Source organism: Populus nigra, chromosome 2, assembly GCF_951802175.1.
Source record: "Populus nigra chromosome 2, ddPopNigr1.1, whole genome shotgun sequence".
In the NCBI taxonomy this organism is placed as follows: Eukaryota; Viridiplantae; Streptophyta; class Magnoliopsida; order Malpighiales; family Salicaceae; genus Populus; species Populus nigra.
In genome coordinates this window covers 38,367,261-38,439,349 of record NC_084853.1, presented here as the reverse complement: position 1 = coordinate 38,439,349, position 72,089 = coordinate 38,367,261, and the positions used below count along the sequence as shown (strand labels likewise).

The window sequence follows — 72,089 nt, the reverse complement described above, 5'->3', positions numbered from 1 at the left end:
GCATCATCGCACTAACATTCTCTTTTGGATTCAATGCTTGGGAGGGCAATTTTCCATTCATTTGTGCTTCTAATTTCCCCACACTTGAAGCTACTTGCCCCATTTGCTTCTCCAAGTTGTGAATACTTGACCTTGTTTCCTGTTGAAAAGACATGACATTTTGTTGCAAGGTCACAGTGTTAGAAGCCAAAGTTTTCATCATCTCACGAAGATCATCATTGGATGACGACCCCATAACATTGGAGTTTGTGAATGGAGGGGGTTGTCTTGCTTGATAATTCTGTTGGGGCTGAAATCCATGGGGATGGAATTGTCGGCCTTGATTGCCTTGTTGAGGCTGGTTCCCATACCGTAGGTTGGGATGATCTCTCCATCCAGGATTGTACGTGTGGGAAAAAGGATCATACTTACGCTGAGGTTGTCCATTGAATGCTCCATCAACTGCATTAGCTTGTTCAATGTAATCTTCTTGCATTGTTGGGCACATATCTGAAGCATGTCCTTGTAAGGAGCATATGCTACAAACTTTCACCTGTTGTATATTGCCACAAGCCAAAGAACGCACAAGAGAAGTAAGATCATTAACTTTATTCTCAAGGTTAGAAATACTTATCTCATTTACTCGTTTATTTGCGAAGTCTCCACGAGTGCCAAACTGTTTCGAGTTGGCTGCCATGTTTGAGATCAATTGGCGTGCAGCCTCGGGTGTCTTATCTACCAATGCCCCTCCACTTGCAGCATCAATGATACTACGGTCAGTAGGCATCAATCCTTCATAGAAATATTGAATGAGCAGTTGATCGGGTATTTGATGATGAGGGCATTGAATACACAGTTGCTCAAATCTTTCCCAATACTCGGAAAGTGTCTCTCCATGAGATTGTCGAATCCCACATATTTCTTTCCTTATATTGGCAACTCGAGATGCTGGGAAATACTTCTCAAGGAAGATCTTCTTCATGCCATTCCACGTTCCAATTGAGCCTGGTAGAATGGAGAAAAGCCATGCCTTTGCTGCCCCTTTTAAAGAGAAAGGGAAAGCTTTCAACTTAACATGTTCTTCATCAACTCCATTCGGTTTCATGCCAACGCAAACCATATGGAATTCCTTGAGATGAGTATGAGGATCTTCTTCTGCAAGACCATTGAAAGTTGGTAGCAAATGTATAAAACCATATTTGAGCTCAAAGTTTACATTATTGTCAATGTTTATGCATAATGGTTGATTTTTCACGTTAAGAGCAGCAAGCTCCTTGAGTGTTTGTTGTCGTGCAATAGCCATGGTGTTAAGGCGAGCTTCCTTACGTAACCTGCGTAAAGTTTTTTCTATTTCGAGATCCAAATGCACTTGACTTTGATTAGTAGAATGGGTTACTGGCATAAATCATCAAAAAAACTCAAAAGAAACCAACCACACAAGAGATCGAAAACAATGCAAATTGTATGAAAATCCTACGGTAGAAAACAAAAACTGCCTAAAAACCCTAGAAAACAGCGAAATTTGGCCTCGATAGGGTGGAGCTAGTGGTTTACCACTAGTCCTGTTGAGAACGTCGTTTCCCTTCAGGAAACAAAACTCCGATACCTAATTCCACCAAAAACTCTATTTTGAACAGTACCGCTGCCGCAAGTGAACAGTACCGTCGCAAGCAAAAATTCTGTCTTTTTTCTTTTTGAATTACAGAAAATAAAAATAACAATACAAGCACAATAATCAACTAAAATTACTTCCCTGGCAACGGCGCCAAAATTTGTTGCGATGTCGCGGTCGCACAAATTAATTACCCTAGCTTCAAACACAACACACAAGATAGTATAGAGCAAGCAAGGGGTCGATCCCACGAGGAAGATTCAAGTCAGATTTTTATGCTAGATGATATGTAATTTGGGGGGGGTTAGGACGTTATCTAGGCTAAAGCAAAAGAAAACAGAAAACTATCAAACTAAATTTAATAAAATCAGAAAATTATCAAGAGAACAAACCTTGGTCACAAGCACACATCCACCTACAGAAATCAGAACTGATCATGGAAACGAAACATCAATTTATATTTTGAATATTTATCTCTTCTTAACATTGGTTAGTTAACGGATCCGCCGTATAACTAGCCCTAACCATCAAACATCCACAGTGTCCGCACTAGTAATTTAATTCAATGGCAGCCTTAAGAACTAGATAAGTTGATTAATCAAGAAAACATAACTGTCCGCAGTCTATGTTTGATTTGATTGAATGTTCTCCCTAAGATTAATAACGTAGATCCGCCACAATTATTAAACTCAGTTGCTTCACAAGTTCATATACCACAACTCCGGTTTTGATATCAAACTTAACAATAGATTGTCTACAATAATAACTTAGAGTCCGCTCTAGCAATTAAAATAAACAATCATAGGAAAAATAAGCATAGGAGAACAAACATATTCATCATATAAACTGAAAAGAAAAGGTAAAATAAATCTCACAGTTCTTGAAATCCGAAGGTTTCCATGTCCTTGCAACCAAGAAAAAGTGTTTAGCCTTGCATGTTTGTTGAACAACTAATCAAAAAGAAGGAAGAATGCATAATTTAGGGTTTCTTAGAGGAAGGGGGCGTTTTTCTCCCTTTGGCTGGCTGCCCCACTTCTCTTCTCTCATTCTTTTTATATCCTAGGAAACCCTAGGTCTCTATTTTACAAAATAGTCCTCCATTAAGTAGACTGTTTACATTTAAGTACTTCAATAACTATTTTCCTATAAAAGAAGAAATAGCCTTGCATGAAATCTTCAAGCTTTGACTTAGAGGAGCTAAATTGCTGAAATAAAAACTTGGATATTGGTTTAGATGCTTCGGAACGTAATTTGGACTCGTTTCTTCACGAAACCTGTTTGCTGGCAGAATTCAGATGTCATCTTTGAAAAATCATATCTCCCTCATATGACATCTTTTTTGGCTGAAATTTTGAGCGTTTATATAACTTTGAGTCATGAATCCAAAAAAATTGAGTTTGCATCAATTGGACTTCTGTAGCTCTAGATATTCAAGTTGGAATGGCCAAAGGTCAACACTGGCAGATTGCGAGATTTGACTTTGAAGGCTGCGATTTCCAGCTCTTCCTTATTTTATTTTCTTGCCTTAGATGTACAGAAAGGTATGGATGTTACCTTTTTAATTCCACTGGAATCACTTCATTTCAACCTCTAGAGCTCACGCTCTGCACAAAACATCGACTGAAGGTCAAATCTGCCAATTATCTCCAATTTACTCCTTTTTGCATCTTTCATCCAAAAGTACCTTCAAAACATAAAACAAAGAATATCAAGGCATTTTATATATAAAACATAGGCAAAACACTAGTTAAATGTGGGTGAAACTATTGAATAATATGGTTGCATCACTAACGAAGTTTGTCACTTCTCAAAAAAATAGTTAATTGAGCAAAGTTTCATTTATCACTTAAAGGTCCAAGCTGTGCGACAACAAAGCAATCAAACGCATTGATCACATGAGTAAAACCCATATGGGCTAAAGAGTCAAAAGATCAAATCCTAGAAATTACAAACCTCATCCATCAAACAATAGAGAAATGGCAAGAAAGGGAGGCTATATTTCAAAACAGGTAAAATGCATGCATAAACATCATAAAAAAAAAGATTTCAGGAATTTTTCAAGGATTCTTCTCGAAAGCAGTCAGAAAGGTTTAGCAAATGTGAACCATTAGAAATCCAATCTAGAAACTATTTTAATCCATCAAAAAATCATATTTGTATTTTAATACAAAAAAAAGATATAAAAGAAAATAAAATGACCAAAAATATTTTTTGCATGATAGAACATGTTTTAAAAATATCAATTATTTAAGAAAAATAGCTTTTTATATTTTTGCATGTCGTATGGATTTAATAACAAATTTATTAAAGCCACGAGAACTTAGCTTACATTTCAAAAACATCAAAAATTATTTTGTTTATTTTAATATCCGATATTATGAACTTATATGTATGGCATATTCGTGATATTAAAAGGGTAGTTTTTTTATTTTTATATTTTTTTAGCGTTAGAATGGTTAGATTTAACCCATAAAGCTATGATCCATTTTACTGTTGTGGACCGACTTTTGACTCATAGACAAACCAATATATAGAAAAGCATAACTTAACAAAAATCAGATAAAACAAACAATACAGCTTACTTTATGTAAGGCATATGAGGGGTAATACGTCATTTCTATATATAATCAGTTCTCTTATTCAAACTGTGAGACAAGTTAGGGTTTTTAATGATCAAAATACTTTGTAACGACTTCAAACATTTTTAATTGATAAAGAACAAGAATTTCTTATACATTCCATCTACATCTCAATGATTCCGATCCAGGAAAATATACACCACGACGCTACACACATACGAAAGTTTTTAGGACCACTCAATAATAAAGATTTGAAGTTGTTACTAGTAAATCTCGATTTCAAATAGTAGGTAAGATGGGATAAGATAGAATCTAGATTGGGAGAAAGTTATTTTTTATTGCTTAACTCGAGATTATTGAACCTTTGAAAAAGAAAAAAGTCATAAATAAGGGTGATTATAATCTTAAATTAAGCATGGTATTATAATTTTAAAATACATGTCCCAAGCGTTTATATTCCAAACGGTATTTAGAAGGGGGGGAAAGAGATAAAAGACAATAAGCAAAACGAAGTAAAAAAGGCTTTGTTTCACCATTGTTGTGTAATCTTGTTGCCAATTGGCAATATCCTTCTCATCTTGCAAGATAGTTTGAAGTCCCGATCTTTAATCATATGGTGAAAATAAAATTTTCATTAACTCTTTACTCTTAATGAAGATAGTGCGCTTTTGACTGAATTTAGTTTTAACGTAAAAAAAAATAAAAATCTACAGGAATACATTGCTTATTTGCGTTTACCAAATATGTGACAAACTGGTAATCGTACCAATATTCCCTTTTATATGGTAAAAAAAAACCTTTTTTTATATAGAATCGGGAAATGTACCATATAAATAGACCCGGGCAGTAGAGAATATTTGATAAAAATAAAAATTAAAAAATGGTGGCTACTAGCTAGTTTGATGAATAAGAAAATTTAATTTGCAACGGACTCATTCAGGCAGCCTGAACACAATGAATTAACATAAATGATGATGACACCCCATGACTCCGGACAGAGCTGCTGATATTATAATTGTTCCCATAGTTTACAGTAGTTCCATACAAATGCCACCCCTTCCTTGCTTGAAGGGGCATCAAGAATTTGAGCATACAAGCCCTTGCATTTAGGTAACAGTTCAAGTATCCCACATTGCGAAGAAAATTTGATTGCTTGGAAATTAACAATATGATATTGCATTTTCTTGATTTGAAGAACTCTATTATCTATAAATTGTCTTTCGAATGGCAATCACGTACTGGAATAGTGAAAAGATGCAATGCAAATCAACCAGCACAAAGTCTCCTTTTCTGCTTCTGTAAATCTAAATTGTAAGAGATAAAAGACTTCAAATAAACTAGTTGGTCTTAAATGAGCACCCTCAGGGAGGAAAATACTAACGAGTATGATCCCATAAATAAAGTAGCTGGTCTCAAATGAGAACACGCAGAGAGGAAAATACTATTGAGTATATTATCCCAGCAGGTTCGAGTTCAAATTTGGGTTTTGAAATTAGTGTACACCAATCAAATGTTACTTCAAGGAGAGTTTTACTCTTATTCTTTCATTACAGAACTCGAAGGAGAGTTATCTTTTATGAGTGTGTGTAAGAGAGACAGAGAGATATTGTTGTGTAGCAGTGTAGGTACTGTGTTTTCTCTGGGCTTTGTCATGAACTTTGTCTGGTATCATGTAAGCAAGAGCATCTCATTATAAAGGACAAAAGTTTAGTTATACAAACTTAATTTGTAAACTCTTCGATCTAATCTACTCTTCTTCTTTAATTTGGAATTGTTGTCTTCTAGCCGGAACACTTGTTTTTCCCTTGTCCCAATCAAATAATTAATAGTTCTCATTTGAAATTTCTACCCTTCCCTCAACGAATAGAAGATAGAAATATTTCCCACGGGTTACGATAAAAACAGAGAAAGAGGCAGGCAGATGGCCAAGGAGGAGATTAAATTATAATGGAATGGATATGCATCTAGCAAGATAAATATAATAAATAAATAAATAAATAGAGTTGTGAACATGGCATACCCTCATCGTTAGCCCTAATTCCTAGGCATTAATTTCATGTCATGTTTATTTTTATATCAAAGTTCAATCATAAATAAACAAAATATATCTGTTTTATACATCACAAAGATACAAAACTATATTAGGTTAAAAAAAAGTTGTTGAAACACAAGTTATTTCAAGAATACTTTTATCGTGATTTAAAAAAAATACCCTCTATGTTGTCTATGATTCTCATTGATAATAAAGTAAAGGTATTTGCCAATTCAAAAGTTAAAAGAATGATGAACCCTAGTCCCCGTTACAACGGTTAATGATAAGGCATAGCAAATTAAATATCTGGGATTAGGAGAAAAGATATGCTAAAGGCTCAGTTGCGAAATTTAGCATATCTCAGTGGTTCGACTAGTTTTGCTTGCCATGTGACCTGCTTGTCAAGCCATAATGCAATAATTCGAATGAAGTTCCGATATATGAGCTTGAAACCTGTTGAAAGGTGAAACCTCCACGGAATTACTCAGGAAATGTGTGATTTTCGTTACTAATATGTGCTTGAAAAAAATGAGATACAACATGGATATGAGTTATAATTTTTTTCAAAATGATGCCACAAAAATGACCCAACTCACATATTTAGTCAAGCATTTGATTAATTCTAATGATGGATTTGTCAAATAATGACAACATGATATGAAAAAGAAATTACTACTCCCATAATATATATATATATATATATAAAGAAACTACTGTCATTTTGTAAAGGAGGGAATGAAACATGGATGGTTTTCGTGGAATGACCAGATTTCGATTTCGTAGCTTGTAGAGGGAATCAAATGAGAGATTAGCATTACATTTTTCCAAACAAGACAAACTATCATGATTAATTTGAAGAAGAGTCATACAAACATGGACGTACGTAAAGCTAATTTCTATGCTTCATTTGATTTTCTTGCAAATTAATGCAGAATGTCATGTTGTGATTAATTCCTGTATTGAAAAACCAAATGGGCTGTGATTAATTAACCTTAATCTCTAATTAACTAACTTTTTTTCAGTAAGTTCAAATGTCGTTGTCTTTGTTTCTGTTGGCATGTCGCTTTGCCTCTGAAATCTCAAATTCAGATGAGGAACAGTCTAGGGAAACTTCGTGTAGATAATCCTAGCCAAAAAGAGAAGCATGGCTAGAGGATATTTGGTAATTAGCTGGACAAACAAGTTAATTAAGTCAATCAAACAATTGGAGAACAGATTAATTTTGATAATATAATCTGTGATGGGCTCATCCAAGCAACTTGATCTCTCTATGTGTGTTTAAAATTCTACATTCGTACTAGACCATCTTCATCTGTTAGCTTTTGAATAATTAGAATTGAACACCACACAATTCCGATATATAATTTCTTTTTAAAGCTTAATTTGATTCGCATGTTCCCAGCATGTTCCGATCGGATCTTATTGCTTGTGTTGTATTAAATTTCATAAATAAATTAACAAGCAAACGTGTACTATCTCTGGATAGCAAGAAAACAAATGAGTTTGATTATGAACCTAATCCTGAGTCCTGACTGGCTGACCCTAATATATATATATATATATAATCCTATGAAATTTGTTTGATTTGGTGATAAGAAGGGTTTTTTTTTTTTGAGTTACAATTTTAAGATCAATATTTATTCTTTTAATGTATCTATATGACAATGTGAAGGATGTATCTTGAAGATTGTTTTGAAAAAAAGAAATTAGTCTTGATTATCATGTAAATTATTCTGAAGTTATAAAAATCGTTCCTGGCCTTAATATCATCTATTCCGATTGTGTCAGTTTTGACACTAGTTGTAATGGAATTATTTTCATACTTACTTAGGTTTATGTTTTTCATAAAATCTAATTAGAGATGCATATTGTAAATCATTAAATTTCGTATTTGAGTTTAAGTTTATCATGAAGATTATAGATGGTGATAGATGAATTATTCTCAGTTTAATTTATATATTATGTATTTTTTAGATTTGAGATTTTTCTCTAAAGAAATACATCATTTTGAATGTAAACAAAATAATAAAAAAAAAACTAAAACTAAATTGTAATTCAAAAATAAGATAATGTGGATTGCAACATAAATATTGTAAAGTCATTTTTCACTTCTCGATAAAAACAAAATGCTTTGCTTATAAGGGTAATATAGTTTTTTTTCATATTATACATTGATCATTATTAGAATGGTTCAAAAAAATGATTTTTTTAATTTTTTTACAATAAAATGACGTAAACTCCATTAAAAAAAATTGATGTTAGAGGGCTTTTTAGTTTTTTTTTAGTGCAATTAATGACTTGATTACCCTTATATCACTTCCCACAACAAATTTTAGTAACTCTTCGATCAGAGTTCCAGTTCTTCAAAATTGCAATGATAAAATACGAAATGCTTTTGGATAATTAGTTATTAAATTCATGGCATACATCTTTTGATTTCTTTATGCTAGAAAAGAGAGAGAGAGAGAGAGAGAGAGAGAGAGAGAGAGAGAGAGAGAGAGGATTTAAATCATTAACGGCGGCTAGATGTCGGTTCGTCGCGGCCGGCCCTTGGCTGGACAAGATCAATGTGAATAAAGCAATTTAATTATATGTTGATAATAATAAATTAATGATTAGAGTCCTCCCAATATTTTTCTCCGAAGACTTTTTTTTTTTTTTTGAACGTTCTAAAGAGTCTGTCGACAACACGGCTGTGATAAAACGAATAAAATGCTATAGATTTCCAAAAACTTTATGCTGAAGCAATTTAATGACTTTGATCAATGTGGTGAGGTGGACTGAAGATGACATTACGAATTAATTATTCACCGATTATTGCTGGCGGTGCTAATTGAGAGAGATTATGGAGATTTGTTTACTGATTAATGAACAAATGAAAGGCAGGTTTGTTTTTATGTTGTTTTTGAAAAAAAATTAAAATAAAATATTTTTTATTTTAAATTAATATTTTTTAATGTTTTTAAATTATTTTGACATACTAACATTAAAAATAATTTTTTAAAAATAAAATAATTTTATTTTAATATATTTTTAAGTAAAAAATATTTTAAAAAGTAACTATTATTATTGTACTGTAAAATATCTGAAAAATAGAATTGGTCATATTCAGTTTTGCTTCATCCAAGGATCTATTGCCTCTTTACAATAGTGATTAAATTGAAGTTTTATGAAATTTTTAAAAATTTTGAATATTTTACTATATTAATATTCAAAAAAAAAAATATATATATATATATATGTATATGAGAGACAAGTTGAGTTGATTGAAACCATTTTTTTTTCGTTCTTTCTATGAATCTGACGGTGCTAATAAATTTAATGCTGTTCGTTTTTCGAACACTTATTTTTCTCCTTTTTTTTTATTACGAGAGACATTTACAGTACATATATCAACGTCATGGATTCTCATCTGTGTACTTTTTTTTTATTTTTTATTTTCCGAAAACATAATGCAATTTGTCCCACATCGACTCTAATTGGAGGTTTGATAGAAGAGTACATCATATATTACGGGACACTGTTCAACTTTCTGATACAATATATATATTGTCATATTTTAAAAAATAAACTAATTTTTATATATATTTTTAAGTAATTTTAATGAGTTAATATCAAAAAAAATATTAAAAATTATTTTTTAAAATAAAAAACAATCATTGTCACACTTATAAACACCACTTGAAACATCTCCCATAACCTTCACAAGTTTTTATAAAACTACTAACCATGCAAGTAAAAACAATAATCTCCATGAATAGCCAGTCAATAGAACAACCTCTAAGAAGATGATTCACAGGCAACATGTGTATTTATATATATAATCCAAAAATTCATTATATACTCACAATAATATACATTTAGACGAATTTTCTTCTCTTTATTTTTCCGACCAATAAGAAATTAATGGCTTAGCAAGAGACCAAAGGGCAGTAGAGAAGGCAAGAAGGGAGTGGCTACACGCCGGCGGAAGTTTTAGCTGCTTCTACCCTTCCGCCAACTACTTAAAGAAGGGAGTGACAAAAAAAAAAAATTCTAATTTTGTTTCCTTCTCCCACCCATCATCTCTCTCTGTTTTTCTTTTGTTTTGTAAAACCTCGCCGCCTCTGTATCAGGGCCGAAACGTAGGGTTTCATTAACATTATTAATTCCCTTGATTGATAGTTAAAAAAATTAATTTAATTTAAAAATTTAAATGATTTAAATAAAATTTTAAAATATAATTTATATTATTCTCCAACACATCTTCAAGTAAAAATTATTTAGACTTGAAATTTGCATAGCTTTATATTACTTTATTCTTAATTTTTTATTAAATAAATAGGAACTGTAAGATTCTAACTTATAATTACTTGGTTATCAAGACTTTGTTATCATGTCAAAAAATTAATATATAAATAATGCACAATCTAATTAATAACATGAAATTACTTACCTAACTATTAATTAACACAAAATCACGTATACACAATTAATTAATTAACCTAACACCAAACTGCATTTGGTTTCTACAGGAAGGGAAGGCATAAGAACAGAAAATTAATGGTTGTGGTATTAGGTGAAATGACTTTACAGTTTAAAAACCTATCGCCAGAATTGAAATCTTGGGACATAATGATAGGTGAAGATGACTTTCTTTTATGTAATTCTTCTTTTCTTGTTTAGTATTCCATGATTCACACAGTATAATCCTTTACATGGACTTTCTATATTGTATCTTCCATTCCCTAATGTTCGCTTTTCCAATTCGTCGTCTTCCACCAGCCAGCCAGCCAGCCTGCCCTCCCTCTAGCAGCCCTTCTCTCTTAGCTTCCAAGCAATATGGCAACAAAAAGGGGAGACAATATAATAGATAATGTTTATATTTTTGTTCATAACCCTAACAACTCATGCCCCATATTCAATACTCAACGCAGAAACAAAATGTAGACTTTTAGTAGAAGTGTTCTATCTTACGGCATTGACTGCTCATGAGTGAGATCTGGGAAGGTGACCATAATTTCAAAATACGTGAAAAATGTTCATATAACTTTTTCTTATTATCCTTTTACATTCAAACATTAAATTTAGCTGGTATCTAAGAAGATTGTTAACTATTCTGAATGTACTAAGTTGATGTGAAGGAAAATCGTTCGAGAATAAGATTTAATGTCGATTAATATATATATAAACTAGTTTATATATTTACTAAATTTGCTGATGAACTGATCAATTGTTGCTAGCGGGTGGATTTTTCATCATTATCATGCTCATTGATTTTTGACAGCTGTGTGCATGAACTAGGACGATGACTTTTAAGCAAATGGGCATGAAGGTCGATCGGAGACGAAATGGAGACTAGATATGCTGCCATGCCCCCATGTGCTAGCTTACCTTCTTTAATTCTACTGCTATTTTGGACTTCCTCTTGTTTAAGGATTTTAATGGAAATAATTGAAATTGGTAAATGTCCCACAAAATTAATAAAATCATTCAATTTTGTTGTTCGAATTAGAACAATACCATGAAAATATTGAATATTGTTAATGAAGGGACAACTTGGCTACTCTTGTAACCAGCTAGCTAGCTCTAGGTGGTTTTCAGAGTAGTGGGAACGTGTTGATGTGGAGAGAAAGAAACTCGCATTACTATTAATTCTTGCACGAAATGAAAATGCTCTGAGAAATCAAAATAATCAACCACGTTCTCTTTTGCATCTTGTTTTTTATTCTCTAAATAGTGTGCAACTCAAAATACCTGGAAAAGCTGCATGCAGTGGCATGCATTTATAGAGATCCACATGCAATCTCATAATTGAGAAATCACATGCAAAATTGATCAAAATATACCATGTCCAAGTCAAAAAAACAAAACAAAATAAAATAAAATCAAGTGTTTGTATAGTGAAGGGAAGGTGCTTATAATGTGGCTAGCTATTATAAACGTGTATTGTTGAAGAATTAGGAGAGATTTGCAGTTCTCAAACCCGAAGTAATGTGCACGTCGTCTCCGACTAGCTCTTCTCATTCGTAATTAATATAATATTAGCACAAACAAAACTAAAACAAAGAAAGATGAAATTTGGTTATTAGATAAGCATTTCCGGCTGGGAATCAGATCATGATTTGTTGAGTGGACGGGCAGGAAGCATAGAGGAGCTTCCTGCTGCCTGCCTATTTTACAACTATATATTAGATAGAAGGATAGCAAATCTATAGATTTCGAGGAAGAACGGTATTTGATGATTCTTGGTAAAGCAATTACCATTCAGAACCAAAAAAACATTATTTTTTAATTATTTGGAGTGTTTCTATTGGATTAATATAGTAATATTCGAAGCTCATGAATCATAAAATGATGCTAGGCCAGCAGCAATAAATAATTGAACAGGGTAGAGGAGTGGAATTATTAAAGAATGACTCTGAAATAATAATGAGATTAAAACATGATTAACTTATTCTGTACCATGTTATAGATTAAATTAAATGAGTAGTTGGAAATTAGTTCTGAACAAATAGAGAAATCCAAGAGATCAAAACAGTGTTTGATTTTATTTTAAAAATAAAAAAGTAATAAAAGACCAGCTAGAAAAAACCCATTTGCTAGATTAATCTAGAGACCGACTGTATTGGTCCGTGATGATTCCTCTCCTTTAACGACTACACTTGCTATAAATACTTTGTATTCCATGCATGTTTTCTCATCTACACAGACAAAATCACTAAATTTCCCCTTGCCTTCTCTTAATCCAGTAATAAAGAGAATAGGTGTAAAAGTCCAACACATTGCCGATAGGTGGTGGAATTTCAGGGGGAGGAATGACAGGTTCTAGCGGCGGCTCCCTCTGGGGTCGTCTTTGGCCTCAATTGGCCGTGGCATTGGTTATTCTCTTTGTTTCAAGCAGTGTAGGTTCAGTCTCAGGAGATGCTTATGTTTATAGTTCACCACCTCCACCTTATGTATACAAGTCTCCACCACCTCCATCACCATCTCCTCCACCTCCTTATAAATACAAGTCACCACCTCCTCCATCACCTCATCCACCACCATCATACGTGTACAAATCCCCACCACCTCCATCTCCATCTCCTCCTCCACCATATATCTACAAGTCACCTCCTCCACCTTCTCCTTCCCGACCACCACCGTATGAGTACAAGTCACCACCACCACCACCATCCTCATCTCCCCCACCACCTTACATCTACAAATCACCTCCTCCACCTTCACCATCCCCGCCACCACCTTATGTCTACAAGTCACCGCCTCCACCTTCACCATCACCACCCCCACCTTACATCTACAAATCTCCTCCACCCCCTTCACCATCCCCACCACCCCCCTACTATTATAAGTCTCCACCACCTCCTTCGCCATCTCCCCCACCACCATATGTCTACAAGTCACCGCCTCCACCTTCATCATCACCGCCTCCACCTTACATCTACAAATCTCCTCCACCCCCTTCACCATCCCCACCACCCCCCTACTATTATAAGTCTCCACCACCTCCTTCGCCATCTCCCCCACCACCTTACTACTACAAGTCTCCCCCACCACCCGATCCTTCACCACCACCTCCATACTACTACAAGTCACCACCTCCACCTTCATCATCACCACCCCCACCTTACATCTACAAATCTCCTCCACCCCCTTCACCATCCCCACCACCTCCCTATTATTATAAGTCTCCACCACCTCCTTCGCCATCTCCCCCACCACCTTACTACTACAAGTCTCCCCCACCTCCCTCACCATCTCCCCCACCACCTTACTACTACAAGTCACCACCACCCCCTTCACCATCTCCACCACCCCCTTACTACTATAAATCCCCACCATCACCCAAAAAATCACCACCACCACCATACTACTACAAGTCACCACCTCCTCCCTCACCATCACCGCCCCCACCATACTACTACAATTCTCCACCACCACCTACTCATTCACCACCTCCACCTTATTACTACAAGTCACCACCACCACCCTCACCACCTCCTCCCCCTCCATACTACTACAAGTCTCCACCTCCTCCTTCACCATCTCCTCCACCACCATACTATTACAAATCTCCTCCACCACCTTCAAAATCTTCTCCACCTTCTTATTACTACAAGTCTCCACCACCTCCAACTAAGTCCCCACCACCTCCAACACCATACTACTACAAGTCTCCACCACCACCTTCACATCCTTTACCACCACCCTACTATTACAAATCTCCACCACCACCTAAAGCTCTACCTCCTCCGTACTACTACACTTCCCCCCCTCCTCCCATCCCTTACCCTCACCACCACCATCATGACTTAATTGTCAAGGTGGTAGGAAAAGTTTATTGTTACAGATGTTATGACTGGGGATATCCAATGAAGTCACATGATAAAAAGCATCTAAAAGGTACATTTTGTGTTAAAATGATTAAGCATTTCTAATATTGTTTATCTTAAACTTGCAAGTATTTTATGATTCATCAAATTTAGTTTTGTTTGTTCAATGAAATGGACAACACTAATTTATAGCATCTTCATGCATATTTTTAGCTTGATATTAGATATCATACATATATTCACTATCTTTCTATGTATAAATGTCTCTAAGGATATATGATTGATCCATTTTTCAAAGAAAAATAATAGTATTTGATGGAAACCAATTCACTATTGAACACGATTTAAACTATGGATATTAATTATTGGAGTTCATATGCACAAACACACAAATTTTGTCAACATTGTTAATTTGCATGTCCCAAGTTTTAAATTTTCACTCCAAACACTAGACTATGTTACCTTAGCCATGACATAATACCTCAAAAGAAACAAGGATCATGGTGTGTGTGTGTGTATATATATATATATATAGAGAGAGAGAGAGAGAGGGGTCCAAATATGAAATATCCAATAAATAATCAATTAACGTGTAGTAGTTGTCATATTGAATTAATAATTGAATTGAATGACAAACATGTCTAAAACATCCAAATGTAAAGCTAATTAACTAATACTATTAATTATATTACATTAGAAGAACAACAAGCTTATTATTTATTTTACTTTGACCTGCACAACAAGCTTGATGCTATAAAAATATATATGAATTTGCTCACTTTCATTATTGTGCGTGGAATAGGTGCCGTGGTGGAGGTAACATGCAAGGCAGGTACTAAGAATGTCAAGGCCTATGGTAAAACCAAGATCAATGGAAAATACAGTATCACTGTTAAAGGCTTCAACTATAAAAAGTATGGAGGAAAGGCATGCAAGGCCAAGCTTCACGCGGCACCAAAAGGTTCATCATGCAATATCCCAACTGGCCTACACTGGGGTAACAAAGGTGCCTCCCTCAAGGTGAAGTCCAAGACAAAGTATGAAGTTGTGCTCTCAGCTAAGCCATTCGCTTATGCTCCTAAGACCCCTTATAAGGAGTGTGAGAAGCACAAGCTCACTCCAGCTCCTTACTACTACAAGTCCCCTCCACCCCCACCTCCTGCTTACATATACAAGTCACCTCCACCACCTCCACCAACCTATATTTACAAGTCTCCACCACCCCCACCCTATCTTTATAAATCACCCCCTCCGCCAACATATATCTATAAATCACCACCACCTCCTTCATCATCAACCCCACCTCCATATTATTATAAATCCCCACCACCACCATCTCTATCACCACCACCACCCTACTACTACAAATCACCTCCACCACCGGTTCACTCTCCTCCCCAACATTACTACTATAAATCACCACCCCCACCATCCCCGTCACCTCCTCTACCATACTACTACAAATCACCTCCCCCACCAGTTCATTCCCTTCCCCCACCTTACTACTACAAATCACCACCCCCACCATCTCCATCACCTCCTCCACCATACTACTACAAATCACCTCCACCACCATCCTTGTCACCTCCTCCACCATACTACTACAAATCTCCTCCTCCACCAGTTCATTCCCCTCCCCCACCATACTACTACAAATCACCACCACCACCATCCCCATCACCTCCTCCACCGTACTACTACAAATCACCTCCACCGCCAGTTAACTCCCCTCCCCCACCATACTATTACAAATCTCCTCCTCCACCATCACCATCTCCTCCTCCACCCTACTATTACAAATCACCTCCACCACCAGTTCACTCTCCTCCACCACCATACTACTACAAATCACCTCCTCCACCATCGTCGTCTCCTCCTCCACCCTACTACTACAAATCCCCACCACCTCCATCCCCATCTCCTCCACCTCCATACTACTACAAATCCCCTCCACCACCTGATCCTTCACCACCACCTCCATACCACTACAAGTCCCCACCACCTCCTTCACCATCCCCTCCACCACCCTACTACTACAAATCCCCACCTCCCCCCTCGCCATCTCCTCCACCCCCATATTACTACAAATCCCCTCCACCACCATCGCCATCTCCTCCCCCTCTATACCACTACAGCTCCCCACCGCCGCCATCGTCATCTCCTCCCCCTCCATACCACTACAGCTCCCCACCCCCGCCATCCCCATCACCACCACCTCCTTACTACTACAAGTCTCCTCCACCACCATCTCCATCTCCCCCTCCTCCATACATCTACAAGTCCCCACCTCCCCCTTCACCATCGCCACCTCCTCCCTACTATTACCATTCACCTCCCCCACCGATGAAATCACCCCCACCCCCGGTTTACATTTACGCTTCTCCACCACCACCAATTCACTACTAGGCACAGAAAGCTCCATAAATCACCAAAAATCATGTAAGTAAAGGTTTTTCTTACTCAACTGCTCACCATGTCAAATATTAATGCCAAAAAAGTTGAAGATAATATAATGTAATTAGTTCTCACTTCCAATTGTACGATTTGCAGGTTTTAGTTTCAGCAATGTAATAAAAGAAGGCCGGTTCAAGAGCGGAAAGAGTAGATACGAAGCATCCTTTCCAAATCCATTCAATAAGTGTCTAGATTTTGCAACAAAAATGTTAAAAAACTTTACCATTCTCTCAAACTTCAACGTGGCAATCTTGTATACCATGATATTGGGCCCGGCTTCAAAAGGTTCCCTTCGATCAAGATGAGGAAGTGAGATTGAAGAAGTAGACCGGGATTTGGAAATGAGCTTTCGCAGAATATTGTTTGTTAGTTGTTTTTATTTTATTTTAATTTATTTGATCAAATTAGTACAGGGGTTCCATTTAATTTATTAAATAGATGTATTATCGCATAGCCTCGTTTGTTTGGGCTTCTATTTATTGTGGGCAAATTGTGGTTTCTGGGACCTTCTTGTGCTTTGCACCGAGGTTATTGGTAATAAAGGAGCGCTCTTTTTCAACTTATGCATTCATAATCGGTAGCATAGCAGACGCAAGGTTTATCTTCCTTTTGCCCTCTGCAAATCAGACCATTCAACCTAAAATAGAATGTGGGCACAAACAACTTCAGTTTACCAGCAAAAACAAAAATCAAGAAGAAGAAATAATTAAGGCAATCATCTCTCATCTGCCAAACAATTATCTATGCATGTTCTGGTGTTTGATCAGATTATTAAGGGCTGTAGTAGGAGTCAGCTATAGCGGCTGTCTGCTTTTTTCTTAGCTGCCTCATTCTTTCTGTTGATTCTTTCAAAAGTGGAAACTGTACAAGAGAAATAACAAGCCTTTATGAATGTATGTGTTGGACCCATAATCTTTCGACAATAAAAATTAATAGAGCATTAAAATCAAAATCAAAACGAAAACCAGAGGAGCGGGTGGTTTTAGTACTGCTACTGCTCAGTAAGAAACTAGAGAAAAAGTTCATGAATGTGCATGGAGTGCGTGGTCTAATCGGTAGAGACTTGCTGCAACTAGACGAAATGTGTTCGGATCCTCGGAGGAACTTAACAAGCTAGGGTTGCAGAAGCGCAAGTCCTCCAAAATATTTCTAGTCTTCCCTGATCATATTTCCTCCTGTTTCGTTACGTTCTTGAACAGTGGATATACGATTACTACAACATGACAGAATCAAAGCACATGCTTTCGTCGTTTCATGACGGGACATTCTTCTTTTTATTAATTTTAAGAGTTAATTATAATTTTGTCCCTCTAGTTTAATATTTAATAATAGAACTATTAATCAATCTCAATGAAATAAAATAAAAAATAGTAATTGAATAGCCCATTCAACATCCTCTATATTTAATAAGAAATAGGATATTTTCTTGTATATATATTTACAAGTTGTGGGATATATGTGGATCCCTTTAGATTTCCCATAGCCAGTCTTCCATGGTTTGAGATTCACTGCATCAAATCACATCAGTTTTTTTATCAATGAGAATATCCATCTTATTTAAAATAAAATAAAAGGATTCCATACATTGTGATCCACAGGAATCATTTTACAAACTATTCAAGATTGAAACTTGAACCCCAAAACCTCCCTATATCACAAGTATTTATCACTTGTGTCAGCTCAAGTGGATTTAAAAACATAGAGATTAAACTTATAGTTTCAGAAACTATTGAATTTTATTAAATTATTGGGGTTAAATTACGTACAGTTAACTCTTCCATCAGTGGAGCAGGTAAACCTTGACTGGAGAGTTGATGGGGTCAGCCCATTTGACATAAAAATTGAGATAAATATAATGATTTGATTTGTTGTCTTTTATTTGCATTCTAATTGATTCGATTCTTTTATGATTCTACGTGACATTTTTAATATTAATGCTTCACTGTTATATTTTTGGTGGTTCAATTCCATGCAACGACATCACCTCAATAATGAAGATTTGAAGTTGATGCTTGTAAATAACGAATTCAAACTGTAGGAAAGATGGGACAAGACAGAATCTAGATTGGGAGAAAGTTATTTTTTATTGTTTAACTCGAGATTATTGAGCCTTCCTTTGAAAAACACATGTCCCGACTGTCTGTATTTCAAACGGTGTTTAGAAGAGAAAAACACAAGACAAAAGACAAAAAGCAAAACAAAGTAAAAAAAAAAGGCTTTGTTTCACCATTGTTGTGGAATCTTGTTGCCAATTGGCAATATCCTTCTCATCTTACAATATATAGTTTGAAGTTCAGATCTTGAATCATATGGTGAAGGTAAAATTTTCATCGAATCTACAGGAATACATTGTCTATTTGCATTTAAAAAATATGTGACGAACTGGTGTAATCGTACCGATACTCTTTTATATTGTAAGGAAAAATTCTTTTTTTATATGGGAATCGAGAAATGTGCCTTATAAATAGACTCAGGCAGCAGAGAATATTTGTTAAGAAAACTAATAAAAAAGAAAAAATGTTGGCTTCCCTAATTTGAAGAGTAAAATTTAAATTGTATTTGAAAACAAGGATAAAATCATGTTTTTTAAAATTAAAAAATAAAATTAATTTAAAATTAATTTGTTTTATATTTTTTTATTATTTTAATATACTAATATAAAAAATAATGTTAAATAAATAAATGATAACAAGTTCCCAAAATTTATTTAAAAAAACTTTAAACTACCATCGCTATCACATTCTCAACCATTCCTATTAATTCAAGCAGAAGCCTCAACAAAATGAATTAACAAAAATGATGATGACTTCCCAAAACTCCAGAGCTGATATTATAATTGTTCTCCAAGCTTATAGGAGTACATACAAATCCTTTGCCTGAATCAAATGCCATCCCTTCCTTGCTTGAAGGTTCATCAAGAATTTGAGCATACAAAGTCCTTGTATTTTTAAAAAGGTATTTAGGTAACAGTTCAAGTATCCACATTGCGAAGAAAATTTGATTGCTTGGAAATTAACGATATAATATTGCCTTTTTTTCCAATCTTTCGAGTATTATATACACTAACGTGATTCCAGCTTGAATTGAATAACTCTATTATCTATATATTGCCTTTTGAATGGCAATCACTGGAACAGTGAAAAGATGCAGTGCAAATCAACCAGCATAAAGTCTCCTTTCCTGCTTCTGTAAATCTAAATTGTAAAGGATAAAAGACTTCAAAGAACCTATTTGGTCTTAAATGAGCACCCTCAAAGAGGAAAATACTAATGAGTATTATCCCAGGTTCAACTTGGGTTTTGGAAATTCGAGGAGTGTTTTACCCCCTAGTAGCTTATTCATTATACACTAGGCAAAAACTATTTGCAAACAATACGTCAATAGGATGACTTTGCTACCAGCAGTTCCATCCCTCCATGTTGATTAATGATGAAACCAAAACTGAAGGCTTTAGTTATCTTTGGAAACTACATGATTAATTTACCATAAGAGGTGATCACATGTTTCAATGAACATTTGAATCCAGAAGATGAGACACTAGCTCAAGAATACAAATTCTATCTTTCAGGACATCTCACTGGAACGAAATAATTATTATACAAGGGGTAGTGTGTGCAAAGGACGATCTCTACCAGATTCTCAAGTAGGGGTACCCTCACCTTTTCCTTGATGTACAGCCTCTAAACATTCCTTTGCCCTATGAACCTTCGATTGAATGTAAAAACTTCCATTCTTTGAGTTTCTATCAAACAAAGTGTCGTACTTCTGCACAAGCAGAAGAAACATGTTTCAAGACCTATTCCAATTATATGCAGATGAATGGACAAGCAAAAAAACACCAACCTTCAATATCTCCTCCCAAGAAGTTTTCTCAGTGACACCAAGAATCTGCCGAGCTTCTTGTTCCGTCATAACTTTGCTTCCTCGGCGGATTGTGTTTTGAATTGTTTCTTGGGCAACACCAGATTTTGAAGCATCTGCATTACACCATGCATGTAGTCAAGAGGCTGCATAGAAATTTGTAGCAAATAAAATAACTGCCATTCAATTTAGTGCATCTCTAGCTTCTGCCACTCCATCAAACATGGCTGGGTCAGATGAATAGGAGAAAATCAACAATTCTTTTCTCATAGCCTTCAATGAGGTCACAATGGGATATATCATGGAAGAAAATATTTTTTCAGAGGAAACCTCAAATTAGCCCCCAACATATTACCACTTCTCAACTGATACCAAAACAGAATTTATCAATCAGGTCCCACACATTTCAGATATTTCTCAATTGGATCCTTTTATCAAGTTGTGTTAATTTTTTCATTTATTTTATTTTTCCGAAACAATGTTGTTTTATAGCATAAAACTAGTTATATGAGTTGTACTTCGTCGCGGGTTGGTTAAATTTTCTTTCATCACAAAAAAATGAATATGACAGCATTTCATATATGTTTTTTAAAATAAAAAAAATCTCAATCACAAATTTAAAAGTTTATGCATGCATTTAATTAAATAAATTGGAAATTATTTGTGCAACCACATCAACATAGAAAGTCTGATTCCTAACCAACCAAACTTGCGATCCAAGTCATGGACTCAATCAGGTTCAAAAAAAATTTTAATAATTTTTTATTTAACTATATGATAAGAAAAATAGACACTCGCAAAATTGAGAATCAACTAAATATCGGGTCATTTGTTTAAGATCGCGATAAACCAACAAATATCGAACCGAAAAAATTTCGTTACCTAATTAAAAATAAACAAAATGTTAAAGGATAAAATTGAAAAAAAATAAGTAAAAAAAATCAATAAAGATCCAATTGTGAAGGATCAAATTGGGAGAAAAAATCCAATAAAAAAAGAGGAAAAATGAAGGAAAAAAGGCCCAATCATGTGAGCCTGGTTGGCCTAACGAGTCTGGGCCTCCAAAAAAAGGCCTTGGCTCGCGAGCCTCGGGCAACCCACGTGTCTAGGGCTCCTTAATTATTTTTTTTGTTTTTTATGGGGCAGACAATTTAAAAAAAAAAACCAAGTGATTTGATCATCGGAAAGTCGAGGCAAAGTCAAAAAATCCATTTTCAAGCATTTGTTTTTACCCAAAAACACCCTATAGACTCAAATAAACTCGTTTATACCTTCATATAACCCAAAAAAAAATCCTAAAACAACAAATCAACTCGAAACCCAAAAACTTTCAAAGATTAGATCCGATGTTCATTTGAAGGTGAAATAACATCCTTGTGTGTAACTCCTCTCATCAAATGGAACCCATAGACACCAAGATCAACCATTTTTGCGGTCAGAATCATTGTCAATTGACATTTTCTCTCTTTACCACCAGAATATGGTGACTTTCTCTCTCCTACCTCAAACCAAGGATAAAAAATAAAAGAAATGAAGTTTTGGATCAAAAGTGAACTTTGAAAAAATTAAAGGGATGAAAAATGGGTGTGTTGCATACTGAGAGGATCAAAGTAAACTTTTTTAGTCAATTTCAAAACAGCCACCTATTTCCTTCGTGGTTTTCATATTGATCCTCTTCTTTCAATTCTACCATTCCTTTACAAAATAGAAGCGATTGAACTTCAATTTGGCCATAGAAGTATGCAATTGATGAGGAAAAAATAGTTTGATAACTAGAATGAAAAAAATATTCAATTGGGAATCTACTGTGAATTGTGAGGGGAGCTACAGTAGTGTGAGGAACAGTATTTTCCCACGCTTTTAGTGTTTTGTTAATATGAATATTATGGAAAATATTAACAAACAATGAAAAAATGACCCAATTGAGAAATGATTGTAACATTTGGGAGCCAAATGATAAAATCTTTTGTTATGGGATTCAATTGAGAATGGTTATATAGGTTTGGAATTAAATCGGGGTTTCACATTCTTTGCCAACGAGTTAAAAAGCAAATACATTCTAAAAATATTGGCATCAAGGGGCATGAGTTGAAAAATCCTCGTTGAAGATAATGCCAACATTATGGAATTTTATTTTCAAGCAACTTGAATAAGAGACAGAGACAAACAGATGATACGACAAACAGAAAATGATTTCTGCTTCTACCAGAGCTTAAAAGCAAGCAAAAAAACCAAAAACAACCAGAAGAATAAGAAAGGAACAGGTAGTGAGAGAATCAAATGGAGAAGTGCATGCATGGTCATATAAGCCTAAGCAGTAAATGCAGAATTGAGAACCACAAAACTTGCAACCCAATTAAAAGCAATGACAACCAGTACATTCCCAAACCAAATTCGACTTAACCTACTGTATTAGATAGGACAGATTGATGGTTATGAAAAGAATTGTTTGGGAAAAAAAATAAAAAATAAATAGAAACCTGAACAATTCCATCAATGAGATCACTTGGCCAGGACAAAGATTATTTAATTGGGTTTCAAGTTTTTTACTTTAAGAAGTTCCCAACTACAGTTGATCCAGCAGCAAGAAGCGGTACTATGAAGTAACACATATAGCAATACATTATTCATCACCTTGAACCTAAAAAGATCAAACCATAACTGAAGACTTTGCAAAAAGTGTTATGCACTCCAGTACATATTTCATTAACAATTAAGGTTCTCATTATCAGATGTAGCTTAGGATGTCATTTTGTTCACTATCAGACTTGTCAAAAAACTTCATAAGCCCATCTTTAACCTTTCTATATCCTAATATTGAAAGATTATGCTGCATGGATTACAACTATCAACAAAAAGGATGTCAATGAAAAAGATAAAAGCTCTCTAGAATCAACACTAAAACAATCTTTTTTTATTCTTTTTATTTTTTGGTGGTAAGGAATCCAACTCAAGAACAGATAGAAAAATGCCAGCAATCAGGTATAATGGAAAGAAAGTCTTACTTGCAAGTGCTTGACGGTATGCTTGAATAAAAGCCCTGCCTAATATAGCGGAGCCCATCACAATTAAGTTGGCAAGAATCTTTCCTGCCTGTGAAACCGATAGCATGCATTATTAACACGTTAAATTTAAAATTTTAAATTTAAGAGCGTTATAACAAAAACTGCAAATATGTCAATCTTTATAGGTGAATCTGTCTCTTTCAGGCATGTCTAAATGGAGAGCGCCTGTGCACATTAACACACTCTAACAAATTTGATCTGAATACAATAACCCGTGCCTCTGACCAATTTAGGCAGGCTAGGAAATTGATTAACAATAGGAATGGTGTTCCTTAAAATTCACAAAGGCAAAATATAGCTAGTAAAATAGATAATTTGATTTTGAAGTTTGGAGTATGCCTTATCCTCCTGCTCTTCTACTTCTAAACTTTATTACAAGTTCCTTATATATATAGAGGGGAGGGGGGGCAGACACTTGACAAAGTGCATAACTCATGTGTACCCAACAGCAACACGTGTTTGAATGCTTATTGCTAGAAGACTCACAACAGTAGTCTATCAAGCAAAATAGGGACTCAGAGCACAATGATACTCCACACCTAAGAGATCTACTCAGGAAATCCATCAAGACATCCAAATCCTTTGAGGATGTCTTTGGAAGGGTGTAAACTGTTTTCAAAAAATTCCTTAAATATCACGAATACAACAGCCAGGAACAAAATTTCAAAGAGCCACAAAAGCTCAGTAAAGCCTCTGTGATTAGCTGGAAATTGCCATTTCAGAATTCAATTTACTCAGACAACATCATATATATATTGCATGAGTTGAAGAGATATCTTTTTATCTATTTGTCCCTCGAACTAGATTAATATGCTCCTTGCTAGGAAAGTCCTAATATAAGTTCCCTTGATCAAGCTTTCTTTCTCAAATTCATGAAAAGGAAACCTCCTAAACATCATAAAAAAACTAACGGTGCATCAGAAAAATTGTCTTAGCACCTGCTATTTCACCTACTACTCTCAATCTTAACGAAGGACAAGATTTTTTGACAAACTTCTGTGGACCCCCATCTTTAAATCCCACATAATCTTAAAGAGTCACTGATAAGAGTGCCAGATCACCTCACATTAATCTTCTGCCAAAAATGTCTCCTCAACTTCAGCAATTTAGGAAACAAATGTGGAAAAGAACCTCTTTCAGGAGCCTCAAACAGAGACAACTCCGTCCTCAATGTGACCCACCTAATCTCTCATCTCAGTAATGCACAAGTATTTCCTATTTGTTTCTCTCCATCTTCAACAATTCAAAATTTAATGGAAACACAGCTCGCAAATTGTCCCTTCTCCTAATACACCAATGTATGATCGATCATTCAATTGATTTTCCCAAAAACAGCTACTAATTTTATGTTCTATTTTATGTGATTTCAAATTAATTTTTTCAATTTTATCGAAAAATCTAACAACATTTCTATTCTTGCATCAAACTTTATCCATATTAAACAAGAAAATTAAATAAGGAAGAAAAAACATACCATGGGTGTGGGTAGCAGAAGAAATTTGTATTTGTATTGATAAATGAATATGAAGATTGATGGAAGGATCTCTTTTCAGTCCCGAGAGGTTGATTGATTTCTAGGGCTGTCTTCTCTTCTCCTCTTCTCCGTGCAGAGATCAATAAATTTTATTTTATTTCCTACTGTGTTCATTAAATTTGGGACAGTCCACGAGTCAGAATATGGTTTCTTCTCGAAAGTTCTCACCCGATCCTTAGTTTTTAATAACAATACATGGAAAAAAAAACACTAAGAAAAATAATTTTTTAATATTTTTTTAAGTGATATATATTTTAAAATACATTTAGGAACAGGAATTATACATTCTCAAGCGAAGGGTGTTATTTTAAAGTTATTTTAAAAAATTAATCTTGATTAATATATAAATTAATTTTAAAAAATTAATAGTTAGTGATGTATAAACTAGTTTTAAAATGTTTTTATCATCGAATCAAAATCTTAATTAGCAAATGTTTGTGGTATTTAGCTATTTACTTAGATATTGCACAATCTAAATTTCCACTTTTAATTTCTTTTTTTTTAATATTTTTTTTATACATGATTAATCATTATTCAATAAAAAAATGTTTTAAAGCTTCTATTTTTGGAAAAGAAAATTAATTTTAATGTCCACCTGATCCATTTTTTTAGTGCTTTTTGAGAATGAGTTTGTGAGAATTCAATGCGGAAGTCATGCACAAATGCCCTAATAATCTCACCGTGAAATGAGATTAGCTTTAAGCATAACCCACAAAATTATGCTCAACAATTTTCGCACTCCAAATTTTGTAATCCTATCTTAATGAGCAGTTTACTGTTTATTTAAGTATTAAAAAAGTTAAATCTCCTTTGAAATCGAAGCTGGCTACAAATAATTTTTTATGAAATTTCCAAGAACCATATCAAAATGCATGTTACAGTATAGGAGGTGCTAGATTATTGATTTGAGCAATGTAGCGGGTCAGATTATTTTTTTTAACTTTAAAAAAATTATAAGAATGTTACGAAGTAAAAACAAATAATGCATACTGGATGAAATATTTTTAAAATATCAAGTTGATGATATATAAAACGATATATTTTAAAAAAAATATTGAGACAGTGACAAATTGGCTCAACCCGAATCAATCATGGTTAATCTATAAAATCTGCAATTTGAAGCATGCTACAATGATAATCTCATGGAACTCAAATTAAAAAAATAAAGAGCCTAATTCTAGTCAACCACATATTAAAAGTTGAAAATAAAAATAAAAAATCAATTAAAAAAACCCAAAAAAACTATATTTAAACAAACAAAAATATCATTAAATGAGCATATCATGCTTATATTTAAGGAATTGGTCTAATTTAATTCAAAGCCAAATGTACTTTAAAAAAGCTAAATTTAACAAAAATAAATAAATAAAAAGACTCGAAATAACTCAGATTATTTTTAAAATTAGTAAAAAATCTATAAAAAAAATAGAGTTCAATCTCCAATTAAATCGAATGATGAGGGATGAAAATAATTAAAAAAAAAAGCATGAGCTTAAAAAAGAGAAAAGAAAAAACTTAGGCAAATCTCCGAAACTTGGGTTAATCTCCCACATTCACAACTTGTTAAATTCTAAACTCGGGTTCGATCAAGAAATTTAATTTAATATTAAAGGATGAAATCCAAAAAAAAATCAATTTAAAAATTTTGTCAAATTAAAAATAAAAATAAAAAATTAAGGAGGGTGAAATTATAAAAAATCAAATTTAAAAATAATTTTAAATAAAATAAAAAACAATAAAAAAATAAGAATTAAGTATAACGGATAAAAAAATTAAAAAATAATGAAATTAAAAACAAATTTAAATTTTATAAATAAATTAAAATAAAAAAAATATCAATTGAAAGAACATGAAACTAATTTGAATGAAAAATCAATTAAATGGATGTTGTGAAATTTTAAAAGGACAAGCGTTAAATTTAAGGAGAAAACAAAGAAAAATCATCATAAATTTAATCACAGAGGCAAAACTTGACTATTTGCAATATCAACTCACAATTTGGTCACTGTAATTTGATTTTTTCTTAATCTAATTTCTCTCTGCTCTCTATCGAAAGGCATGCATTACCACAAATATTGTTTTTGACAAGTAACAACATGGAAGACCAAGTGAAGTTAAAATGATATTGGAGATTGTGCTTTTTTAATTTTTTTTTGTTTAAAATGTATTAAAATAATTTTTTTAATTTATTTTTGATATTAGTATATTAAAATAATTCAAAAATATATAAAATTCCAGCATAATTAATCAAAGTTTAGGTTTCAAACTGAACCAGTTCAGTTTAGTTTGGTCAATTTTATATCTTTTAAACCAACCCCAAATTGAACAAAAAAATTTTAGGTTTTTTAATTGGTTTCCTTTTTCAATTTGATTTTTTGATTTTTTTTTTCTCAGGTTTTTTTAATTACACGGGTTTTTTGCTCATCTCTAGTTGAACATGCTTTTCAAATTGCTTTTCGTAAAAAAAAAATTAAATTAATATTTTTAGGTGTTTTTTAATGATTTTGATGTACTTATATCAAAAAAATTAAAAACAAATCTGAAAAATATAATCATTTTAATGCATTTTCAATTAAAAAACACTTTTAAAAAACACATGCTTAGGGTATGTTTAGTAATGTGATTCAACCCGCTTTTCAAAATGTTTTTTACTTGAAAAAATATCAAATTCATGTTTTTCAAGGTGTTTTCCATATTGTTAAAAATTAAAAACTGTATTTTAAAAGTATTTTACATTTAAATGGTGAAAAACGCTTTCAAGCTAGCACTTTCTAGATCCAGTTAGTTATTTAACTCGCATGTTGTTACTGGCTGTAAATTGTTTTTTTTTTTTAAAGCCCTTGGTATGCAGTATATTTTCTAAAACAATTTGGAGCATAAAACAAAAGGCTCATTCAACAATTAAATCAACTGGTAATCATTTATGTAGATAAAAAAATTATTAATAATAACAAAAAAAATTAAAAAAATCAAGAGATGGATATAGGTTAAGACATTTGATCCTACAAAATAAAATATTTACTCATTTGTATCTGCTGAATTTACTTATTAAAATGAATAAAAGATAATGAAAACATAAACAAATAGGGAACTATAAACATTATCCAAGGCCAAACATATAAAAAATATTTTTTTATAATATAAAGTTCACATATATAAACAAAAGGAATTATTCAAAAATTAAATACAATAAAATCATTTTAAAAAAATTATTCAAAAGAGATCTACAAAATACATGATCTAAGCCATATGACCAAGACAGACTAATAGAGAAGAATTGAAGATAACCAAAAAATATTTTTTTTTAATAAAAAAGTAACGTTGAATGTTAAAATCATAAAAGAATTTGAGAAAAAAGGATCTCGGACCACGTGAAGTTGTTAAACTCGTTACATATGTCAATAGATCAAAAGCATCACAAATGAAAAAAGCTTTGAAACTCATTCCCTATCAAATCAACAACTAAATGATGAAACATAAGAAAAAAAAAACCACACAAATATTGTGATTAAAATAATGAGAAAGAAAATTGAAATAAAAAATAAATTAGAGGATATCAAAAAAAATTAAATTGTAAGGTTAATTTAAAAACAATTAAGCTTTAAAAAAAGGAAAAATAAATCAAAAGAATGAGAGATAAATTGAAAACAATAAAAAACATAAACATTGATTGAAGGATAAAATTAAAAACCAATAAAACTTTAACAAAAGAGCAAAGAGAAAAAACTTGTGATTAAAAGAATGAGAGAGAAAATTGAAATAAGAAATAAATTAGAGGATATAAAAAAAAATTAAATTGGAGGGTTAATTTAAAAACAATTAAACTTTAACAAAAGGGAAAATAAATCAAAATAATGAGGACTAAATTAAAAATAATAAAAAACACAAACTTTGATTGAAGAATAGAATTGAAAACCAACAAAACTTTAACAAAAGAACCAAGGAAAAAAAATCAAAAATAAAAAAATAAGTACTGAATTAAAAAAAAAATATATGACAAATTGTAATTTAAGGACTAAATTGAAAATAACTAAAACTTTTATAATAGGACAAATGATAATAATAATTAATAAAAAACAAAAAGACTGAAATTGACAAATCCAAATGAAAGAGGATAATGGTGTATTTTCTTTGGAAAAGAAAGAAAAAAAGGAAGACAAACAAATAAATGATCACCGACAAGAAACCGACACACGCCGCCTCATAAGAAAAAAAGACATAACAACGCATTTAATGACACGATGGAATGATATATATGCCCACTAGATGAGTTCGGAAGTGTCATTCAAACACTACGGATGATATCTACTCGTTGGTAAGTGAACGTGATATATCAACACCTTTTTCTAATAAAATAATTGTTTCCCAACATAAAAATACCAGAATGCTCTTCATAAACATGAGAATCATAAAAAGAAAACCACACTGAAAGTACATAAATGCTCCTAAATGCATATCTTGATTTTTATCTTTTTTAAGGATATAATAGTATTTATATTGTATTTCAAAGTACAAAAAACCAAAAAAACCCTCGGTCAACAACTTATTTTTTGACTTCAGGGGTAAATAAGTATTTTAACTATTTTAATATTAAAATAAATCTAAAAAGCCCTTGGACAACAACCCAAGAAATTGTTAAATGTAGGGACAAAACCGTATTTTTTAATGTGTAAAAAAAATAAAACATACTAATATACCTCTAAATAATCTTTTAATAACTAATGAATTAATTGTAAAGACCAAAATATTCTCAATATTATTACCCTTTTTTTTTCAATAAAAAAACAAAATAATAATTTTACTATAATAATTCACAATAAACTGTATATGTACTATAAAAAAACCACACCATTTAAAGTTTTTGTTAATTAATAGCTAAGTACTGGCCATAACGAATTACTCTATCACAAAAGCTTTTCTACTACCTAACCTATTATATGAATAGGGTAGAAAATTATAGCTTTTATCTTTTTTAGACTGATATTGTTTATTTTTGTGATTTAATCGTATTGACAAGGAAAAAAAAACTATAAAGAAAAAAAAAAAAAACACAATGATGCAAAAACAACTTTCCAGCTCTTCAATGTTATCATTGGAAAAAAAAACCCAGAAAAGTAGCTTTTTAAAAATAAAATAAAAAAGAAAAGTTAAGCAATGATGAGAATAACACAACACAGCAGCCGTAATTATTTGAGTAACAAAAGGCTTGTTAGAAATAACAAAAAATATCATAATTCTGGATAATTAATTAATTAATTAATTCCCCTTAATTCTCTCCGTGTAAGTTGCGCTGTCTTTTTTTGTTCGATTCCTCTCTCTGTGTACAGACTCCCGATTTAAAGCTTCGACAGACAGAAGAAAAGAAAACTCGTAGCATAAAAAATCAAAATAAAAATAAAAAACCAAACCCAACAACTCCAACAGAGGAGCTTTGACGTTTGTCCCTCTCTCTCTCTCTGAATTTCCGTAGAGCATAACGGAGCTGACCAGATCTCATTTCATCAGGCCGGAATTCAATTTTCTTCTTCTTTTCTCCACCTCATCGGACCGGATCTCATCTTTTCTCGTTTTTTATTTACGTGAGCAGCTCCTTTACTTCTCTACTCAATTTGATTAGATTTTGTTTTTGTGCTACGTTTCTCGAATTATCTAATCTATCAGATCTTATTTTTAATTATTTCAATGCTGATTTTTTATTTATATTTAATTTCTTCTGATTTTCTTGCTTATAATCCACATTGGATCGTAGGATTATTAAGTTTTAATCATAATATCTGTTTTTGGTTAATCAATTTCTAAATTAGCAAGCAAAAAATGAAATTGTTTCGATTTAAATTCAATTTCCTTTTATGAAAACCTAATCTGTAGTTCTCGTTTCATCGAAAGTGTTTCTTTCGTCGTTGATTCAATTATCTTGTGATTTGGCCTGTAGGTAAGGATTAAGATTAAGATTGGCATTGCCGTTCTTCAACTATTCTGCTGATAATGAAGAAGGTCTTTGGTCAAACTGTCAGGGACTTGTAAGTCTGCGGATACCTAGTCTTGTGATGTCCATTTGGTTTGGCTCATGTTACGTGTTTTCAATGACATTTACTTGCGCTGTATTTTGTTCTCTATTGGTGTATTGCAGCAAGAGAGAGGTTAATAAGAAAGTTCTCAAAGTTCCTTCGATAGAGCAGAAGGTAAAATTTTCTCTTGCCCTTTTTGAAAATGTGAACGTAAAATTAAAAAAAGTGATTCATTTCTATGTTATTATGTGACGTTGTAGTTTGCTGTTGTTTGCCAATGATAAAATATTGTTCTGTGATTATTTAAATCTTATTTGTCTGTGAATTGCTTTTTAGATTGTCTCTAAAAGCAATGGCATTTGATCTCAGTAGTTAGCGAAAGTCTTATTAGGAAATAAAATTCTTATCCCTTTTTCTTTAGGTTCTTGATGCTACCAGCAATGAACCTTGGGGTCCACATGGATCGCTGCTTGCAGATATTGCGCAGGCATCAAGAAATTAGTAAGCTTGATCAATTCTCTTGTGTATGTTTTCCAATGCTTGTTTCTTGTTTTCATACAGAGGAATTCATTTTTAAACATCTCATGCAGTCATGAATACCAAATGATCATGGCAGTTCTCTGGAAACGAATTAATGATACTGGGAAGAATTGGCGGCATGTCTACAAGGTATGCTTTTATCTTCGATGAATTTTGTTGATAAATGGTGTTTGCTCATCCTTCTTCAAAATGTAGAATAAATAATTTCAACCTGTTATTAGTTAGATGTGTGATCTTTAATTTTGTTATGAATATGGACACAACTAAATGATGTGTAACATATATTATTAGCATGTTCCATATTTCTGCTCTACTCCAACCATGGTATTTTAACTTGTGACTGAAAACTATGTGTGTTGGGTTTCAGGCTTTGACTGTTTTGGAATACCTGGTTGCTCATGGATCAGAGCGTGCCATAGATGAGATTAGGGAACATTCTTATCAAATAACGGTAATTTTCTGCACCTTAATTCTGCTTGGTAATGGCACGTGTGTTTCATGCTTCTATGATCACCTGTAATCGTAATTCTCTTCTACTATGTTGCAGACATTGTCAGATTTCCAATATATTGATTCCAGCGGAAAGGACCAGGGTAACAATGTCAGGAAGAAATCCCAGAGCCTTGTGGTCCTGGTGAATGATAAAGAAAGGATAGTCGAGGCTAGACAGAAGGCTGCTGCTAACAGGGACAAGTGAGTTTTCTCCTGAACCCAGACACTTTGATGCATCTTGAATGTACAACTATTTTTTGGAACTTCTCATGATTTATGGTGTGTTGGCATCAGAAAATGTTTGATTTTTAAGGATATCTAGTTTGCAACATGATTCCTATTTCAGAACACAAACAACAAGTGATTGAATGGAAATAGAACCCTTTTTTGAAGGATTCCTTGATAATCATTTATATTTACAGTTGTATTCTAACTCTTTATTTGGTAGGTTTCGCAACGCATCACCTGGTGGAATGTATAGACCTGGTTCTTATGATGATGATGGTCGCTATGGAAACAGGGATGAAGATCGAAATGGATATGGTTATGGCAAAGAAAGAGAATACAACTATAGGGATGATGAACGGTATGGTAAATATGGGGACTCGTATGGTCGTGATGGAGATCATAATGGTGAAGAACAGTATGGTAGGGATGGATATAGGGATGATGACTATCAGGGAAGAAGCCGAAGCATTGATGATTACGGTTCAAGAAGCAGGAGCTCTGATAGAGATAGAGATCATGCTTTTGATGATGATGGTCAATCCTCATCTCGGTATTGTTTGAACTTTTCTATAGAATTCTTTATTACTACTCTTTAGAATTTTTCTCAATAAAAAATGAAAGTTATTGATACATTATCGAATGCTTTTGTAGTCAATTTTAAGAAAGTAAAAGGTTCTATTTCAATTTTCTTATTCTTTCTTTGGACAATTTTTTCTTTGTTTTGGTATTACATTCAAACTAAATTGCAGACACAAGAAACTCCTAGAGAAAAAGGAGTGAATCATTGAATTGGACAATCATGCATCTCAAGACAATCAAATAAATTTAGAAAAATAAAACATTTGATGATTATTACTGTTAAGGATGCAGAGAGTGAAAAAAAATCAGGAACCTGTACCTTTTTTTAGCCAACCTTCTGGGGCTATTTCATTTATTTAATCTTTACACCTTGAATTGTTTCATAACTTAATTTGGTTATTAATCTAAACATGGAGAAAGAAAGTCTATGATAATCAAATGGAGGGTGCTGGCATTGGGGAATTCTATATAAGAAATTATTTTGGAAAAAGGTAGCCTTTAAAGAAAGGACGCAAATGAAATGACCCCAACTTGATGCATGGGAAAGAGGATACATTGAACTGTACTATGTTAAGATGTCTGATATACAGGACATGATTGTTTCTGAACTTCTGCTTTCCCTTGTATGTCTTTACTATACGGTTGACCTAGAAAACATGTCTGAGCTGTCTCATTTCTGCAGTGGCGCTAGAGCTGATGATCAGTCTCATGACGGAAGGTAAATTTCATTTGATGTTTTCTGAATTGCTGGTTTAGGTGTGTATAAAAAGTTGGTCAATGATGTAAGACTGAAATGATAATGTCTCAGCATTGCTAAGCGGCTTGAGCGAAAATTTTCTGAGCAAAATATTAGTGGTCCACCCAGCTATGAAGAAGCCTTAAGTGAATCCCGAAGCCCTGCTCACAGCGAAAGGTATTGATTTTGCACAACATATATTTAGACTGATCCTGCTTTTCATCACTTTTATTTGCTTGGTTAAATTTGATGAATTCTTGATGAAAGGAATGGAGAAGCTTTAGCAGCACATGCTCCTGTAGCTTCTTCTCCACCAGCTCCTAGATCTTTCTCTCCACCTGCTTTTAATGCTGCTTCTCCACCTCCAAGCAATCCTGGACAAGAAAACACTTTTTTTGCGACACCTGCATCTCCTGCAGACCAGGAAGTTGAGGTGGCTGATGAATTTGATCCACGTGGTCCTATTTCAGGTACACTAAGTGATGTATGTTGCTTGTCCACTAATGTCAATGTTCTAGTGTTTTGTTGTAATGCACAGTCCTTTACTCGCATTTGAAATCTTGTTGCATGCGGTGAGATGGAGTTGTCCATTAAGTATACTTGCCAGGGTGTCAATCCATGTTGGATTTAAGATTTTGAGGCAGTCCTGAACTAACTGTCAGAACGAGTGTGATGCTCATTTATGTGCTGCTGATGTTATGACTTATGTTGCTAGTGAGTTGAAAAACCAAGTGCTCAGGCTAGTCACTGAAGTGCCTGTCTGTCTGTCTGTGGGCTTGCACATGTTCAGTGTTCTTAATAATTAGGTGTTTGGGTCAATATGTTCAGTGCTTGTATGAACTTAAGTTCTAAGTGGAACCAAAATTATTGCTGGAGCTAAGTTCCCTTAATTGCTATGGGTGGTGGTCGGGTGGAATTTGATGTAGCAGTGGAAAAAGAAGGGAAATTTTATGAGGCGCAAAATTTTATGAGGCGCAAAATTTTATGAGGCATGGAGATTGGGCCTTGTGTTATGCCTGCAACTTATGCAATTAACATGCATCATTTCTGGAAACTGATGCTTTTCATGTTTCTTTTGACAGCTCCCCCTACTGCCACATCTGTTCAAACTGCCTCTGCTTTCACTCCGACTTCGAACAATGCTGAAATGGACTTACTTGGCTCTTTGTCAGATGTGTTTACTCCAAATCCATTAGCCATCATGCCAGTTACTTCTGCAACAACTACCTCTGAAGCTGATTCCCAAACAAATTTTTCAGGATCCATGTTTGCTGCAACACAATCACCATCAAATGTTATGAATCAGGTGAGCATAATTTTTTGAGGTTAGAAGTCTCTAAATTTCCTTTTCTTGTAAACCAAAACATTCCATATTTCTTGGGTTGATTTATCATGCAAATTTCAATTTCTTGTGGTCAAGGAGCATCAAACAACCCCCAAAACACACGGATGCGCTCACCACCCCTGTTGTAACTCTAAAACACATGCAGATGCACATTCTTATACAAACAGAGTCTCAGTGATTTGGATATCTTCCCTGAAATTCTATGATGCTCCATTGCATGCATGTTTGTGATTGTGCAATTCTGTCTTGTCCTTCAAGGATGTATTTCTCTTGACTACAACTTTCTTTGCTTGTTTCTAAACACTTTCTGAAGAAACACATGTTTTAGTAGAATTCTTATGGGAATTATTACTAAAAAGAGGAATGCTGCTAATATTTGAACATATACTTGCTGCTACATCGACTTGTGTACTATTGTCCAGTTTCATTGTTTTTTCTTTTTTGGAATGCCACCCAATTCCCATATGTATAGAAACTGTTGGACACTAGTAATTCAAGTTGAAGGGTTTGGGTAACAAATGACTTGGCAAAAATAAATAAACAAAAAGGTGTTGTGTAGCATGTCATAATTATCGTAACCCAAAAAACTAACATCACATTCTTATTTCTCAGGGATGTGAGACTAGATGTGAATGCTTGAATATTGTCTTCAGTTAACTAACCTCTGCTTTATGGTTAGCTTATAATTTCAAAGATGATATTTAATGCAATTGTAGGTTATAGTTTCTGATTAAAAGAATGTGCAAACCACCACCCTTCCCTCTAACATGGTTTTGCTTTTGTCTTTTAGTTTTAATTAGTAAAATTAAGATTCAGGTGTCATGGCATAGCAATTGTGATCTAAAAGGACAAACCCTTGATGCAGGCTTTTGAAGATCCATTTGGTGACTCTCCTTTCAAAGCTACTCCTACAGATGCTTTCTCAGCTCAACAGCCCACTGCTTCTGCTGCCCCTTTCCAGCCTACCATGAATCAAAATACAGAAATGCCCAATGCAGGAGCACCACCAAATGGTGACACATTCTCTGCCATGACTTATTCAGCACCCAATGTTCAACCTCCTTCAACAAATCCACACTTTTTGCCTCAAGAAATGTCAAGTTCTCATCCAGAAACTGATATTCTGGCAGACATCCTCCCACCATCTGGTCCATCTGCTGTAGCTTCACAGGCAGGTTTTTCACTTCCATCTGGCCAACATCCACAGCCAGGTGCTAGTGTGTATGGGAACTTCAATTCACCACCAGGGAGTATGGTATTGCCAGCAGCTCCACACATGGCTCCTCAGGGCCAGCAATTAAGCAGTGCAAACTTCTTTACACAGGGAGGATCCCCAGCTCCTATCCATTCCAACATGTCTCTACAACCTCCGGCAGGGCCAGTGGTGCTGTTTAATAATGGAAACTTAGTTCCACAACAAGGTTCTACGGCTCCAGTTGTCTCACAATTTTCTCATCATACACCGACTGGATCAGCACCACAATATAATGTCTCACAATTTTCTCATCATACACTGACTGGATCAGCACCACAATATAACAGTGGAAACTTTCTCCCACAACATGGCTCTACTCTCCCAGTCGCTTCACAATTTACTTACCAAACTCCATCTGCTTCATCTCCTCAGCATAATGATGTCCTGGGTAATTTGTTTTCACAAGGGCCAAACACTTCCATGGCTTCTCAGACAGCTCTTCCATCTTCAACAGGGTCGCTTGCTATAGTTCCTCAACCATCCAAGGACAAATTTGAGACTAAGTCAACAGTGTGGGCAGATACTCTGAGTAGAGGGCTGGTCAATTTGAATATTTCTGGACGTGAGTATATTCAGTATTTAAAAGCAAACTAAACATGTTAGATGGACTTATGGTGTTCAAGTCCTAATTTATTTTTTATGGGAGTTGACTTGGTTTTCATTTAATTTTGATTTTTCACATGCAGCTAAAACCAATCCATTAGCTGACATTGGAGTTGATTTCGATGCCCTTAATCGCAAGGAAAAGAGAATGGAAAAACAGCCCATGACTCCAGTTGTATCTACTATCACCATGGGCAAAGCTATGGGATCTGGTACTGGGTTAGGCCGAGCTGGTGCAGGTGTTCTCAGGGCACCTCCAAACCCTACGATTGGTTCTGGCATGGGAATGGGTGGGGGTGTGAATATGGGCATGGGCATGGGTGGTCCTGGTTCAGGCATTGGCGTGGGAGGTTATGGAGGAATGCATCAACCCATGGGTGGTGTGGGTATGGGAGCAGGGATGAATGCAGGGATGAATGCGGGCATGAATATGGGAATGATGCAAGGTGGCCAGATGCCTCCTGGATCAGCCATGCCTGGTGGATATAACCCCATGATGGGCTCCGGTGGTTACACTTCCCAACAACCCTATGGTGGTGGATATCGATGAGATGGAGCTGCCTTGTTGATGTGTTAGTATACCTGCTGATTTTACAAGGTAAAAGGGATGGCATCGCAAACCCAGTGTTACCATCGCCATGCTATTTCTTGTTCCACTGGATGATCTAAAGATCTATTTTTGATCTCGATGGTTGGAATATCCTGATACGAATCCTGCTGTGATTATGTGTATTCATCATCCTTAAATCTCACATACTGGTTGAATTAATGTTCATTTTGAGCCAGAATATATTGATTAGATGCATTGCTGAATTTGTAATACGGCGAAGATAACCTTTCTCAGGCTGTCGTCACCCTTCTCCTCACATGGAGTATGTACTTTTTTGTACCTCATCGGAGATGATTTATACTGTTTGGATACTGAATGGTCAATAAACCTGAAGAATTCATTTGTATGTCTTGCGTTTTCAATGCCCCATCTTATGAAATCAGATGAAGACATTTCTTGTTTTAGACACTGCAGTTTTTTAGTGGTTTTTTGTTTGAAAATATATTAAAATAAATTTTTTATTTATTTTTAATATTGGTATTTCAAAACAATTTAAAAATATATAAAAATATTCTTAAATTTTTTCTAAAATATTTTTGAAATACTTGGTACTTTTGTGGTATGTATGTCTCATTTATTAATGCAGAGGTAATTGAAATCTGATGAGAAATAGTTTGGTGAACTATAGAGTTTAGACTGGATGATAGATCAGTAATTAAAAAAAAAAAAAAATTCTATACCAAGAGCTAATTAATTATTTAAGGACATATTATCCTATGTTATATAAATTTTTTTGTTTTGTTAGGGGCTGGCAAATTCGTTTAGTTTTGTTTTAGAGGTAGAATATTTTTTTATACAACTTATTAGTCATTACATGAATCTACGAAGCTAAATAGTTTTTTTTTTTTTTAATTTTCATTACACAATTTAATTACTTTGTTACCCTTAAAAGTTTTAAAAAATTAAACGATCATAAAGCTTTTTACTATAATAACCCTAATTTAACTGAATAAAGATATATTTATATTTATTCACACTAATTTTTCTAACCTACTAAAATTTTGACAAAATTTCTCACATGCTTGAAGGTTCCATATTATCGATTATACTCCGAATTCACTTTAATATACAATTCTTAATTCCGATCTAATCATCTTGAATCTCACCACACATAATAATACTCGTCATTCTAAACCAAACATTTATATTTATGTCACAATGTTATCTAAGGGAGAATAAAATTTAAAACATGCCGAGTAATAATAACACCATATTAATGATTTCATTTGTTCACAATCAAATATCAAAATAGAGTTCAAATGTCATTAATATATAATTAACATTATAGTTAATCTCAAAATAATACATGTTTATTTCTAATCTATAAAAACAAAACATGATAACTAAGAAACTAATGATCAACATGGGAAGAATGGTGCAACTGAGCTGAAAAAAAAGAAGAAGGTTTTAAGCAATTATATTGAGATCTGCTCCATTCAGCAACATATCATACAATTAGCATAATAGACATATTTATGGACTAGTAGAATAGATCCAAGAGAATGCCCAATCATGCTAGACCAACATCTTGACAATAAAAAGCCACAATTTTCAATTCAATTATTGAACAAGGCATAATTTTTTTCCAATTGATTCTCAAAGGTTAGTTCTATGGTGAGATTAGCAAGCGTGCACCTACACCTCTCTAAAAAAACCCTTAAATTAAGTCATAAAAATGTTCTTTGAGTTAGTTTTGTTATTTTTCCTTGATTTTTTTTAGTTTTATATTATTTTTGAATTTCTTATTATTTTTTCTTTTTGTTTAAGGATTTTAATCTTCCTTTTTTGTTAAGGACATTTATGGCTTACTTAAAGAAATTGTAAACATCTTACATTGGAGAATACATGGGACTTTATTCTTAGAAATAAAACTATTAATTAAGATTCATGGTGTCTTAACCTTGGTATGTCACTCTTTATATTTCTTGTTGATGTCTTCTTTGTTTTTTTTTTTTTTGTACTTTCATTTGCATGACTCGAACTATGGTTTTTAGAGAAGCATATGATTGTCTGACATTTTTTGCTTAAGCATCCTTTTTTTTATATGAGGAAAAATTATGGTATGATGAGAAGTATTTTTGGATAGAAGTGGGGGTTTATATAATAAAATAGAACATTCTAGTCCAATTGAGTCATCAAAGATTGTTCATGGTGATGAGCTCTTAGTGTTTGGTATGTTAGACAAAAATGATCTGGACAGGATATTTTTTTTTTTGAAGTTGTTGGTGCACCTTTAGATAGTATAAAAATCAATTTTTGTCTTGTACAAAGTTGTTCGAGTGGAGATATTTTTATCTCACTACAAAGGGTAAGACAAGCTTGTCGAATTCTTTACACAAAGGTTAATCTATGTTGATTTGGGTCGACATAAAAATAAAAAAGATTATTATCATAGTTTTGAAACTCAGCTTAGGGGTCGGTCTAAGAAAAAACCTGAGTCACAAATCAGATTGATTATTAACTCAGGTCAACATAAGGATAAAAGTGGTTGTTATCATAGTTTTAAACCCGACTCGAGATTAACCGAGGGCAAAACCTAGGTCACAAGTCGGGTGGACTGTTGACCCAAGTTAATGTAAGAATTAAAATGATTATTATCATAGTCTTAAAACCCGACTCGAGTATTGACCCAGGATGACACCCACATCACAAGTTAGGTTAACTTAGGTTAACAATTGACCTAGGTTAACATGTGGATGAAAATAGTTATTATTATAGTTTTAAAATCCAAATAAAAGGTTGATCCGGGGTAAAGCCCAAGTCATGAGTTGCGATGGTCAACCCAGGTTAACCCGAGGAAATATAAAAATAAAAATTATCATTATCATAGTTTTAAAACCCGACTTGAGGGTTGATCAAGACAAGGCTTGAGTCACTAGTTGAATGGGTTAACCTGTGTTGATCCATATCAATTTAAAAATAAAATTAATTATTATTATAGTTTTGAAACCTAACTTGGAAGCCAAACCGGGACAAGAACTTGGTCAAGGGATAGTTGGGTCAACTCGGGTTGATCCAAGTCAACGTGTAAACAAAAAAATAGTTATTATCATAGTTTTGAAACTTAATTCAAGGGTCAGCCCATGGGAAGGCTTGGGTTATGAGTTAGAAGGGTCAACCCAGGTTGACCTAAATTTATAAAAAAATCAAAGTAACCTCGTTTCGACAAAAAAAAAATCAATAAAATTTTACCCATGTTTTATCTTAGGTCAACTGGGTCATTGGTCAACTCGGGTTTTTAAACGAGTCAAGTTAAATCAATTCTTCATCTATTTTTCTTTAAACTGAATTGGTCTAGACCTTAGGTTAACCTGGTCTAAGCCCTAGGTCAGCTAGATCCTGTCTACTATCTACCAAACACAAAATAAAACAAATGATTTAGTCCAATCCAAACCATACTAAACACAAGTTAATGCAATTATTTATCTAGTCTTATCCAGTTCAATCAATATTGTCCAATATATCAAACACTTCTTTACAGTAGTTCCAATTAGGGATGAACAAAAAAACTAACCAACTGATTAAATCGAAAAACTGACAAGAAATTAACAAAAAAAAAACCAAGAAAAAATCATAATGAACCAATTAGAAAAATAAAAAAAATTCAATGCAGTTCGGTTTTGGTTTCAAAAGTGTGAAACCAATGGAACTAAACTGAACCAGTTCAGCCATAATTAAACCCTACAATAAAAGGCACACATGTATAAAAAGTTATCTTTCTTTCCTCACAAACTCTAAACCAAATCTAGCCATCCCTCTCTCTCCTGCTCTTTCCTCTTCCTCCACCGATACATCTCCTCAACCAGAAATTTGGCCAACCTGATTAGTATTTTCTCATACTTGAATTGATTCCTTACCCGATAACCAAAACAATTTTACATGTCATGTTTTATTACTAGTTTTTTTATGTTTCAAATTGTAGACCTATCTCTTACAAATATTGTTGGTATTCTCGGGTCCAGATTCACATTGACGTTCCTAATCGTGATTTTCTAGGTGAAATGAAGATGGATATTTTACAAGGGCATCATTTAACAACCACTTCAAGTTTTATGAAGATTATTTCATAGACATGTTAATTTTTCCTTTTGTCTAGGAGGATTTATTCTTGAAACAGTAATATCTTGAATCGCGTGATATGTTCTTTTAATTGCCTTTTTTAGATTCGGGATTCTATTCCATTTCTTTGGTCTTAGGCAACAACAAACAAAAGGCTTTTGTATTCGTTAGCATTTTAAACTTAATTTTCTAAAACCTAGATTGAACTTCTGCATAATCTGCACCATTGTCTTTGAAATACGCAACAGTGTTGGTTTGCAAATTAAGCTAAAAGAATCATAAAAGCTTTAAAAGCCCATCAAAAGCCCCTAAAAATCCCAAAAAAACCCAAAAAACAAATCACAGAAACCCAAATAAATTTATAGAGGTTTTTCTAGTTTTTCATATCAATTAACCGAACAAAATAAGATGAACCAGTTTTGGTTTTAAATTTCCAAAAAAGAAAATCAGTTAAGCAAAAACCAAACCAAAAATACTTGCCCCTACTTCTAGTTGTGAACAAGATTCGAAGTCTGATTTGCTGATAAAGGTAATGACCCAATGCATGATCCTATGAATTCTGCAGATGTATTTATTTTTATTTCTACTTTGCTGGAGATTGTTCTTAAATTCTCAAATGGTTCACAATGAATAGAATAATTACTGTAAGTGATTAATGTTATTTATAGAATGCTTAGTTCAATTGACGCGGTGACATGGAGGGTTGCTCTTTTTGGCAACCCGGGAAAGGCTGCTTCTAAGGGCGTTTTGCATGGAACTGACAGGTGGCTCTTCTCATATTGGCCACCCTACCGACAGGGTTTCTGAACTCTGTCACGAGAACAGGCTTCATATGGCTTGGGGCATGGGCCTTTGGCTGGTCTTGGTGGAATCCTTTTCTTTAGTGGGGCATGGATCGTTGACATTTCAAGCCACCACTATATGTATAATTTCCTAATACTTATAAATAAATAAAAAAACACACTTTATTTATATTTCCATTCCATTTTTCCTACTCATCCTAATTACCCAAACAGGCCCTCCTTTGACAAGCTTAGCTGGTGAGAGAGATGAGAAAAATAAGACATTACACAGGCAGCCTATTGTGGAAGCATCAAGGAAAACAGACCTGCTTTGAGATGCAACTACAACTTGTCAGCTGTGGCGTGAATGCATATAAGAAAACACACACGGGCAGTTACTAGCTTGATGGCCCTGCATGACAAAAGAAAACAAAATACTTAGCTGCATAACATGATACAATATTGAGAAAAGATTATCACTAATCACTGTATTGTTTCATCTACCTAAATTTGTTATCATGATTGCCAAATTCCTTTTTATTTTCCCTTTCGCAGACAACCTGCAGTCTTGGGTGGGGGTGTTTTTTCTGCATGGAGCATGCATAGCATAGTTTGAACTGTACTATTCTACAGGGACCTTAAGAATCAAGCTGCATCAAGCCAGGTGTAAATGCATTACGCACCTGATGTTCTAGAAGCCGAAACTCCTTTCCTCTGGCCTTTGTTTTCATCTCTTGAAAGTTTCAATGACCTCAACTTGGATGATGACCTAATCGAATGTATCAAAGGAGCCTCTTCCTCTTCCTCCTCGTCCTGCTTCTCTTCTTCATCATGAGCATCTTCTCGATCTGATCCACTAATTGAATCCTCTTCTTCACTTGAACTTTCCTCATCAAACAATCTCTTTCCCTCTATATTACGCCGCTTCCTTGGACGACCACTGCGTCTCCTCTCTTTCTCATCTGCAATGTTCTCTTGTTATTAGCACCAGAGCACATTTGCAACATGAAATAAATAAACAAAAGCAGTGATTTGATTAATCTCAACACAGACCCAAGGTGCTTTAAACCACCCTCGTGTAGAGTTCTCACTCATGTAACATGCAATTCAATGAAGGAGGACAGCATTTAATTAACGAGGTGACTTCCATGCTAAATACAATCAATTTCAAAGAGCAGCTAATGGAAGTGCATACATATTAAGCTGTTGTCGTAAGAGAAGAAAACCACCAATAAAAAAACCAAAGAAAAACTACAAGAATATAGTAAGATACAAAATTAAACAACAAACTAAAGAAAATGAAAACATCAGAAGTAGAAGGGCTGACACAAACAAGATACTGTCCCCTCATCCATCATAACATCCAAAAACTTGCTTGGCAAAATTAATTATTCTTAGTTTACAGATCTTAACAAAGTGTGAAACCTAGATCTTGAAAATTATCTTGCACCACACAAAGATTTCCATTATTCCAAGGCAATCAATGACTCAATGGCACAAAAATGTCAACTTGTACCACTTCCAATGTCACCATCTTACTCAATGCACTATGGCACCAGCATACACGCAGCCCTTCCATTTCCAATCAAAAGGCTTGAAACTAGAGGAAACATAGCTGTCCATATCACAATTGTTTAAATTATGACCCAGTTTATAAGATCCTCCAATCTTACAGTCTCATAGATGGAATTATCTGAATCACATAAAGAGTGGCTATTTTGGTGGAAGCACCATTTTGATTGCTGTAGTTTTTGTAGCATCATTACCATATGATGATTCCACCAATTCAACATTTGAAAGGCAGAAAAATGAAACAGGCCATATCTTGTGAAACCCAAACAAGCCCATGTAATTGCTCAACAAACTAAGACAAAGGGTCCATTCAAGATGAATTATAAAAGAAACACCATATAAGGAACTGTGAAATTAAGCCTGCAACCCAGATGAATACTGAAAGGGCATGCTTAAAAAAAAAAGAAGAGCATAATAGGTTGGGGCGTATTTTTTTCATCATTGGCTCCAAATTTTCCTTCTCACTTTAACATTCCCCAATCCCCATATCTTAATTTCTACTTGTTTTTTATTTTTCTTGATTTTCTTCAAAGCACGATCATGAGTGTATATTTTCTCTGAAAACAAGAGTTGTTGGCTGTCTTTTGATTGTTGAATAAACTAAGTGTACTTTTTTCTTGCCTCCTAATTTATTATCTTTCAAAAAAAATTTCTTATTCTTTCTGGGACATTAACTGGGACAAAACAATTGCTTCTGCTGAATGTTTTTCCAATTGAATCAGGTTCTCTTTTTCATATTTCTGTTTTCTTGTAGAGAGAGAGAGAGAGAGAGAGCAGAAGAAGAACAAGAACATTAGAATGATTAACATGAACATGCAAAGGCACATCAAGGCCGGTGTCGTCCTCATAAACCCCCACCCATATCGCCATTCAATATTTCTTGTCCCACTACTGGCCAAACTACATATTCAAGCAATTTCACCTTCTTAAAGACAAAGGGAATAGGGAATAATTTATGTCACAACAAAATCATTCCCATAGAAGATCCAGACCCTTTTTTTATATCCTACAATAAAAAGGTTCATTCTCTGAAATGTAGTTGGAAAAAAAAGTGTAACATTGTATTTTCTTTGTTTAGAGTCACCTATTTTGAGTACACAAAAAGCATTTGAAACTTACTAAATAAAATGATTTGAGGAAAAAATCAACGGAAAATAAATGAAAGCACACTAATTTATGCTAGAGAGAGCATTTATGTAAAGTAAAGAGTAGCAATACCTAGCAAACCTTCATTCTTCACATACTTCTCTCGTAAACTGTCAACAAACATGTGGTAAGGGCGCCAGCCACTGGGATCTTCATCGGTGTTTACATTCTCTGTCCGGCTTTGGACATCCTTTAGACTAATTGTAAAACATGTTAGGGCCAGTTTGTTTCCATCCATAAAACAGCAGGACTGACTTCAGTAAAAGGTGGGGAAATAAAGGAGGGAGAAGTAGTTGGAAAGAAGAAACTCAAACCATGCTTAAACTATGACCAAATAGATTACTTTTGGAAGGGAGAGAAGAGGGGGAACCCATTTAGATTCTAATGAAAAATGCCACTAGATGATAATATAAAAGACAATATCTCTTACATTTCCAGGATGTCAATCACGGGAAGCTTGGGCACAAAGTGAACCACGGCACCTTCCAGAAAAGAGAGCTGTTTTGGAGCATCTAAGAAAGCATATTCAATACCATCCCTGACAATTTTTAGAATATCAGATTTATGCTTGTTCCGAGCAGCACCGATGAATGTCCCAGAAAGTCTAGTAGCAAGATCCTTGCACTCTAGAAAAGATTTGCTAGTGAAAGATTTGTCATCACTTTTGGAAAGATCCACTAGATGCCGATCATAAGCCTAGTCAAATTAAAAATGGCAAATAATATAAGCATCAACATCTTCGCATGCATGCATACCCACACACACACAAGACTTCTTTTGATACAAGATATCAAAGGACTACAGTTTTCTGTGGATTATCCTTAAGTTGTTAAACATCAGAGTTCTGCATGAGCACAACCTTTGGAGAAAAATATCAAAACCTTCAACATGGTAGAAATTCATGAAATTACCTGAATTATGTGAACTAATCATAGTATGGTAATGTAAAAAAAAAAAAAAAACATAAGCACAACTAACCAGATATTTAAAAGGTGAAACCAAGAATAAAATAAAAGAGAATATAGAAAGAATCAAGGTGCTGCTCAGGGCATAAAGTCAGACTCCGTACAAGAAAGCATATGTAAAGAAGATGGAAGAGAATAACCAAAGAAATCATTTTTCATTAACAAAATTAAAGGTATTCATAAATCTGCATCTAAGACCCAATGTGTTTTCCTGTCTCCTACAACACAAGCCATCATACCCTTTTCAATGCTTCTATGAAAATGTTTGGAAAATCATCATTTTTCTTTATGACAGTGATTAGATGCTTGACTATCTCTGCAACACTTGTTCCATGCATCCCAAAGTGAGAAATGATCTCCGGAGTAAGATATTCCTGCATTACAAATACAAGATCCAGTTAGCAAACTACAAAATACAGGTTGCAAAATTTTTTGATGTTTGTATCACTCAAACAGCAAGCAAATTACAGCCATTGCCTGTGAGATATTTCAACAACCCTGTTCATCACAAGATAAAAGAGTAATGATTATCTTTACAGTTTAGTAGTATGCACACCTTGGGAACTGCATTGCTAACTACCAACTTTGCTGAAGCTATCATAACTGCATCTCTGTTTGTCTCCTCAATGTACTCTTTCTTTGTGTCTTCATCTTCTGTCTCATCTGTAAGACAAATATTGGAGATAAATAACAGGGGAAGAACAAATATGAAGTGAGTATCCAACATGAAAATATGCATGGATCTGCTATTCAAGCATCGATGTTGATTTTAAGGTAAGCAATCCATTTCCCTAGATCAAGATTGAGAAGAATTGCCTCCTGAAGGTGCCATTTACAGGGTTACAAATCAGCAAGGGCATGTAAGAATTGAGTCACCTGAAATATTTAACTGTTGTTCACAAAGTTTCCAGAACCTTTGTAGAACAGATGTATCTGGACAATATCCTAGATGTTCGAGCTTTGTTGAAGAAAAATTTGCCTTTCTAAACAAACACCATGCTTCTGCAAGTATAATACAAACCTGGGCACAGCATAATTTTCATCAACTGGAAGTTAAGGCATTCCAAAAGGATGCAATATATATTTCCAACAGGTCAAAAATAAGCATTTGGTTAGACTCATGTTGGAGAAAATTAATTAACTTACTCTACAAGCTAGCTGATTTCCACATTTGCTCCCTTCCTTGTCTTCAGAAGGGGTACCAAGAAAAAACTCAAGTTCCTCAAACAAGGAATTGCGTTTCGACAGTAGAGAGGTTAAGGATGCTTCAGAGACAGTTTCACTATTTACAATAGACTGCAGTGTCCAGGCTACATGTAAATACATATTGAGAAGAAGAAAACTGACAACCTGGATAAGCAGGAGAAATTATTAGTTACAAGGAAGATTATGAAAAATGCAAATAATATAATATGTTATTCAACAGACCTCATCATCCACACTTCTAAAACTGTGGAGAACCTTAACAATATCCTCGTATAAGCTCTCAATAGGTACAGACCATGACAACTGAAGCTCATATAACCTTTTCAAATTCACAAGCAGAGAATATTCATCACCATCCTGCAAATTTGAGCATGTTACATCTCATCCATTTTAGCATCATCAAGAAAGCAAAAAAAAAAACAAAATTAGAAGTTTACTGCTGCTTCTTTCATTGCAGACTTAAGCTTATCATTAAGTTCATCTTCAAGATTCTTCAATTTATTTAGAGCATAATCTTTCAGCTCGCCTTGACTCTCAGTGGAACAGAACTTAATAGCCTTCACACAAGATCTCAGCGCTTCCTTGTCACCATGTTTTAAAAAAGCCTGTTTCATGAGCTGAAGGACATTTTTGAAATTCTGAAACACAAGACAATCAGTAGTTACTATCTAACCATCATCCTAACAGTATCAAAGAACTTACATATGGAAAAAAATGCTTTCACTCACATTCTCCTGCCTCTTTAAGGAATAAAGCCCTAGGTTCATATGAACAATGATCTCAACCAATGATGGAACTTTTGCTTTGTCAGCCATAAATTTGCGGAGAAGTAATGGGTAGTTCTTCATCATTGCAATTGTTATGTCTCGTCTATTGTTTTCAAATATTTCCTGACATTTAAAGCAAACTCTACATTAAGGTTGGCATAAACTGTGGAAGTAATACAGATATCATGTTACTCGAAAGGACATCAACATGCAACAGAAAAAGAAGCTAGTAAAACCAGGAAATGAATACAAGATATTGAAACATAAATACTGCACTGAATTATTACAAGTTGGCTTGTTCAATATTTTAAATCTCATAACTGAATTTCTTTTTGCACAAGTGGTCATTCAACTTTAACTGAAACTAAAATTTCAGAATTTTGAGAATTGGTTGCAAGAACAAAACTATTCATCAACTGAATTTAGAGTTAACAGAGATGTTTGATGCATAAACAATCACTTAAAATTGACACAATTTTGAATACACGAAGTTATAAAACCAGAAAATTACGCACTTTCTGAGCTTTATTGTAATATTGCTTTCGAGTATCCGAAGCTGGAACAATCCTCTCTCCTACAGCCTTTCTGACAGATGCAGAAAGAAGTCTAACCAAATTCGTTGCATCATCATCGGTAAGCTCAATTAGTGGATTCTCATCCAGGAGCATGGAAATAATACACTTCCAATCCTGCAAAAGAAAAATGAATTGCCATCTTATTAAGCAAATGGAATTGTACATTCATAAAACAAATAGTAGCATAATGTTTCTTACTCATTGTCAGTAAAGTGCTCAAGCTTTATAAATGAACAAATTTTTCCTTGCAAAAAATTGTCTGAGAAAAAGCTCCATTATCTAGAAACTTATCAAATGCAGAATAGAATAATAATAAATTTTGGGCAGTATGAGTCATTAAGAGGTGAGCCCAAGCCCAAGCCTTTCCACAGGTTAGGTGACCCCACCCTGACCCTCCTCCTTTCCTCATACACGAGTTGAATGCTATATTTCAATAAGTAGTAACAGCATACCTTCATTGCTTTCATGTATTCCCAAACATCATCAATAACATAGATGCTGAGAATTGGTTCTGCTGAAAACTCCCTCAAAATTTGCAACATTCTGCTAAGATGAACCTCAGAAGAGCCACTGTCACTGCCTGGAAAAAAATCATTATGACTTATGCTGGTTCATGGAATTTTGACAAAGATCATATCAGAGTACAAATAAGAGACAAAACCTCTTGAACTAGATTGGGGGCTATTAAATTTTTGTGCAATTAAGTGATCATACACCAATTCTCCTATGGCACGCCTGACTTCTGCTGGATCGTCAATAAGTAAATCATATAACGGACCCAAGTCATCATCAGGTAAAAGCTGATGCCTGTAAGACACACAAGCAAAAATTTCCAGTATATGGACCATTAGTATAGATTTCAAACATATTAAAGATGTGTTTCTACATGAGCATGTGTGTGGAGGAAAGTCGGCAGACAGATACCTGAGTAATTGTTTTACGAGTCCTATGGCACAAACAGCTACACTAACATCACTGTCATCAGCAAGTTCGATCATCCGGTTGGAAAATCTTTCAGTAAATAGTCCGAGAGTGGGCACGTTATCATCCGCATCATAAAGTTTTTGCAATGCATGAACAGATGCTTTTCTGACACCTGCATTCTTCAGGTGACAAGATACAAAAGGAAGTAAATCATGTCTGTTCAGCACATTATCAGGAGACACTAAATCAAGCCACTTAGATTTCTTACTTTATCATTAAGTGTCCATCCAAGATACTTTAAGTATAAATCCTGCAAGAAAAGTGATGGATATGACAAAACCCATACACCAAGAGACTCAATGCATGATGTTCGAATATTAGGATCAATATCCCGGTACCGATGCACGAATAACCTTCAAAAAGAAAAGAACAAGAAAAGTCAGAAGGCTATTTCAATAAAAATGTCAATATCATCAATGAAACAGGAAATTGATTGATTCTTTTCCTTCACTCGTAGTAAAACCTACCCAGAAAATATTTTGCGCATCATTTCCTCTAGTACAAGTATCTTATCATGAGTTTCTGATAACCTTTTATTAAGGGACTCCAAACGAGGTCCTTCTGTTCGTTTCTTATTTTCAGCATTTAACTGTCTCTGAGTAGTTTCTCGTTGTGCACCAAGCGCTTTAGCTACCGTTATGAATGAAGTGACAAGTTGAAGCCCCATCAAGGATGCAACTTGACGGTAAACTCTTGGTGGAGTGCTGATTAGTGTCAACACAAAAGAAAATGTAACCAAATTTCATGAATTAAACCACAATTTTGACCTCATAAAAAAAGTACTAACCATGATAATGCTATTATATAGTCCATGCATTTGTCAAACAACATCTTATCAAAAAGTGGCCCATCTTGGCATTCAGTGATCAAACTATCCCAGAATGAGAGGAGGTTGTCTTTAAAGTTTTTGAAGTCCTTCCGTTTTGAACCCTGATAATCTTCAACCTCACCCTACAGTTTCACATGAGGATTTTTCACATAAATAAGCAAGCACTCTACCATGTGATCCCAGTGCAGAACTTAGAAAAGCCCCATTGAGCATTTTTCACATAAGGATTCTAGGAGAGGTTTGAAACTTTAAAAGAACAAGCATAATGAAACAATAAACATATTAAAAGAAATGGTGTAGCATACATTTCTAGCAAGATTGACAAGAGCAACTACAACATCGTCAACATCAGTCTCATCCAGCAACTCCTTCTTGATACGATATTTGGCTCCACATGCCTGAACAATTGCACAATTTTTATCAGTCACAAAGTTAGGAAGAGAGATGCAGCACTGAAATTGAAGTTCATAGACATCATTAAGCTTCTTAAAGGATCTAGTTTTGATTCAATCTTATGCTCTCAATAAGATACTTGCACATTTCCATCCGTATTCCTTGAACTCCTTCATTCTATGTTCTACAGATGAAGAAATTTCAAAAACTTCCATGGTTACCTCAAACAGCGTGGTCAAGAGTTCAACCGTTGCTTGTTTTGGATCCTTCTCGTATCGCTCAACCCAAAGCTTCACCACCTGAGGAATTTGCATCTCATTGCCTTTGATAACATCTACGGCAGAATAATATTCATGAACTTATAAAAAACATATGTCCTCCATAAAAAGACGAAACTCTTAGCAGAAAACATCTAATATTGTTGAAAAAGGCATTACAGCAAACCGAAATCACTCCCGGTCCATAATTACCACAACTAAACAAAATCAGGAGTCAATAAATTACCGATCAAGCTTTGATCGGGATTGAGCACGGGTGGGGAAGTGGCATCCTTAGCAGCACGGTTACGCTTAGATTTTGGGCGAACCTCTTCGAAATCATCCCCGCGCTCCTCCACCTCCTCATTCGCATCGCTCGTTCTCTCCTCGGTCTCGGTCTTGGACCTCTTCCTCTTCTGTTTAAGGAAATTACTTTAAAAATAGTGCCCAAAACTAGCAGATGGTAGTGCAGATCGGGAGAATTGAAACTTACAGAGCGGTTTCGGGAAGTTTCCGGGTGGTCGTCCATGACCTAGCTAGGATTTGTGTTTGAAAATGTAGTAAGAAATTTTGAAAATTATACTGTACAGAGAGAAAGAGAATGACCGTGTCTGTGTGTTGTGATTTTGCTTGCCCTAAAGTTTTTTGTTTTTCCAGGGAGGAATGGAAAATTTCTCCCGCCAAATGAAATTACTCCGCCTTCTTTTTTATGGCGTCCGCGATATTAGCTGTGTCCCGTTGTGGCTTTTGTGTGCCCGCGCAATGAATCATATGCCCTTTAATGTAATAGTGAGCACTAAGCAGGAGTTTTTGATACATAGCATGTTTTTCACTTATGTTTTTTACTTTAAAATATAATATTATGATGGTGATTGTATTTTAAAATATATTAAAATAATATTTTTATTTTTTAAAATTTTATTTTTAATATTAACATGTTAAAATAATTTGAAAACACTAAAAAAATTTAATTTAAAATAAATAAAAAAAATTTAAAAAGCACTTTCAAAATATAAAATCAAACAAGCTCAGAAAATATATTTGTTTTTCTGGCAGCTGCTACGTATCAGACAAATCACATAAATCAAGTGTTTGGTTACTATTTCAATAACATTTTTAAAGTGTGGGACTTGAATGGTTCAAACAAGAGTTTATAAGAAGTACAATAGTTTTGTTTTTGCATCTTAGCTGTTCATCTTTCTCCACCGACAACTTTTTCTAAAGAAAAGAGAAAATAATCGTTATTATTATAACTAATCAAAATACCCTCATCATCTTCCCGAACAGCCTCCTCTTCTTTTGTAACCTTAAGGGATTTATGATATATACCTTATTGTTTAGCTTTTGTAGTGTGAGATTGAAATCCTGAGGGCACACCTCTGTTTATTCTCTCTTAACGATAATCTTTACCAAAAAAATGAGTGAGCAAACTTTTAAAGAGCAGAAACCACCCTCATCCTCTTCCATATACCCTAAAAATCCTGATTGCAAAAACTGTTGTTTTCACAATTCCATAATAGTACTCTTGAACGATCCATGTCTTCCCTATTGCCATTGTTGAAAATTTTTCTCTGAAATCCATGTTATGCCATTAAATCAACTGTGAATAGTATTCTATTACCACTTAAGATGGGAAAAAAGTGAAACACAATCTAATATGCAATTAAGCCCTGAAGAACAGCATCTGAATCCATCAAACAATAATCTCCCAAAGAGATGCTATAAATTTATTAGTGGAAATTAACTCATTTTGTCCTTGTGTGTTTATTTATAAGCTATAAAAACTAATTGGAATGAAGGTGGATGTCCAAATATACAGCTACCCTATATCCTATTCCATCAGGTCTTTTATTTTTTATTTTTTACTTTTTACTGTAAGCCATATCAGGCTATCTAAAACAACCATAATAGGCTATCCAATCATTGTGTTGAAGATTAGAACTAAGAATTTGATTGGAGTCTCTTTCACAACATTCTTCAATCTTTGGTTTAAGACACTTGTGCAACATTTATGAGAACCTTCTGTTTGCTCTCCTGCTCAAGCACAGTCATTTATAGTTGGTCAGTCTGTTTCCTTTCCTTTCATGATGGACCTTTGAATTTATATAGGCAGCTAATTTGGTTGGGATTGATAGCCTTGGCATGGATGTTAGAATTTTCTGTGGGGTGGAAGCACGAACTCATCGATTCCCCTTCAAAGTCCGGGTAAGTAATCTAATGCACAGTTGAGATATGTAGAACAACAGATAATGCCTTATCCAGGCTAATCAGGTAATAGATTTCCAGATGGTAGTCACTGGAAAACCAATTTTATTTCAAGTTGTATATGTTCATGTTTAATGCATATCCATAACTTTTGAATTTGGTCCATAAAGTACAACAGTTCTTTTGTGATAGCATAATAGTAACTCATGTTTCATTCCAAAGATGTCCCTCGATATTAGTCTTATTCTCTCTTTGAAAATTTCTAATCACTTGATACTTTTTGTGAAGTGTCCACCACTCTCCCCTGACCTTTGAGCACTTCTTTAGAATTCATTATAATGGTACGATCCTCTGCCCTCTGATTTAAGATTGTTTCTCCACATGTGAGTTCTTTTATATGAGAGGCACTGAAAATGTAACTGGTTGAAGAAATGGAAGTTTCATGTATCAAGGGGAATGTGTGCTTGTATTCAAGTGCATTTGTTGCAACTTTTTTAGTTATGCAGGAAAACTTGTACTCAATAACTTCACAAGCAAGAAACATTTAAGTTTTATTGGTGCCTTTGGAATTAATAGAGGCATCCATTGTTCTTGAAATTGAGCGACACGCTCTTTGGCGGGTCTTGACACAAAGTATCCAGGATAAAAGGTTACGCTTTTGTTGATTTTTTGTCTATATATAATTTGCAGGCTACCTGTGAAGTTGCTGCACAAAAGCAGAGGCATCAGCTGTTGTTCCCTCGGTCTCGCCACGAAGATGAGCTTGGGGACTCCAAGTCATAGTTCTCTTCATGTAACTAATCTTAATGAGGGCTTTATTCATAAAATAAAGTGCAGGCTTAGTTCTCTTTTTTCCCCTTTGTTTTTAAACCAAGTGGAGATTTGTCAGCAACAGGTTGTGCTAACATATTTGTACATTATTTCAATAAAGGACCAGAAGGAGCTATCATGTTCCTCCAATATTGTTAACGTGGCTGAATTTCTTTATGCCCCGCACTCCAATCCAGCATTCTTTCAGATTCACTAACAGTCAAGTTTCTATATGTTTGAATGCGTGCGTGCATGGTGCATTAAGGTTAAGTTTTCAACGTTCTCAAGAAAAAGGAAAGGCAGGTTTTCAAGCTCGGGGAAAATCTAGGGGCGGGGAGGAAGGAGCGGTTGTGAAAATCTTTGGCTTTGCACTTGCGATCTTACTGTTTAAGCTTTTAGCCACTTCTGGTGAAACCAGGAAGCAAATCTGGAGAAAACGGTACGCTTATCTTACTACTGTGCAGTTGCCCACCAAAGTAGTTTTTCAATTTTTTAACACAAACCATTTGTCAAGCTGGTGAAACAAACCCTAACACGTTATAAATATTAAGAAAGGTTAAAAATATACTTAAATTAAATGACTGGTGATCACAAAGTGTAATACAACATAAAATGAAGAACTGCAATTATGCATAAAAAAAAACTTAGAAGCTGTAAATTGATTATTGATTGTCCCCCTCCTTTTCTGCTACCCAACACCCCAACTTAGCTGACATCTACAGTATTTTGGAGCAGCAGTGAGACAAGTGCCCTTTCTCATCCTGAAAGCAGATCCGAAGTCGTGATTTCTTGCCCCTGCAACTTTTCCTATGTTCTCATTTTCATTTCTTCCTCTGAGGCCTAACTATGATTTCTTCCCCCATACATCTTTTCCCACATTCGTGTTCTCAATGTCTTGCCCATCTCAAATGCCGGTGCTAGCAAGATCACGCTTGCTACTATCCCCGGTTTTTGAGCTCCCAAGTATAGTTTTTTGACTGCGGTTTCCAGAACAAGCCTCCTCATCAAAATGTTTACTGCTACACTCAGCGTCTTCATCAACAACATAAGCACAGTGTTGATCCTCTTCCTTTTCACCCCTGCATAAAGAACATAAGAGTTGGGCACGTGTAATATGGTTGGCTTACACAAGGGAGAAAGTGACCTCATCATATTACCAAGGGATGAGATGAAGAACACGTGAGAAGAGTTATATTAATTTTTTTTTTTTCATTATCGCACACCAGAGTGAAATTTCAGTGACATCAGATATTTTTTAACTGCATGCCAGCAAGCCATTTTCCAAAACCAAGCTGTCCATGAAAGGATGGTGATTGGTGAAGCATTTCAATACTAGTTTTATTACATTATTAAAAGAGCAGCAGCATTCGTCGGTTTTGTTCCTTTGGACAGTGACTGATTTCAAGCAGCAAACCCAACTTCCAAAATCGACTGTGCAATATAGACTGTGTTCCATGGCGATTCCACAATTGTGAAAACATATATTTTTGACGCTACTCGACTTTCACAAAAACTCTTTCTTCTCCCTGTACTGAATAAGTGACCCTAAACTTCATCATTCACAGCAATTTCTATTTCAAAAGAGCACAACTTGGCTGACACTCATTTGCAAAGACTCGAATAAAAACGGTAGTTTAACCCAAAAGCCTAGAGCAAGATGAAGTGGCAATAAGAATACAGCCAGAAAATCCCAAAAAAAAAAAACCAAAGAAAGAAAGAGAAACAAATGAAGAAAACTAAAGATTCTACTGGAATTGTGCATTAGTCTATCCTCAGCACTAGGATCACAAAAAGTAACTTGCAGCGAGGGGCCAAGAAAGGTAAAATGAATAGAGCATGCTCAACATGACAGAAATGGGAATAGCCTAGCCATTAAAACACCATCAGGTCCATTTCATGTAGCCTTAACTAAGCGAAGCTTGTGTACAAACTTAGCATGGCTAAATATTACTCTGTTTTGAACCTTGCATCAAAGTCAGGCAGACCTACTTCATCCAAAATATTTTCCGTGATCTAACCTTTGGAATCATAACAGAGTTGGGATATGTAACGACATACAGTTTATTCAACCCAAACTTCAACTCATTTGCTAGTTAGTGCACCTGATAAAGGAGCTTAGGTAAACATCATAGCCCAGAGAGATTTTTTAATGTTCATATGAATTTATCACCTGCAACAGAGAGAAAGATTAACAAAAAAAATAAAATTGCATACCCCGAATAAACGACCAGCCCAACAGCAACAGCAGCGAAGGCCAAAAAGTACATCCAATCAACCTGAAGAGTATTGACATCAGAGGGAAAATTCCAAGTGTAAAGATTTGAGCATGCATAAAACTTGGATTCTCATATCCATACAATGTTATTAGTTAACAAACCTTCTCATGGTAAGCAAAGATGCGAATCATGACAGCCCACATGTCTGATGTCAGCAAAGACAAGTTGAGCATTGTGGAACCACTAATCTGTAAATAGCAGGAGTCAGAATATTAAGGTGAGCACATGCACGCACTAGTATAAATCATCCATGGGGTCAGCCTAATTAATACTTGTCCTCGAGTGTTGAATAAAACTCTGTTTGGAATATCAGACTGAACTACGCATTTGTCCAAAAGTTACAATTGCAGGTATAAAAAGTTAAAATTTACAATAAATGATACCAGCCCCTCCTGGGCTCGTGAAAAACATGTAAAAAAGACAAGAACTCTCTGAAGTTAAGACATAAGATGAAGGTGATGGCAGCTTGACAGTCAAGAATAAATTTTACGTTGAAAATTGGAAACAATGAGGCTAGCAGTAGCAACACCACAAGGTCCTTGACAGCAAAAGAGTGCAGGTTTAAATAAAAACAGAAGCACAACTGATACATATGGATTAGCTCCTCTCATGCTAGCACCAAACTGTCATAGATTATGTACGTTGAAACCGTATTCATGCCCTATTAATGGTTGGCTTGGCACCATCTCACAAAGTGACAAAATGAAAACACTCTATTAATTTAGAACGTAATTAAAGACTGATAGAAAGGTTCCAAGTTAATCATTGGTAGTGTATATGTGGGATATGAACAGATTTCAATTAATATAACAAGTGTTTTAGGTGCTAAGAAGATTTTAATCTGTTACCTATAAGCTATAAAATTTGAAAAAGAAATTCAATTCGAAGAGGTAGCTCACAATCAACCATCATCTTTCAAACTCCAATTTGAAGTTCTTCATTCCAATGTCTGGCCATGTTCTTACAAACTTTTAGTTAGTCTTAAGGTAACTCACATCCATACCTTAAGCAGGATCGGGACTAATGAGTAGAACAGGAACATTGCCACTGCAAATCCAAAGAACGGAAGAGCCTGAAACCAAAACCATAAAGCAAACAAATGAAATTAAACTCTAAGCATGAATAAATTTCAAAACTTCTATATGTAATAAATTCATGCGTTAAATTTAAAGCAAATCAATTATCCCATTGACACTGACAGGATATTTAAACCCCACCTTCATTTTCATATCTTTCTCTTGAATTTTTTTGGTCTGAGCCATTTTACTGATGTGTTCGAATTGATTTTGGTTAAGCATCATCTAACACCAGGAGTAAATTACAAAGACATCTATACAGAACTATTAAACCATCAGTTACCAAGCTATCATTCTATTGTGATTGGCGAGTTAAGAGAACAAGAATAAAAGCAAAAATAAATGCAAGATATAAATGCTTTGGAAGAAGAGAATAGACAAGAAACATACTGCCCCAGCTGACCAGTGAATAGATTTAACTTCGTTGCGCTCCAGAATACTTCTGTTGTTATCACTAAGGAAAAAAAATTGGAAGAAAAAAGCAACAATTTACCAACTTGAACCGCACAATCAACTTAATCAAACAATCACAAGTTTTGGATATCATGAAGTTTTAAAGTCGATCACTTAAGAAACAACTAAAAATTTTATACAGAATAAAATAAGGTAACTCATCAGTAGAAAAGCTGATGTTCCTCATAGCTATCAAAATGAGTCATTAAATTAAGGATACATTTGAATGGCACTGATTATGGCACCAAAAAAGCCCAGAAACGACATAAGCTCAACTCTATCAGCATTTTTCACAAGAAACTCCTGCATAACAGATAGAAATAAAATTTGGATAAATCATTTTATTTACTGTGCAAATATAACAAATTTATATCATTGAAACATATATTACTTTAAAGCCCCCTTGAAAGAATGAATAAAAACTTAAGACTTTAAATAATTCAATAGAAGAATTATTTGCAATTCATAAATAAGAAACCATCCAATCAATATCTGGAGAACCAACTCCAAACCTAAACCTCAAATAAAAAAAAATCAAGCTGTATGAGGATAGAAAGAGCGAATTAAGCTAGCTTTCACTCCCTGTCTCTGTGTTTTTTCCTTTTGTTTTTGGTTGCCTTGTTTATATGTAAAAGTTTTGCAGCAAATATCAAGAAGAGGGTAACAGCTATTTACCTTGCCTCCCAAGGTCAAACTAAAAACCAAAAATAAAAGCAAAAATTGGATTAAGATCATCATTGTACACACTATAATCAACTAGAATGCAGTAACACTTTTGTGAAAAAGTAAGCTCATGAGAGAACAACAGCCAAATGGAAGCAGCGTTGAGGATCAGAGAACATGAACCAATATTCAGCAAGACAAAATTATAGCATGCAACTTGGCTTACCTCACTGACATTACTGATAGCATACAGCGTTGCACCAGCAATAACAAGAGCATCTCCTTTACGAGGGTTGCTCCCTCCTACAAGAAAAGGCCCACTTATTAAGAGATGATCATTCAATACTACGAGACAAAACTTTAACGGAAATGGATATGAAATATTATACACTATAACATGGCTACAGTTGCATCTTGAATCTTAAAGTTTAAAGTAGAGACAGTATCTCCAGCACTGGAGAATTTAGGCATACAAGGTAATTGATAATACCAACCTTGCCTGGTTTACAAGCAAGTGAAACAATCAAGACACCAACATAACATACTATTTTCAAGGACGGCTATAAGGAAATGGAAAAATTCCCTCCAAAAGATATATTATGATTTACCATTGAGTATAAATGATGGCCTAAGGTTATGGAACAAACAACAACCAAACACTAAAGAAAAATGAATGAAGGAGGCAGGACAAAATTATGGTAAAGTGAATGAAACAGCATATGTTTACCTGATTGATCACCAGCATGAACATCTGAAAAAACAATCATAACAAGTCCTGCAACACAAACTACTACTCCAGCTATTTTCTTGAATCTGTACTTCGTGCTCAAGAAAAACCATGTAAGAACCATAACACAAGGGATTGACCAACAGTCCAGCAGCATGACACTTGTGATCGATGTGTACTGATAGGCCTTCACCACTGCTCATGAATGAGGATAAGATCAATTATCATAAATATGAATCACTTTAACAGTCATAATTCTCAGTTCACACTTTAATAATGAAAGGATTAGGTAGCATTTCTTTTTGAAAAAAATACAATGCAAGTGCCAGTAAGGTCAGTGACATCAAGGTAGAATAACTTGTTCTCATTTATCAATTCACTAATTCTTTTAAGAGTTGTTTCAACCATATAGCAGAACAGATTATCAGCAGCAGATGCAACTCTATACTGCTGAGAATGTGCGAGAAGCAACCAGCTTCATGATTGACCACACCACAAGGAGCAAAATGTCTATTTAAAGTACTTAATGCAATTTCATAGAATCACAACGAGATGCTAATCAGAGAGAATGAAGGGGGCTTCAGTGAAAAGACCACCGATACCAAATTGATTATTTGCTTTATAATCAAGAGATATGCAATTTCCTAGCAGGAAGTTTAGATCTTTAGGATTCTCTAATCTGTAGATACTAAAAATACAAGATTGGTTAAAAAAGATTGAAAGCAAATGAAAAAAAAGCTGTTAGTACAAATGTTTAGATTAAAAGTTAACGGTAGTGCAGAAAATACAAGACCTAAATACCTAGTCAGTACCGCCACTAAAGTAATATACTCACCAAGAAAATTGGCTTCTACATCCACCAATGAAAGAATCGCATAGTAGTACCATTTTGCCTGCACAGATTCCAAAAGGAGATGCAACAACATAAACATCTCAGATTAAAATTAAAATGAAGGAAAAAAAAAAGGAAAACAATGAAAAAGATAATTGAAAAAAATGTTTCAGCCCAAATTCTTCACTATCAACTCAAATTGGTTTATATTGCATCTGCATCAATATTCTACTATGAGAATTATTTCATCAGGAACTCTCCTATCACCTCAGAAAATGACCAAGCGGAATTTCTTTCAGTTTTTCATGTCCCAAATTCTTCACTATCAACTCAAATTGGTTTATATTGCATCTGCATCAATATTCTACTCTGAGGAATTATTTCATCAGGAACTCTCCTATTTTTTCATGTCCTTACTTTCTTACACCCATCCACTGCATCCCCGCAGCTTAATGACGGACATCCAATGAATAAATTCTTTTATAATCAATCACTTCCGAACAACACAAAACTCCAATTATTGAAGCAAATTCAGCAAATGAGTTCACTTTTAAATTACATACTGATAACTAACCAATTGCTTGTAGTCAATAATGGGGGCGGGGGGGTTGTTAAAGAATTGGATTTAAAGGTGAAACAAAGAAAATCACCTTAAGTGCTTGCTTCCGGTAAAGCATAATACTTCCATAAACAATGGCCAAGAAAACGTAGTTGAGAAAAGACTGAGAAGTCGGTGCATTAATTCCTGAATTGAAATGGCAAATTTATACAGGGAATCGAGTTAGAATACTACTGTATCAAAAACACAAAAAAATAAATAAATGAAATTTTGCTATCTAACAACAACACAGCTAGCTAATCAGAGAGGGGGGGGGGAATTCTGAGCAAGTAAAGATATAAAAATAAAATCTTATAAGCTAAAGAAAGAAGAAACAGGAGTTGCACCTCTTCTAGCAAGTTCAGAGGATGAAAATCCAGTAGAAGTAACAAGGAGAGAGAGAAACTGTCCCAACCCAAGAGCAACCAATGTTTTCGTTGTACAAAACTCCTTAAAGCTCAGCATTCTCTCTCTCTTAATATCTCTGTTAAACACAAACACATACCAATCTACAAAGAATTTCCAAAAACCCAGTTGTGTAGTTCAAGAATAAACAAAACCCAACTTTGTAATGTCTTAAAGGGATTGAGTTGGCAAAAGAATATGAACCCACTTCAGGTTTAGTCTTTTTGATGACGGAAATGACAGAAAAAAAGGGTTGATGGTTGATGATGATATTGATAGATACAGAGTGAGTGACAACCACCAACTTGACAGTGAAGGTGGAAAAGGAAAGGTTGTTGTCTACATGCAATTTGATTCCAACAAAAACAGAATCAAGATCAACCAACGGCTGTTTGGAGTTCCCCGATTCTATGCTGAACTTGACTCCAGCCGTTGAAGCTTGGAGAGAGAAGGAGAGGGAGGGAGACGAGAGGTCCGGCAATTTTTATGGCCAACTTTCTTCTTCTATTCTTGGCCGTACTTAGTTGCCCGCGCTGCCGGTCATATAAATTTTTTAATATAAAAAAATATATAGATATTACTCATATGTTTTGTACTATGAAAAAAAAAAGTTGTATAAAAATTGATTTGATATTTGATAAATTTAAAATAATCTAAAAATTCATTATAATATAGTTTAATACAAAAAATTAAGATGACATGTTAAAAAATATTAAGGTGAAAATATATTAAATTGATTCGGGTTAATCTGTTAAATTCACTATTCGAATCATGAAATTAGAATAACTTTATAGAAAATAAATCAAGACCAAATATAAAACTCAATTCTTAATTAAACTAATATTAAAAGATGAAATTAAAAAAAATCAATAAAAAAAACTAAAAAATAAACAACTTGAGTCAACTCGAGTTGACCTTTCAAAGCTGCAACTCAGGTCAAGTGACTGAGATAACTTCAAGAAAATCAAGTCAAAACAAATTATGAAGTTTAATTCTCAATCAATCCAATATTGAAAGATGAAATTAAAAAAGATTAAAAAACTCGAATAAACCCGGATTAACTAGTCAAACTCATTACTCATTAATAAGATTAGAGTAACCTCATAAAAAGTAAAAACAAATATGAAACTTAATTATAAATCAATTAAATTTTGAAAAATGAGGTTGAGAAAAAAAAACCTAAAAAGGGAAAAAAACTTGAGTTAACCCACGACTCAGGATAAACAATTTTAATATTAAAGAAAGAAATTAAAAAAGATAAAAAAATAACTTGAGTTAACTCGGGTTAACTTGCAAAAACTATGATCTAAGTAATGAGATCGAGATAACTTTCTAGAAAGCAAAACAAAAAAAAAATTATAAAAGTTAATTCCAAATCAACCAAATATTGAAATATGAAATTGAAAAACAAATAAATTAAAAAATAATAAAATTTTTTAATCTAAGTTAACCTATCAAATCCATTATTCGAGTCATGAGATTGTGGCAACCTTATAGAAAGTAAACAAAAAAATTACTGAAGTCAACCTGAATTAACTTGCCAAACTCGTGACCAAGGTAATGAGATTGTGATAACCTCATAAAAAACAAATTAAAACAAATTATGAAGCTCAATATTGAATAAACTCATTATTGAATGTTGAAATTGAGAAAAAATCAATCTAAAAACTAAACACAATAAAACTAGTTCAGTTTATACGAGTTAACCCGCAAAACACGTGACCTAAGTTATAAGACACAAATAATCTCATAGAAAGCGAACCAAAATAAATCATGAAACCTAATTCATAATCAACTCAACGCTGAAGGATGAAATTGAAAAAATACCAATTAAAAAAATTAAAAAAACTCGAATTAACTGGATTAACTCACCAAACTCGCAACCCAAGCTATGAAACTGAGATAATATCATAGAAAGCAAATAAAAATAAATCGTGAAACCTAATTTTCAATCAACTCAATGTTGAAATATGAAATTAAAAAAAATATCAATTAAAAAAAAATAAAAAATTAAAGTAAATAGAGTTAACCAATCAAACCTGTGACACTGCTTATGAAACCAAGCTTACCACATATAAAACAAACCACAATAAATTATTAAGGTCAATTTCCACTAAACTAAATGTTAAAGTATGAAATTAGAGAAATAAATATATATTTAGAAAAAAAAAACACTATCAAAATAAATAGTATTTTGAGGTGGTGAACAACACCTTTTTTAGTTTATACGGAAAAAAAAACTCTAGTCTATCAAGTTAACCATGTATAAAGCAAATTATAATAAATTACAAAATTCAATCTTCAATAAACTAAATGTTGAAGTATGAAATTCAAAAATAAATATAAATTAAAAAACAAAGGAAGAAAAAACACTATCGAAATGAGTAGTGTTTTGTGAGGTGGTGAACAATAAATTATACTAAAAAAAAACTCGATATAATAAAGTTAACTTGTCAAACCTGTGACACAGGTTGTAAGATCGAGTTAATCATGTATAAAGCAAATCACTATAAGTTATGAAGCCTAGTATCCAATAAACTAAACATTAATGTATGAAAATAAAAAAGAAATATATATATTAAAAAAAGAAAAAAATTATTAAAATAAATAGTGTTTTGTGAAGTGGTGAACACTAAAATCATAACCTTTTTTAGTTTATACTATGATAATTAAAAAAAACAAAGAAAAAAATAATATTGAAATAAATAGTGTTTTGTAAAATGGTCAATAGTAGCATCACCCCCTCTTTTAATTTATACTATAATAATTTGTTTATATTTTCTTGGAGTAATTTATAAATTAGTCCCTCTATTGTTTAGAAATGAATTAACTAATCTCTTTTATTTTAAAAATTAATTATTTAATGTTTTAACTAGTATGATCACATAATTTAATATTATTTTACTTTAATAATATCTTTTTTAAATATTTCCTTGGATTGTGTTTTACTTATTTTTAAAAAAATATAAATAAATTGAAGAAGAACATAAAATAAAAAAAAGGATTAAATTATTAGTTTTTGAAACAAGAGAGACTAATTGATTTGTTTATAAAAACTAAAGTGACTAATTTATAATATACTCTATTTTCTTGTATGAATTGAATAATAACGGATTGTTTTTCTGTAATGATTTTAAACAAGGGGTTTTTGTCACAGTTTTGATTGATCTTATAATACAGCATCAATTATTTATAAGAATAGAAAAATTGTACATATACTAAAAAATGGTAAATCACAGTAGAAATCATATAATTATAATTTTTTTATTATAGTGATGACATATCTGTAATTTTTTGGTTAATGTTTTAGAAAAATTATTGCTTAGATTTCTTCTTCATCTTTTTGTTACCTTATACTAGAAGATATTTATCACTTGATTTATTTATCACTTTTTTTTTCTTATCTTCCTTTTTTGTAATTAATTCTTGAAATCTTTCTTTTTTTTCTTTTATTTTTTTTAAAAAATTATTATACAAAAAGTAAAAGGCATATATATATATTAAAATGTTATATTACTTTTCTTTCAACTTCATTATAATAAAAAATCAACTTGGAAAATATGAAAATACCCTTGCATGCCAGCGTAATAATTTTATTTTTTAAGAGTAATTTTATCATTTCACTCTACGTTTTTTTAAAAATAAAGAGGCCCCATGATGCTAGTTTAATACTATTTTCTTTCAAGGGTGTTTATATATTTTTATTGTGCAAAAAATATGAAAAGATCAATTTGTTCCAATCAATTTAGTAATGACCAATAAGTCATATGAAAAAGACGATATTACACAATCAACAAGGCTATTTGTTTTTATTAAAAATGATAAAAACATAACAACACTATTCAAATTCATATTCACAATCGTAATCAAAAGAATGAATATCTAGTATAAAAATTAAATGAAATAAAACAATGATTGAAAAAATTGAAAAACAAAATAAATCAAGAAAATAATAAAAAAAAGCAATCAAAAGAATGAGAATCAAATCTAGTATAAAAATTAAATTAAATTAAATAATAGGGGACAAGATTGAAAAAAAATCAAGAAAATGATAAAAAAAACAAAAATAACAATTAAAATAATGATGACCAAATATGTTAGATAAAAATCGAAGGAGGATAAAAATAAAAACAATTCTAATTTATAAATTATTTCAAATAAAACAAATTATAATAAAAAAATCAAGACCAAAGTAGAAGGAGAAATAAATTGAAGGGATATTTTGAAAAATTAGAGGTCAAAAAAAGGGAGAGAGAAAAAAAAAGGAAAAGAAAGAAAAGACTACCGACGTTAAACTAATGGTTTGTTGGCCACATGGTCCACCTAGAAATGGAGGGGTCTCTAAGAAGATTTGAATGCCACCTTGTAAGTCATTGTAAGTTCACTAAAAGATGACTCACGTGTCGCTGAAATGGCCTGGGTATCTCCAACCTGCACGAGCCAATCACTTTATATATATTTATATATATATATATATATATATATATATATATATATATATATATTAAAATGCTATATTGCTTTTCTTTCAACTTGATTATAATAAAAAATCAACTTGAAGAATATAAAAATACCCTTGCATGCCAGCTTAATAATTTTATTTTTTAAGAGTAATTTTATCATTTCACTCTACTTTAAAAAAATGAAGAGGCCCCATAATATTAGTTTAATACTATTTTCTTTCAAGGCTGTATATGTATTTTTATTGTGCAAAAAATATGAAAAGATCAATTTGTTCCAATCAATTTGGTAATGACTAATAAGTCATGTGAAAAAGACGATATTACCCAATCAACAAGGCTATTTATTTTTATTAAAAAGGATAAAAACATAAAAACACTATTTAAATTCACATTCACAATTGTTTTTTTAGTTTACAATGAATCACTTACCTCTTTTAGTTTTTCTTAATATTTGGACTCAAGATTTATAGACATTCATTTTCTATATGAATAGTTTTTTATTTTTTTATTTTTTGTTAAGGTTATTATTGAACTAGTTTATATATCAATTAAGACTAATATTTTTTTTTACTTCCTTATATTGTTTTAGTCTATTCTAAGCAATTTTAATAAATTATCTTAATGCTAACCTCAAAGTTCAATTACAATAAATCAAACAAGAAAATAAACATCCTTAATTACCGAATCAACTCCTTAAAAATTACAATAATAAATGTTTACTTGTTCTAAACTAATAAAAAAAGTTTTCAATTTATAATTCCATTCTTTTTAATATAGATAAAAAAACTAGATAATTATCCCACACTCCATTGTGGATAGTTCCAAAATTGTTTTGAATGTAAAAAATAATATATAAGTGTTTCTAACGTGTTTTCTAGTAGCAAGAAAATTTTTAATTGTGAACTAAAATTTTTATAAATGCATTCAATATATTTCTATGCATCAATAAATGTTAAAAAGAGTTGCTAACGCTAACCAAGACTAAGTCATCAAGTTGACAATAGATGCAAATTAAAATATTTGATTTTGCCTTACAGAGAGCTCTTCATTTTTTTTATTTAATTATATGGATATATTTTTTTAATAAGAAGAGTAATAATTTAAATTTCATTGAAACAAACTAATTTGCTAATATAATTTTTCCTTCTCTTATTAATATTTTCAAAATTAAGCAAAAACAATTAACCTTTTGTTCTATGCCATTCATTTAATAAAAATCAAAAGCAATCAGAACACATATAAAAAAATTGAAAATTGAAAATAAGGATAAAAAAAATATCTCTCTAATTAGAATTCTTGTGTATCTAATTAAGATGCTCTTTTTTTAAAATGTTTTACCAAAACATTTGTTATTTAGACAACATTTTATCATCATCAAATATAGCCTAACAAGTCAACCTAGAGATCTTTTGACCTGGCTCATTGCTTAGCTCAGGTTTTTAATAAAATTATATAGGGGTTGATTCAATGTGATCCAATCAATTTGGATTGACTAAAAGCCAGTCAAATGACCAATTAAAACCATTTGACTTCAAAAATTTTAAAGAAATTTTTTTTTATTATTGAGACAACGACATATTGGATCGACACAAGTCAACCCAAGTTAACTTGTTGTTAATGGATAAGAAAAAAATCATTATACGATTTGAAAGAAGCATCCAAACAATGACATAGAAAATTTGACAAAGTAATGCTGTCAAATGAGTTCAAAATCAATAAATTTAACAAATATATTTATGTGAAAAACACAAATAAATGTCAGGAAATTTTATGTCTTTATGTGGACAATATCTTATTTTGGAAAGTAATGACTACATGATAAAGTCTACCAAGAAAATATCAACTAATAAGTTTAACATGAAAATCTTTGGTGTTGCATACTTCATCCTAGTATATAAGATATATGATGAATTGATAATGTCATATTCTCACTACATTGAGAAAATTCTTGATAAACTTTCTAGATGTGACAATAATATTATGAAAACACTAATAAAGGCGAGAGAGTAAACCAATTGGAATATTCTCGAATAATTAGGAGCTTTATGTATGTTATGAATTGTACAAGAATTGATATTTCTTACTTGGTTAAAAAACTAAGTAGATTTACTAGTAATTCGAGTGTGAATCATTAGAAAGCAATATCAAGGGTACTCAAATATTTAAGGAACACCTTAGACTATAGGTTACACTATAGTAGTTACCTGATGGTAGTTGAAAGGTATAGTGATGTCAATTGGATATTTGACACTAAAGATTCAAAATCTACTAGTGGATATGTTTTTACACTTGATAGAATAGTTGTTTCATGAAAATATTTTAAATAAACGTGTCTCGCAAACTCTATGATGAAATCAAATTTTATTGCTTTTGATAAAGTTAAAGAGGAAGCCAGATGCCTTTGGAATTTCTTAGAAGATATTCCATGTTGGCCAAAACTAGTGCCAACTGTTTGAGTCCATTGTGATAGTTAGTCAACAATTGAAAATGCATAAAGTAGTATGTATAATGGTAAGTTTAGACATATACATCATAAACATAATATCATTAAACACTTGCTCTCAAATGGAATTATTTTCATTGACTATGAAAAGTTAAAAGAAAATATTGTGAATCCACTAACAAAAACATTATCAAGAGATCTTATGTATAACTCATCGAGCAGAATGAGTTTAAAGCCTTAAAAAAATAAAAAGATGTAATGATGGTAACCATATATATTTGATTAGAGATCCCAATGCATAAGTTCTCATATTAATAGCACTTGAAAATTATTTTTTTTATTATTCGTATAATGAAATAAGTGGTAGTTGTAGTGTAATAACGAGTGAACATTGCTCTTAATGATTTTTTTTCATCTTGGTATATTAAATGGAGTATAACATAATATTCTTAATAAAAAATAACCTATATGAGTGAGAAATACGACATTTTTCTTTGAGAATTTTAGCAAATATTGAGTTCTTCAAAGCACTCATGAATCCAATAGTTATTCAAGACTAAAATAATCACAATAGTGAGAACGAAAAAAAATCTCCAGGTAGAGAACTATGTGAGTAATATTGTTTTAGTTTATACAAAAATTGAATAGTTCAAGACATCGTGTTTACTATTTAACAAGTAAATTTGTTAGTATTTCACTAAAGAAAGTTCAAAGCCAAAAGCTATATCTCTTGATGTATTGGTCTACCAAATCAATCTCTCCACAAGTTTTTGAGTTGTTTTTTAAATTGGTCAGACAATTTCCATTCATGTGAGGGATTGTTAGAAAATCAATGTAAGAACATGGTTAATGGACATATTTGAGATCAAATTAAAAGTAAGGTTCACTCACTTTTAGGGTTAAGATTTTATTGGAAATTAATCTCCAATATATTCTCTTTAACATGGAACATTAACACATTTTAAATAAATTATAAGTGAATAAAAAATTATCCTTAAAGAACCCTGGGTTGACATGTTTTAGAGAAATTTAAAACCCTCTAAAAAAATTTATCCCACATAGAAAAGAAACAAAACTTTCTTGGTGTTTATTTAGTGGGAAGTTGAGAAGTTAAAATTAGACCCAAATGGTCCCCAAGCTTGGTCCTCAAGCTTTTTGAGATGAGAGGTCCTATGCAAAATGGATTTTAAGTTAAAACCTACATGAATGCTTGCGGCCTTGCCCCACTCAGCTCGTGTTAGGGCCTCAAGCCTTGAGCTAGACCTGAGTTTGAGTTTATTGAAAAATAATATTTTATCCTACAAAATCTTATTTTTTGCCAACTTAAATTTAGGCTTGGTTCTGATCTTTAAAGAATTATTTCTTTGATCCTATTGTATTGTCCAATCTAACCCCTGAATGATAAAATCTCATTGATTTGCTTTTAGAAGGATTTTATTCAAACCTAAACAATTTTTCCAACTAAAAAGATATTTTATTTAATAAAAAAATGTTTAGTTTTAATTCTAGTTTTATGGTGGATAATCAAAGCTATTAATGTGGGAATTCCATCAACTTTTGGTCCCTTAAATTCTCTATAAAAAAGAACTAAAAAAGAGTGTTTGAGGTTGGTTTTTTCCCCCCCACTATTTTGGATAGACACTTCTTCATCTATTTTTTCAATCCTTCTCATTCTGGTATTTTAAAGCTCGTTTTGTTCATAATTTTCCTTTAAAATCTAGAGCTTAGGATCAGTCCTTACTGAGAGATTTCAAGTCCAATTTCATTGGTTCATTGGACTTTGTTTAGGAGTACACCTAAATAACACAATGGTGTTAAAATATTGAGAGACTTATTGAAATTAAACATTTTGTACAAAGTAAGGAGTAATAAAGCTTTAAGGACAAATGATTAACCATGACGACGACGACAACAACAACATATTTCAAATTAGCAATGTGCTAATTTCTTGAACAAGTAAGTATCTTTATTGGTTTTACTCAAGTATTTTCTTAATATATGCTTATAATGTATGCTAGGAGCTATTTTGATTCTTTTATACATAATTGATTAGTATGTCTGCTATGATTCTATTTCAATCTTTTATAAAAATTTATATATTTTCTTAGTAAACATGTTAGTCTTTACTGTGATTGTAATTTTACCATGATCTTATGAATTACATGATTATAAACTAAACATATATATTCACTTGTCTTCTTACATGTTAATATTTCGAATAAGAACTACAACCTCCATGAATTGTGATTGAATATTTTTTTTTTTTATAAAAAAGCTTATATTGCTTTCATTAAATGCGTGTTTAACATTATGATAATAACTTTTGCGGTTATAATTTGAAACGAAAGGTTTGAGAAAAGTTATAAATTGCAGTTTTTTCATAACCAAGATTTCAAGATAGAGTTTTTAAAGGAATGTATAAAAAATTGTGGTGTGTATTAAGTAATATTTTTTAAAAAATTATAATTAAAACAAAACTTCAACCATTCATGATGCACTATCACACCAACCCTTGATGGACTACAGACAATTACTTTTCCTGTCTTTACATAATCAACAGCAAGTAAGAATATTGAGCTTTTGCTTTTATCAAACGACAAAGCTTCTGCTAGCCGCGTAATGTGGTATTGGTGTCCTTTTCCTCCTCGACCGATCAATACAATATTACATGGTTTTGGATTTTTACTTGATTTAATATTACTCATATTCCATTATTGATTTTGACTACTTAAGAAAAGCAAAGATTCTGAGTTATCATCATCTGACTTCTCAACTATTCTCGAGTGGTGGGAGACTTCACTTCTGCGTTCAGCTGCCCTTTTTTTTCTTCTAGTTCTAGGAAGGGTATCTACCACAAAGATGACAATTTGAGACAATAACACAAAAAATATGTATATCTTGAAGAATTTTACATCAAAAATTATATTTTTAAATACATGCATATAATATTAAAGTTACAATCATAGTTTTAAAACCCGTCCCGGCAGGTCGACCCGGGACCTAGCTAACCTGGGGCTGGAACCAGGCCAAGTTGAAGAAAAAACAAGGGAAAAGAAAAACTTGGTGTGACCCGGCGACTCGGCAATACCTTGTCAAAAACCTGGTTGCAACCCGTTAACTTTTGTTTTTTCTAATTAAAACGACGTTGTTTTGATTTTTTTTTTAAAAAAATTGACCTGATGATCCAGTCAAAACCCGAAACTTGAACCTTAAATCAGACCGAGTCTAAAAATTATGGTTACAATAATCAAATAAAATTTTAAGAAATGATATGGACATGGCAGCAATATTAATGGTGTATCATTTAAATAATAAGATGTCAATTATAATACGCAAAATCAAATGATGATATAACAAATTGATGACGATATGACACTAATAACATACAACAGTTTTGAGGGGAAATTTTCCTCCGTTTGTTTTTATTAATTTAACAGTTCTGTTCTTCTCTAACCTAAGAAAAGTAATTATATTCTATATTTTCTTTAAAAAAGTAGAAAAAACCAAAGAAATAGAGGGAGTGTTTTTCATAAAAAATCAAAATCAAAATTTATAATAGTTATCTTATTTTTTTATATTTATGAGAATCTAACTAAAATATTACTTTTAAAAATTATCATAAAAAATTTATACTTATTAATTAAAAAAATAAATATTTTATATTAGATTCATAATAAAAAATAAATTTATGACATTAATCAAATATGAGTAAAAAGAAAATAATTTTAATGTCTTGCATTGTTAGAAGTACATTCTATATAATGTTTTTTTTAAGT

At 33.2% G+C, this 72,089-nt stretch overlaps 5 protein-coding genes across 9 annotated transcripts; 2 read left to right on the top strand and 3 right to left on the bottom strand.

The window, feature by feature from the left end:
- Positions 1-12,873: 12,873 nt before the first annotated feature.
- Positions 12,874-17,530, top strand: LOC133682622 (extensin-2-like). Its single transcript, XM_062106043.1, has 3 exons — positions 12,874-14,587; positions 15,320-16,956; positions 17,068-17,530. The coding sequence occupies exons 1-2, from the start codon at positions 13,000-13,002 to the stop codon at positions 16,921-16,923; spliced, it is 3,192 nt and encodes a 1,063-aa protein (XP_061962027.1). The 5' UTR covers positions 12,874-12,999; the 3' UTR covers positions 16,924-16,956; positions 17,068-17,530.
- Positions 17,531-20,420: 2,890 nt separating this feature from the next.
- On the bottom strand, positions 20,421-25,584 carry LOC133682081 (mitochondrial import inner membrane translocase subunit PAM16 like 2). Its single transcript, XM_062105334.1, has 4 exons — positions 25,372-25,584; positions 23,838-23,925; positions 20,815-20,948; positions 20,421-20,736 (listed from the first exon to the last, which is right to left on the bottom strand). Exons 1-4 carry the CDS (start codon positions 25,372-25,374, stop codon positions 20,611-20,613), a joined length of 351 nt encoding a protein of 116 aa, XP_061961318.1. The 5' UTR covers positions 25,375-25,584; the 3' UTR covers positions 20,421-20,610.
- Positions 25,585-30,742: 5,158 nt separating this feature from the next.
- Positions 30,743-38,173, top strand: LOC133683164 (clathrin interactor EPSIN 2-like). 2 transcript variants are annotated; one of them, XM_062106701.1, is made up of 14 exons: positions 30,743-31,010; positions 31,364-31,451; positions 31,562-31,613; positions 31,861-31,940; positions 32,030-32,108; positions 32,347-32,430; positions 32,527-32,672; positions 32,920-33,249; positions 33,961-33,996; positions 34,087-34,191; positions 34,282-34,484; positions 35,097-35,320; positions 36,225-37,176; positions 37,301-38,173. In XM_062106701.1, the coding sequence occupies exons 2-14, from the start codon at positions 31,417-31,419 to the stop codon at positions 37,765-37,767; spliced, it is 2,793 nt and encodes a 930-aa protein (XP_061962685.1). In that variant the 5' UTR covers positions 30,743-31,010; positions 31,364-31,416; the 3' UTR covers positions 37,768-38,173. The 2 variants fall into 2 exon arrangements, with proteins under 2 accessions (XP_061962685.1, XP_061962686.1); XM_062106702.1 differs by lacking the exons at positions 30,743-31,010; positions 31,364-31,451; positions 31,562-31,613; ... (2 more) ...; positions 32,347-32,430; positions 32,527-32,672 and having other exon boundaries at positions 32,990-33,249; positions 33,930-33,996.
- A 4,660-nt stretch (positions 38,174-42,833) lies between these two features.
- On the bottom strand, positions 42,834-52,090 carry LOC133681631 (sister-chromatid cohesion protein 3-like). 3 transcript variants are annotated; one of them, XM_062104722.1, is made up of 23 exons: positions 51,856-52,090; positions 51,610-51,778; positions 51,327-51,439; positions 51,018-51,110; positions 50,671-50,834; positions 50,351-50,587; positions 50,092-50,236; positions 49,824-50,002; positions 49,561-49,706; positions 49,352-49,479; positions 48,840-49,013; positions 48,286-48,447; positions 47,995-48,195; positions 47,780-47,914; positions 47,498-47,701; positions 47,228-47,372; positions 46,908-47,014; positions 46,591-46,725; positions 45,817-46,082; positions 45,459-45,583; positions 43,352-43,630; positions 43,173-43,255; positions 42,834-43,080 (listed from the first exon to the last, which is right to left on the bottom strand). In XM_062104722.1, exons 1-22 carry the CDS (start codon positions 51,889-51,891, stop codon positions 43,206-43,208), a joined length of 3,393 nt encoding a protein of 1,130 aa, XP_061960706.1. In that variant the 5' UTR covers positions 51,892-52,090; the 3' UTR covers positions 42,834-43,080; positions 43,173-43,205. The 3 variants fall into 3 exon arrangements, 2 of the variants coding, with proteins under 2 accessions (XP_061960706.1, XP_061960707.1); XM_062104723.1 differs by lacking the exon at positions 43,173-43,255; XR_009836543.1 differs by lacking the exons at positions 42,834-43,080; positions 43,173-43,255 and having other exon boundaries at positions 43,470-43,630; positions 45,459-45,576.
- Positions 52,091-54,921: 2,831 nt separating this feature from the next.
- Positions 54,922-61,916, bottom strand: LOC133681808 (uncharacterized). Of its 2 annotated transcripts, none has more exons than XM_062104958.1 (11): positions 61,350-61,916; positions 61,055-61,149; positions 60,408-60,465; positions 59,573-59,767; positions 59,072-59,148; positions 58,403-58,485; positions 58,120-58,183; positions 57,657-57,725; positions 56,755-56,841; positions 56,592-56,653; positions 54,922-55,456 (listed from the first exon to the last, which is right to left on the bottom strand). In XM_062104958.1, exons 1-11 carry the CDS (start codon positions 61,465-61,467, stop codon positions 55,282-55,284), a joined length of 1,083 nt encoding a protein of 360 aa, XP_061960942.1. In that variant the 5' UTR covers positions 61,468-61,916; the 3' UTR covers positions 54,922-55,281. The 2 variants fall into 2 exon arrangements, with proteins under 2 accessions (XP_061960942.1, XP_061960943.1); XM_062104959.1 differs by having other exon boundaries at positions 58,120-58,171.
- Positions 61,917-72,089: the final 10,173 nt, after the last annotated feature.

Coding starts and splice junctions, on each gene's coding strand:
- LOC133681808 (XM_062104958.1), bottom strand. CDS start 61,467: ATGCTGAGCTTTAAGGAGTTTTGTACAACGAAAACATTGGTTGCTCTT. Junction 61,150..61,349: donor CTCTGAACTTGCTAGAAGAG/GTGCAACTCCTG, acceptor ATTTCAATTCAG/GAATTAATGCACCGACTTCT. Junction 56,842..57,656: donor TAGTCCCGATCCTGCTTAAG/GTATGGATGTGA, acceptor TGCTATTTACAG/ATTAGTGGTTCCACAATGCT.
- LOC133683164 (XM_062106701.1), top strand. CDS start 31,417: ATGAAGAAGGTCTTTGGTCAAACTGTCAGGGACTT. Junction 31,614..31,860: donor TTCCTTCGATAGAGCAGAAG/GTAAAATTTTCT, acceptor CTTTTTCTTTAG/GTTCTTGATGCTACCAGCAA. Junction 32,109..32,346: donor ATTGGCGGCATGTCTACAAG/GTATGCTTTTAT, acceptor GTTGGGTTTCAG/GCTTTGACTGTTTTGGAATA.
- LOC133682622 (XM_062106043.1), top strand. CDS start 13,000: ATGACAGGTTCTAGCGGCGGCTCCCTCTGGGGTCGTCTTTGGCCTCAA. Junction 14,588..15,319: donor TGATAAAAAGCATCTAAAAG/GTACATTTTGTG, acceptor TGCGTGGAATAG/GTGCCGTGGTGGAGGTAACA.
- LOC133681631 (XM_062104722.1), bottom strand. CDS start 51,891: ATGGACGACCACCCGGAAACTTCCCGAAACCGCTCT. Junction 50,003..50,091: donor GATGGACACTTAATGATAAA/GTAAGAAATCTA, acceptor TGTCACCTGAAG/AATGCAGGTGTCAGAAAAGC. Junction 45,584..45,816: donor GTGATTGACATCCTGGAAAT/GTAAGAGATATT, acceptor TTTTACAATTAG/TCTAAAGGATGTCCAAAGCC.
- LOC133682081 (XM_062105334.1), bottom strand. Junction 20,949..23,837: donor ATACCGTCAAGCACTTGCAA/GTAAGACTTTCT, acceptor GGTGTAATGCAG/ATGCTTCAAAATCTGGTGTT. Junction 20,737..20,814: donor CTTGGGAGGAGATATTGAAG/GTTGGTGTTTTT, acceptor CTGCTTGTGCAG/AAGTACGACACTTTGTTTGA.